The following is a 72089-nucleotide window of genomic DNA, read 5'->3' as shown; positions in this document are numbered from 1 at the left end:
GTTCATGACGAACAGAGTAACGCCTTAAGCAAGATGACATGATGTAGAGGGATAAACTCAAATCAATGATGAAAACCCCATATTTTTACCCTTGATGGCAACAACATGATACGTGCCTCACTACCCCTTCTGTCACTGGGTGAGGTCACCGCACGGTATGAACCCAAAACCAAGCACTTCTCCCATTGCAAGAATCATAGATCAAGTTGGTCAAACAAAACCCACAACTCGAAGAGAATTACAAGGATATGAAAGCATGCATAAGAGAGATCAGAATAAACTCAAATAAGATTCATAGATAATTTGATCATAAATTCACAATTCATCGGATCTCGACAAATACACCGCAAAAGAAGATTACATCGGATAGATCTCCATGAAGATCATGGAGAACTTTGTATTGAAGATCCAAGAGAGAGAAGAAGACATCTAGCTACTAGCTATGGACCTGAAGGTCTATGGTGAACTACTCACGCATCATCGGAGAGGTCATGGCGTTGATGAAGAAGCCCTCCGTTTCCAAATCTCCCCTCCGGCAGGGCACTAGAACGTGCCCCAGATGGGATCTTGCGGAGAAACAAGCTTGCGGCGGTGGAAAAGTATTTTCGTTGATCTCCTAATTTTTTTGGGATTTTAGGCAATTTATAGGCGGAGGAACTAGGGCAGGGGAAGCCGAGGGAGCCCACAAGCCTAGGAGGCGCGGGCTCCCCTGGCCGCGCCATGGGGGCTTGTGGCCTCCCCCGGGACTCCCTGCCTTGGTTCCCAAGCTTTCTGCGTATCTTCTGTTCCGGAAAAAATCTTTTCGTAAGTTTTATTCCGTTTGGACTCCGTTTAAAATCCTCCTCTGAAAAGGGTCAAAAACACGGAAAAACAGGAACTGGCACTTGGCACTGAGTTAATAAGTTAGTCCGAGTAAAGATATAAAAGGCATACAAAACATCCAAAGTTTGACAAGATAATAGCATGAAACCATCAAAAATTATAGATACGTTGAAGACGTATCAAGCATCCCCAAGCTTAACTCCTGCTCGTCCTCGAGTAGGGAAGTGATAAAGACTGAATTTTTGATGTGGAATGCTACCCAGCATAGTTGTCCTTTGTAACTCCTTTCATGTGACATGAATGTTCAGATCCGTAAGATTCAAAACAATAGTTTGCTATTGACATGAAAACAATAATACTTCAAGCAAACTAGCAAGGTAATCATGAACTTTCGAAGTAACAAGGCCAAAGAAAGTTATCCCTACAAAATCATATAGTCTGGCTATGCTCCATCATCCTCACACAACTAACTTAAATCATGCACAACCCCGGTATTGGCCAAGTAATTGGTTTCACACGCTTACTTTCTCAAACCTTCTTCAACTATCACGCAATACATGAGCGTGAGCCATGGATATAGCACTATAGGTGGAATAGAGTGTGGTGGTGGTTGTGAGACAAAAAAGGAGGAGATGGTCACATTGACTCGGCGTATCAAAGGGTTATGGAGATGCCCATTAATAGATATCAATGTGAATGAGTAGGGATTTCCATACAAAGGATGCACGAGAGCTATAAGTATGTGAAAGCTCAAAAGGAGAACTAGTGGGTGTGCATCCAACTTGCTTAATCACGAAGACCTAGGGAAATTTTTAGGAAGCCCATCATTGGAATGTACAAGCCAAGTTATAAAATAAAGATTCCCACTAGTATATGGTGGTGACAAAACAGGAAGCTCTCAATCATGAAGAACATGGTGCTATTATGAACCACAAGTGTGGAAAAAGATAGTAGCATTGTCCCTTCTCTCTTTTTCTCTCTTTTTTTTATTTGGGCTCTTTGGCCTCTTTTTTTATGTGGGAAAATTTGGCCTCTTTTTTTTATTATTTCCTCACATGGGACAATGCTCTAATAATGATGATCATTACACTTTTATTTACTCACAGCTCAAAGCTCAGAATGATGATGACTCTATAGGAACTGCCTCCGACAGTGTACCGGGATGTGCAACGATCAAGCTTGGCGTATGATGTTGAAACATCTCGCTAGCTATCTTACAATCATGCAATGGCAATATGAGAGTGACAGCACAAGTCATGAGACGGAACGGTGGGAGTTGCATGGCAATATATCTTGGAATGGCTATGAAAATGCCATAGTAGGTAGGTATGGTGGTTGTTTTGAGGAAGGCATATGGTGGGTTTGTGCACCGGCGAAAATTGTGCGGTACTAGAGAGGCTAGAAATGGTGGAAGGTGAAAGTGCAACTATACCATGGACTCACATTAGTCATGAAGAACTCACATACTTGTTGCGAAAGTTTTTATTAGTAATCGAAACAAAGTGCTAAACGCATACTCCTAGGGGAAGGGTTGGTAGGTGTAAACCATCGCGCGATCGCGACCGCAACACAAAGGATGACAATCAATAGATCAATTATGCTCCGACTTCCTAACATAGCGGTTCACCATACGTGCATGTTACGGGAATCACTAACTTCAACACAATTATTTCTAGATTCACAACACCCTACTAACATAACTCTTAATATTACCAAATCCACATCTCAAAACTAATTGAGAGGAATCAAACTTCTCTTTATACTCAATGCACATGAAGATGGAAGTTTTTGTATCCTCTTTGGGTACCTATCACCTTTGAGACTACTTTCATAGCACAACCCAACTACCAAGTCACGCACCGCCGTGCTCTAAAAGATCTAAGTGAAGCACATAGAGCAAAATTATCTAGGCTCAAAAGATATAAGTGAAGCACAATGAGCATTCTAGCAGATTCACGATGAGTGCATGTCTCTCTCAAAAGGTGTGAAGCAAGGATGATTGTGACACAACAAAAAGAAAAGACTCCTACGATACAAGACGCTCCAAGCAAAACACATATCATGTGGTGAATAAAAATATAGCTCCAAGTAATGTTACCGATGGATTGAAGACGAAAGAGGGGATGCCTTCCCGGGGCATCCCCAAGCTTAGGCTTTTTGTCCCCTTGAATTTGGCTTGGGGTGCCTTGGGAATCCCCAATCTTGAGCTCTTTCCACTCTTTATCTCTTTGTCCATAAGAACATCACCCAAAACTTGAAAACTTCACAACACAAAACTTAAACAGAAACTCGTGATATCATTAGCACAAGAAAACAAACTACCACCTCTTTAGGTACTATAGCAATCTTGATTTCTATTTATATTGGTGTTAGATTACTGTATTCTCACTTTTTAATGGCTAGTACCCCCCCGATACTATCCATAGTTTCATCAAAACAAGCAACCAACTCAACAAAAACAGAATCTGTCAAAAACAGACCAGTCTGTAGCAATCTGTACACTTCGTATACTTCTGGTACCTCAAAAATTCTGAAAAATTACGACTGCCTCGGCAAAAGGCATATCAATCAGCAGCAGAAAGAATCAACTCAAAAGATCTTTCTGAATAAAAATGAAAAAACATCTCGTAAACGAAAAGTTTCTGTCTTTTTCCAGCAGGATCAAACAACCGTCACCAAGACTAGTCATAAAGGTTTTACTTGGCTCAAACACAAAAAGAAACACAAAAAACACAATCATAACAGAATTATGATGGTGTGGACGCAACAAAACAGAAAGAAAAAAAAGCAAAGATAACTTCATTGGGTTGCCTCCCAACAAGCGTTATTGTTTAACGCCCTTAGCTAGGCATTGATAATTGAATGATGCTCACACAAAAGACAAGAATTGAAGCACAACGAGAGCATCATAAAGCATGTGAAAATCACATCTAAGTCTAACATACTTCCTATGCATAGGCATTTTATAGGAAAACAGATTGTCAAGACAACCAATAGTTACCAAATGCAAGGAAGAAGAAAGAGACAATATCAATCTCAACACAACGAGAGATGATTTGGTAACATGAAAGTTTCTACCACAATATTTTCCTCTCTCATAGCAATTACATGTGGGATCATATTCAAATTCAACAATATAGCTATCCCATTGGATATTCTTTTCATGATCCACATGCATGCAAAGTTGTCGCTCTTCAAAAATAGTGGGATTATCATCAACTAAAGTCATGAATTCTCCAATCCCACTTTCAATATTATTGCCAATATCATATGCATCATGAGGCTTAAAAAAATTCAAGATCATAAGAAAAATCAATACCCCAATCATGATCATTGCAACAAGTAGTGGACATAGCAAAACTAGCATCCCCAAGCTTAGGGTTTTGCATATTTTTAGCATGATTGTCACTAATAGGATTTATAGTGAAACCATTGCAATCATGCTTTTCACTCAAGGAGCCCTCGTGAGTCACTTCATAAATTTGTTCATCACGATTTTCAGATTCACGCATCTTAAGCAAAACTCCATAAAGATAGTCAAGTGCACTCAACTCACTAGCAATTGGATCAACATAATTGGATCTCTTAAAGAGATTAGCAAGTGGATGAGGATCCATATCACTAGATTTGCAGCAAGCGAAGATGCAAGCATATTTAAGGCACATAGCACACAAGCAAAGGAAAGGCAAGCGAAAGAAAAGGGCGAACTAAAAAGGCAAACAAAGAAAAAGGCAAATATTTTTGTAAATTGTTGTTTTTCAGAAGTGGGGGGAGGAAAACGAGAGGCAAAAAAGTAAATTCAAGAGATGAGTTTGCGACACTTACTTGGATGAGTTATTGACTTGATCCTCCCCGGAAACGGCGCCAGAAATCCTTCTGCTACTTCTCAAACAACAGCGCTAGAAATTGACACGTTGACGGAGACTTTGGTAGCGTTGGTTTTTTCCTTGAAGAGGAAAGGGTGATGCAGCATAGGAGCAGCAAGTATTTCCCTCAGTTTGAGAACCAAGGTATCAATCCAGTAGGAGAATCTCGTCAAGTCCAGAGTACCTGCGCAAACACAAAAGAGCTTGCACCCAACGCTATAAAGGGGTTGTCAATCCCTTCAAGATTGATTGCAAAGTGAGATCTGAAGGCGGAAAGTGCAACAAGTAAAAGAGTAAGGCTGAAAATATGATGTGAAGTAGACCCGGGGGGCATAGTGTTCACTAGAGGCTTCTCTAAAAATAGCAAATATTACAGTGGGTGAACAAATTACTGTCGAGCAATTGATAGAACCGCGCAAAGTCATGATGATATCTAAGGCAATGATCGTACATATAGGCATCACGTCCGAGACAAGTAGACCGATACTTTCTGCATCTACTACTATTACTCCACACATCAACCGCTATCCAGCATGCATCTAGTGTATTGAGTTCATGACGAACAGAGTAACGCCTTAAGCAAGATGACATGATCTAGAGGGATAAACTCAAACCAATGATGAAAACCCCATCTTTTTACCCTTGATGGCAACAACACGATACGTGCCTCGCTACCCCTTCTGTCACTGGGTGAGGTCACCGCATGGTATGAACCCAAAACCAAGCACTTCTCCCATTGCAAGAATCATAGATCAAGTTGGCCAAACAAAACCCACAACTCAAAGAGAACTACAAGGATATGAAATCATGCATAAGAGAGATCAGAAGAAACTCAAATAAGATTCATAGATAATCTGATCATAAATCCACAATTCATCGGATCTCGACAAACAGACCGCAAAAGAAGATTACATCGGATAGATCTCCATGAAGATCATGGAGAACATTGTATTGAAGACCCAAGAGAGAGAAGAAGCCATCTAGCTACTAGCTATGGACCTGAAGGTCTATGGTGAACTACTCACGCATCATCGGAGAGGTCATGGTGTTGATGAAGAAGCCCTCCGTATCCGAATCTCCCCTCCGGCAGGGCACCAGAACGTGCCCTAGATGGGATCTTGCGGAGACAGAAGCTTGCGGCGGCGGAAAAGTATTTTCGTTGATCTCCTAATTTTTTTGGGATTTTAGGGAATTTATAGGCGAAAGAGCTAGGGCAGGGGAGGCCTAGGGAGCCCACAAGCCTAGGAGGCGCGGCCCCCCTGGCCACGCCATGGGGGCTTGTGGCCTCCCCCGGGACTCCCTGCCTTGGTTCCCAAGCTTTCTCCGTATCTTCTGTTCTGAAAAAATCTTTTCCGAAGTTTTATTCAGTTTGGACTCCGTTTAAAATCCTCCTCTGAAAAGGGTCAAAAACATGGAAAAACAGGAACTGGCACTTGGCACTGAGTTAATAAGTTACTCCCAAAAAATATATAAAAGGCATACAAAACATCCAAAGTTTGACAATATAATAGCATGAAACCATCAAAAATTATAGATACGTTGAAGACGTATCAGGAGGACCCCTTGTCCCAATCCGAGGAGCCTGGGCCGGCTCAGTTGGCACCCCCTAGTCCAAGACAACATCCTCTAATAATTACTAAATTTCTTAGCCCATTCGTGCAAGGCAAGAAATGGGACTAAATAGTCCCACATTGCTAGTATAGTAGGAGTTGGACCTCCTTATAAAGGATATTTGTTTCCCATGTGTATGAGCATGAGAATAAGAGAGACATTCACACGTGCTCCTCCCCCGCCGCTCGTCTCGCCACACCACACCATGCCTCGTCATGATGTGTCACGGGTTGCGGGAATAACCCGAGCCATTGTCTAAATTTTTGCCACGCATGACTCGTGTACAAAAGTTCACATGAGAGCTGAAACATTTTTGATGTAGTGGAGATTGAACGGCTGCTCCTTGTTCATTTCGCCTCCTTTCAAGATGCGCACCAGAATAATATCTTCCTCATGCCACCGAGTTCCAAGATTTGAGCTACTGCTAGGTTCTTCCCCTTTCGGCTTGTGGCGTGCACCGCAAGTCGGTACAATAGTACTGTACGAGAGAAGGGTGATGCGGTTTTTGGGGAGTGCTCTGCTCGACTACTGAATTCTTCGTCACAGACACCATGGAAGTCGACGACCACTTCCCCAACGACGACTTCTTCCCCGACATCGACAACCTGTTCGACCACATGGCAAACAATGTCAATGCCAACGACAATGCTACAACCACTACTTCATATATGTTTGTCTTTTCTGTTCTAGATCATGCTAGTATATACATTCTAGATATGTTATGTTCTAGTTCACATCTTCAGATGCTATTTGCCTACTCTTCTTTAGTTTGCCTCACTAGTATTGCATATGTTATTATGGCCTACTCTAGTTTAGTTTGCATGACTAGTCTTGTTTCTATTACAGTGGTCATATTCTATCTACAGTTTATTTCATTTAAATCATACGTTAAATTTCTCATATTTCCAACAATCCAAAAACCTTATTATAGACAATTTACCCCGAGTGGTTTTGCTGCATCCATGAGGCATCCTATATTTGAGGGTGTGCACTATAAGAGTTGGCATGTGAGAGCGGTTCTATGTTTGATACCATTAGGTGCTATGATGCCACTCTTGGGAAACCTCAAGGAAATCATGATCCTCAATAGGAACAAAATTTTCAGAAAACTGATACCCTGTTTAAGACTGCTCTCTTGAATGTTCTTGTTGAGAACATAGTTGGTGCTTACGCATCAATTGATAATGGAAAACGTATGTGGGATGCACTGGAAGCCAAGTCTGGGGTCTCGGATGCTGGCATTGAGATTTACATCATGGAACAATTCTATGACTAGAGGATGACTGATGAGAGCTCCATGGTTGAGCAAGCTCACGAAACACAATCATTTTCTAAAGAAGTAGAGCACTTCAATTGTATGTTACCTCATACGTCCCAAACGTGTCTATAATTTCTGCTTGTTCCATGATTTTTTGGGTGAAAATGTTATATGTTTTGCTACACTTTTATATCATTTTACACATATTTGGACTAACCTACTAACTCAGTGCACCTAGTGCCAGTTTCTGTGTGCTGATTTCTTTTTTGCACGGGCTTTTACCCAATTTTCCGAAGCCCGAAAAAGTCCAGAAAAAAATATAAAAAAATCAACGAAACAGAAACTTCGGGATCACCGAAGGAGGGCCAGGGGGCTAGGGGCCTCCCAGGCGGCCTGCTGACGCAGCCAGGGTCCAAGCTGCGCCAGGAGGTCGCTGGGTGGGCCCCACCTCCTCTGGTGCCCTTCTTTGGCCTATATTTAGACTTCCGTGAGGAAACCCTCGCAGACTTTCTGGAATCGCGAATTTCTCCATCGTTCCGCCGCCGCAGCGCTTCCAAGATCGGGAGCGTCGGGAGACCTCTTCCCGGCACCCTACCGGAGGGAGGATTGACCTCCAGGAGCTTCTCCACCGCCATGGACACTTCCAGGATGTGCCGTGAGTAGTTTCCCTTGGACCATGAGTCCATGACCAGTAGCTATGTGATGTATTCTGTCCAATCTTGTGCTTCAATGGTTAGTCCTTGTGAGCTTCCCTACATGATCAAGGCATCTATGTAATTCTCTTGCTTTTGCTATTCTCGGTTTGTTGGGATCCGATGGATTATGAGATTATGTTCAGATTGTTATGAGTTATATATTTGATTATCCTTTTATATTATGTTCCTTAGTGATACATGCATGTTCTCCGTTGCTTTTTATTGCTTTGTACAAGTAGTAGATCGTAAATCCAAGAGGGAGCGTTATCCATGATTGTGGGTTCGGGCCCCTCGATGTCTAGCTTGAGTGACAAAAACATGAGACTAGGGGATGTGCGTATTGCCACCAGGGAGAAAACAACGGTGCTTGTGACCACGGTTGCAAGGATTGTTTACGTTACGCATAGTTTGTTAATGCAGTTGTCTGTTGCTTTGAGTTTACACTTTGGGTGGGACTCGCAACTTAATACCGGAGAGATGTTCTGGATAGATATCTCAAGGTGGATGATTAGTAAGTAGATGCTGATGAATAAACGGTATACTTGTCTTGGCGTATTGCCCATTACTATTGAACCTCATACTATCAAGGAGCATAACTAGCATTGTGATGCGATCATAATTCTGTCAATTGCCCAACTGTGATTTGTTTACCCTAGCATAGTTTTTTATCGTATTTTGGGAGAGAGACATCACTAGTGAATATCATGTGACTCCGGTCCATATCACCATCATTGTTTACACCTCCACCATTTACCGCTTTCCTTTACTTTTCCGTTGCAATCACTATTACCTCCCCACTTGTATTTTCATCCTTTGCAAACTACTAGGCCAGAGACATTGACAACCTCTCTGTACTCGTTGGGAGCAAAGTAATTTGTTATGTGTGCAAGTCCACGTCTTCTACTAGCGCCAGGGTGGAAGACACCTACTTGTTGAGCCTAGGATCCTCCTGGTTCGATAAACCTTACATTCTCTGTGTGAGGGAAATTTGCTGCTGACTACATCTCCACCTTCCACTTGGGGTCCAACGAGGGGCTAGAAGTATATACATCAACTCGTCATCAAGCGAATTTCTGGCGCCGTTGCCGAGGACTCCACTCTTCAAGATAGGGGAGTTGCACGCTATCTTTTACCTTTGCTTTTTAGTCTTGTTAGTTTGCTTTCTAGTTTTTGCTTTAGAGTCCTATACCAAAAACCACAAAAAAATTAGTTGCTTTGCTCTTGCTTGTTGTCGTTGCTATGGGTTCCACTGAGAACACTAAGTTGTGTGACTTCACTAGTCACAACAACAATTACTTTATCTCCACTCCTATTCCTGCTCCTACCACTGAGGCCACGTCCTATGAGATTAAACCTGCTTTGCTGAACCACGTTATGAAAGATCAATTCTCCGGTGCTGGAGATGATGATGCCTTGAACTTGAACATTTTTGTTGAGCTCTGTGATATGCAAAAGTATAAAGAAGTATATGGTGATATTGTTAAACTTAAGCTTTTTTCCTTTCTCCTTGAGAGGAGGAGCCAAAGTGTGGCTTCAATCTTTGCCTAGGAATAGCATAGATTCTTGGGATAAGTGCAAATATGCTTTTATTGGGAAGTATTACCCGCCTGCTAAGATCATCCAGTTGAGGAGTAACATTATGAATTTTAGGCAACTGGATAATGAACATGTTGCTCAAGCTTGGGAATGTATGAAATCTCTTATTAAGAATTGACCTACTTATGGTTTGACTACTTGGATGGTTATCCAAACTTTTTATGCAGGATTGAACTTTATCTCGCGGAATCTGTTAGACTCGGCCGTGGGAGGAACCTTTATGTCAACTACACTTGGTGCTGCCACAAAGCTATTGGATGAGATGATGACAAATTATTCTCAATGGCACACCAAGAGAGCTCAAACAAGTAGGAAGGTAAACTCTGTCGAGGAGATCTCCTCCCTTAATGATAAGGTTGACATGATTATGACTCTACTCACTAAGCAAGCTCCTATCGATCCTCATGATGTTCCTCTAAATTCTTTGGTTGCTCAAGAGAGAGAGCAAGTGGATGTTAATTTTATTTCTAGGAAAAAACCTCAATAACAATGCTTATAGGAGTAATTTTGGTAGCAACCCTAGACTGTTCCCATCCAACAACTATGGGAACAACAACAATTATCCCAGCACCAAAAACTCCACTTCTGACTTGGAGAGCATGCTTAAGGATTTTATCACTTCTCAAAAAGACTTCAACAAGAGAGTAGAAGAGAAACTAGAAAAATTAGATAGTCTCTCTTTAAAGGTGGACAACATAGCTCATGATGTAGAGATGCTTAAAGTTAGAACTTCCCCCACTTGAGGAAAGGACCACCACACCCATGAATGCTATCCAAGTCGAAATTAATGGGAACATAAGAATGCTACCCGAACTTAAAGAGAGATGGGCTAGAGAAAAGGTAGAGGAAGAGAGAATTAAGAGCCTTCCTACACACACTACCATTGCTACTCTACAAGTTGTTGAGGATCTCAAAACTTATAGCACCCATCGCACTCCTAGTCCCAATGGACCTATTAATGGTGATGCTAATACCTCAACTATAGGACAAGAAGGTCCTATGAATTTAGAGACTACCAAAAGAATGAGCTTATATGACATTACTACCACTTTAACTAATGGTAGAAACCTTGAATTTGACAATTGTAGTCTCTCCGAAGTCATCACCTTTTTGCAAAGAATGGCTAAGGACCCCCACACTAGTACACTCAATATTGCCTTCATCAAGCATATTACCAATGCTCTTATCAAAGATAGGGAGGAGAAGCTCAAGCTAGAGACTTCTATTCCTAGAATACTAGAAGATGGTTGGGATCCTATGGTCAAAATAAAATTGAATAATATCTCTTGCTTTGCTTTGTGTGATGTTGGAGCTAGTGCTTCCGTTATGCCCAAAAGAATGTATGATATGCTTGATTGGAAACCTTATGATCCATGTTCTTTTGGTGTCCATCTCATTGATTCTTCCATAAAGAAACCTTTGGGGAGAATTTATTATGTGCTTATCATTGTCAATGATAGTTATGTGCCCGTTGATTTTTTTATTATGGACATTGAATGTGATCCTTCATGTCCAATTATTTTGGGAAGTCCTTTTCTCCGCACCGTTGGTGCTATCATTGACATGAAAAAGGGAATTATTAAATTCCAATTTCCTCTTAAAAAGGGAATGGAACACTTCCCTAGAAAGAAGATTAAGTTACATTACGAGTCTGTTACACGGGCAAGTTATTCTTTTGGAGTTGATAACACTTGATCTTCTTGCATTGTGCCCAGCTCAAAGGCATAAAAGAAAGCGCTTGTTGGGAGGCAACCCAATATGTTTTTACTTTCTGTTTTAGTGGTATTGATGTGTGTTACTACTGTAGCAACATCATTGTATCTTTATTTTTAAGCTTCGTGCCAAGTTATAGCCTCCGATTGCAAGAAAGTTCAAAAGTTGTGACATGCTGTCTAGAAACAGATTTTGTCTGCTTGACGGAAAAATTCGCCAAACATCACCAGATCATCTTTTTGATCTGAATTGTTTTGACAGCATGCTCTACATAATTGTCTTTCCGGCATCTGTTCTAAGTTTTTTTATTTGAGTTGCAGAAGTGCCCCGAATAAATTATTTACTACCTGTTGTTCTGTTTCTCAAAGATTTTGCCATGTTTTGTGTTTTCATTGTTCTGCAAATCCTAAGCTTGCTTTTTATTTGCAAAAACCATTTGGCATTCATGAGAAGCAGTATATTTTCATGAAAATATTTATTTCCAGCAGGTATTGAATTATTTTATTAAGGGAACTAACCAGTCTAATCAGCTTATGATGAGTTTTGTATGAAGGGAGTTTTCAAGTATTGCGATGGGAGAGATGATGAAAGAAGATAAAGGAGTGTCAAACGCTACTAAATTGATCGCTAACCTCTGGAGGGGTTGGAATATATAGAGTACCCTCACGTTACCATGAGTCGAGGATGCGCAAGGATAACCAAACCCCCAAACATTCCTCCTCGGGGTACTTGTCTCTTTGTGAATTTCCTAACTAGATAGAGAGTTACCGATAATAAGTGTATGAGTTCTTCGGACTAATGTGAGTATTCGATTGTGGGCACTTCCACTATCCATATTTTGCTAGCCTCTTTGGTACCGTGCATTTCCCTTTCTCACATTGAGAGTTGGTGCAAACTTCGTCGGTGCATCCAAACCCATGACATGATACGCTTTGTCATACATAAGCCTCATTATATCTTTCCTCAAAACAGCCACCATACCTACCTATTAAGGCATTTCCATAGCCTTTCCAAGATACATTGCCATGTAACATCCATCATCTCATGACTTGATCTTCATGTCATACATGCTTTTGCTTGATCATAGAGCCGCATGCAAGTTGGGCCTTGCCCTCATTACTGCTACATGACGCGCTAGTATCATTGCATATCCTGCTACACTGGCAGAGGCATACATTTGCATACATCATCATAGTTTTCACTTGTCTTTATGTTGAGTACTTCTTATAAAGTGTGATGATTTTTGTTTTTATTTATGTAAAACATAGAGTGTTGCCCTAAGTGAGGAAAAGATCCCAAAGTGGACAAAACAAAAGATCCCAAAGAGGACAAATGAGAGATAAAAAGAAAGATCCAAAGAGGCCACAAAAAAAGGAAATAAAAAGAGAGAAGGGGCAACACTACTATTCCTTTTGAAAGATCCACACTCGTACTCCATTACTGTATTGGTACTACATAGAGATTATCGTTCATGCATAACTATGTGGGGATCCTTACACTATAGAACTTGATTTGCATATTCCAATGATGAGCCTCCTCAAATGAGCTCTAGGTCTTCATGAGCAAACAAGTTGGATGCACCCCCCCCACTAGTTCCATTGGAGAGCTTACCTTAGCTCATATGTGCATCCGTTACATGGCAATCCCTACTCCTCACATCATATCTATCATTTGGCTTTCTCTCGCCTATGGTTGTCCTCATTGATGTGAGCCTTTCACACCCTTTTTGTCTTCCTTCCCCATCACTATTCTATTTTGCCATCCTAAGTGTCAACATATCTTGCTTACGCTCATCCATTGCATGAGTTCTCAAAATAGAAAGGGAGAGGATCATTTTGACTTGTCCCTGACAAGTGGTATGGGGATGAGTCGAAATAAGATTCCGAAGGAGACTAAGTGTGAGATTTAGTAGATTGAGTTCTCAATCAAAAAAATTATCTCTGAACCCATCTCCCACTTCTTTCACGCAAACACCATTTGGAGACATTCGAGTCACGGACAGCGAGAGCTCTTGCACCTTTATGTTCTTACTTTGCTAAACTCAATACTAGATATAGACTCTTGCTTGTTATTGTCTTGATTTGGATTGCATATCTTACTTGCTTTACTTTGAAGTTCTTATATGTGTGTTAGAATTTCACCACAGAAATTATTGTGTTATCATTTATCTACTCGAGGACGAGCAGAAATTAAGCTTGGGGATGTTGATACGTCCCAAACATATCTATAATTGTTGTTTGTTCCATGATCTTTTGGGTGACAATGTTATATGTTTTGCTACACTTTTATATCATTTTACACATATTTGGACTAACCTACTAACTCAGTGCACCCAGTGCCAGTTTCTGTCTGCTGATATCTTTTTTGCACGGGCTTTTACCCAATTTTCTGAAGCCTGAAAAAATGCAGAAAAATATATAAAAAATCAGCGAAACGGAGGCTTTGGGATCACCGAAGAAGGGCCAGAGGGGGGCCAGGGGCCTCCCAGGCGGCCTGCTGGCGCGGCCAGGGCCCAGGCCATGCTCGGAGGTCGCCTGGGTGGGCCCTGTTGGGGAACGTCGCATGGGAAACAAAAAATTTCCTACGCGCACGAAGACCTATCATGGTGATGTCCATCTACGAGAGGGGATTTACGATCTACGTACCCTTGTAGATCGCACAGCAGAAGTGTTAAGAAACGCGGTTGATGTAATGGAACGTCCTCACGTCTCTCGATCCGCCCCGCGAACCGTCCCACGAACCGTCCCGCGATCCGTCCCACGATCCGCTCCGAACTAGTGCCGAACGGATGGCACCTCCGCGTTCAGCACACGTACAACTCGACGATGATCTCGGCCTTCTTGATCCAGCAAGAGAGACATGGAGGTAGATGAGTTCTCTGATAGCGTGACGACGCTCCGAAGGTTGGTGGTGATCTAATCTCAGCAGGGCTCCGCCCAAGCTCCGCAGAAACGCGATCTAGAGGTAAAACCGTGGAGGTATGTGGTCGGGCTGCCGTGGCAAAAGTTGTCTCAAATCAGCCCTAATACCTCAGTATATATAGGAGGGAGGGAGGGGAGGAGGCAGCCTCAAACCCTCAAGGTTTGGCCGAAATTTGAGGTAGAGGAGTCCTACTCCAATCCTACTTGGAGTAGGATTCCACCTTCCCACTTGGAAACTCTTTCCACCTTGTGTTTTTCCCTTCTCAAACCTTATGGGCCTTAGTGGGAACTTATTCCAGCCCACTAGGGGCTGGTTTCTCTCTTCCCATAGCCCATGAGACCCCTTGGGGCGTGATACCCCTCTCGATGGTCCCCGTCACCCCTCCCGGCACTCCCGGTACACTACCGATGAGCCCAAAACTTTTCCGGTAATGCCCGAAAACTTTCCGGTAACCAAATGAGGTCATCCTATATATCAATCTTCGTCTCCGGACCATTCCGGAAACCCTCGTGATGTCCGTGATCCCATCCGGGACTCCGAACAACATTCGGTAACCAACCATATAACTCAAATACGCATAAAACATCGTCGAACCTTAAGTGTGCAGACCCTGCGGGTTCGAGAACTATGTAGACATGACCCGAGTGACTCCTCGGTCAATATCCAATAGCGGGACCTGGATGCCCATATTGGATCCTACATATTCTATGAAGATCTTATCGTTTGAACCTCAGTGCCAAGGATTCATATAATCATGTATGTCATTCCCTTTGTCCTTCGGTATGTTACTTGCTCGAGATTCGATCGTCAGTATCCGCATACCTATTTCAATCTCGTTTAACGGCAAGTCTCTTTACTCGTTCCGTAATACAAGATCCCGCAACTTACACTAAGTCACATTGCTTGCAAGGCTTGTGTGTGATGTTGTATTACCGAGTGGGCCCCGAGATACCTCTCCATCACACGGAGTGACAAATCCCAGTCTTGATCCATACTAACTCAACGAACACCTTCGGAGATGCCTGTAGAGCATCGTTATAGTCACCCAGTTACATTGCAACGTTTGATACACACAAAGCATTCCTCCGGTGTCAGTGAGTTATATGATCTCATGGTCATAGGAACAAATACTTGACACGCAGAAAAAAGTAGCAACAAATGACACGATCAACATGCTACGTCTATTAGTTTGGGTCTAATCCATCACATGATTCTCCTAATGATGTGATCCCGTTATCAAGTAACAACACTTGCCTATGGCCAGGAAACCTTGACCATCTTTGATCAACGAGCTAGTCAACTAGAGGCTTACTAGGGACAGTGTTTTGTCTATGTATCCACACAAGTATTGTGTTTCCAATCAATACAATTATAGCATGGATAATAAACGATTATCATGAACAAAGAAATATAATAATAACTAATTATTATTGCCTCTAGGGCATATTTCCAACAGTCTCCCACTTGCACTAGAGTCAATAATCTAGTTCACATCACCATGTGATTTCAACGAATCCAACACCCATATAGTTCTGGGGTCTGGTCACGTCTTGCTCGTGAGAGAGGTTTTAGTCAACGGTTCTGAAACTTTCAGATCCGTGCGTTCTTTACAAATCTTTATGTCATCTTATAGATGTTGCTACTACATGCTATTTGAAAATGCTCCAAATATCTACTCTACTATACGAATCCGTTTCACTACTCATAGTTATTCGGATTAGTGTCAAAGCTTGCATCGACGTAACCCTTTACGACGAACTCTTTAACCACCTCCATAATCGAGAAAAATTCCTTAGTCTATTTAGTTACTAAGGATAACTTTGACCGCTGATCAGTGATTCAATCCTGGATCACTCTGTGTACCTCTTAACAGACTTGCTGCAAGGCACACATCAGGTGCGGTACTCAGCATGGCATACTTTAGTGTCTACGGCTAAGGCATAGAAGACGACCTTCGTCTATTCTCTTTATTCTGCCGTGGTCGGGTTTTTGAGTCTTACTCAAATTCACACCTTACAACACAGTCAAGAACTCCTTCTTTGCTGATCTATTTCGAATTCCTTCAAAAACTTGTCAAGGCATGCATCTTGTTGAAACTTCTATTAAGCGTTTTGATCTATCTCCATAGATCTTGATGCTCAACGTTCAAGTAGCTCAATCCAGGTATTCCTTTGAAAAAATCCTTTCAAACAACCTTTTATGCTTCACAGAAATTCTACATTACTTCTGATCAACAATATGTCAACCACATATACTTATCAGAAATTCTATGGTGCTCCCACTCACTTCTTTGGAAATACAAGTTTCTCATAAACCTTGTACAAACCAAAATCTTTGATCATCTCATCAAAGTGTATATTCCAACTCCGAGATGCTTGCACCAGTCCATTGAAGGATCGCTGGAGCTTGCATACTTGCTAATATCTTTAGGATCGACAAAACCTTCTGGTTGTATCACATACAATGTTTTCTCAAGGAAACCGTCAAGGAAACAATGTTTTGACATTATATGTGCAATATTTCAAAAATAATGCAACAACTACTAACATAATTCTAACAGACTTTTAGCATCGCTACGAGTGAGAAAGTCTCACCATAGTCAACTGTTTGATCATGTCGGAAACATCTTTGCGACAAGTCGAGCTTTTCTTAATAGTGATTTATCACCATCGTCGTATGTCTTCCTTTTAAAGATCCATCTTTACTCAATAGTCCTATGACCATCAAGTAGTTCTTCCAAAGTCTACACTTTGTTTTCATACATGGATCCTCTCTCGGATTTCATGGCTTCCAGCCATTTGTCGGAATCCGGGCCCACCATTGCTTTCTCCATAACTCGTAGGTTCACTGTTGCTCAACAACATGACCTCCAAGATAGGGTTACTGTACCACTCTGCAGTAGTACGCGACCTTGTCAACCTACGAGGTTTGTAGTAACTTGATCCGATGCTCGATGATCACCATCATCAGCTTTCACTTCAATTGGTGTAGGCGCCATAGGAACAACTTCCTGCGCCCTGCTACACACTGGTTGAAGTGATGGTTCAATAAACTCATAAAGTTCTACCACCCTCCCACTCAATTCTTTCGAGAGAAACCTTTCCTTGAGAAAGGATCTGTTTCTAGAAACAAACACTTTGCTTTCGGATCTGAGATAGGAGATGTACCCAACTGTTTTGGATATCCTATGAAGATGCATTTATCCGCTTTGGGTTTGAGCTTATTCGACTGAAACTTTTTCACACAAGTGTCGAAGCCCCAAACTTTCAAGAAACGACAGTTTAGATTTCTCTAAGCCTCAGTCTATACTGTGTCATCTCAACGGAAATACGCGGTGCCCTATTTAAAGTGAATGCGGTTGTCTCTAATGCATAACCCATAAATGATAGTGGTAATTCGATAAGAGACATCATAGCATGCACCATACCAAATGGTGCGTGGCTATGACGTTCAGACACATCATCACACTATGATGTTCGAGGTGGCACGAACTGCGAAACAATTTCCATATTGTCTTAACTGCGTACCAAAACTCGTAACTCAGATATTCATTTCTATGATCATATCGTAGACAGTTTATCCTCTTGTTACGACGAACTTCACTCCTGAAACAGAATTGAACTTTTTAATATTTCAGACTTGTGATTCATTAAGTAAATACTCTTGTATCTACTCAAATCGTCATTGAAGTAAGAACATAATGATATCCACTGCGTGCCTCAGCACCCATTGGACTGCATACATCAAAATGTATCACTTCCAACAAGTTACTATCTTGTTTCATCTCAATGAAAACAAGGCCTTGCTCATGTGGTATGATTTGCATGTCACTAGTGATTCAAAATCAAGTGAGTATAAAGATCCATCAGCATGGAGCCTCTTCATGCAATTTATACCAACATGACTCAAGCGGCAGTGCCACAAGTAAGTGGGTACTATCATCATTACCTCGTATCTTTTGGCACCAATATCATGAGCATGTGTAACACTACGATCGAGATTCAATAAACCATTGAAGGTGATTATTCAAGCAAATAGAGTAACCATTATTCTCTTTAAATGAATAATCGTATTGCAATAAACACGATCCAATCATGTTCATGCTTAACGCAAGCACCAAATAACAATTATTTAGGTTTAACACCAATCCCGATGGTAGAGGGAGTGTGCGACGTTTGATCATATCAACCTTGGAAACACTTCCAACACGTATCGTCACCTCGCCTTTAGCTAGTATCCGTTTATGTCGTAGCTTTCATTTCGTGTTACTAATCACTTAGCAACCGAACCGGTATCCAATACCCTCATGCTACTAGGAGTACTAGTAAAGTACACATCAACATCATGTATATCAAATATACTTCTTTCGACTTTTGCCAGCCTTCTTATCTACCAAGTATCTAGAGTTGCTCCGCCTCAGTAACCGTTCCCCTCATAACAGAAGCACTTAGTCCCAGGCTTGGGTTTAATCTGGGGTCTCTTCATTAGTGCAGCAACTGCTTTGCCATTTCACGAAGTATCCCTTCTAGCCCTGGCCTTTATCAAAACTTAGTGGTTTTACTAACCATCAACTATTGATGCTCCTTCCTGATTTCTACTTTCGCAGTGTCAAACATCACGAATCGCTCAAGGATCATTGTATCTATCCTTGATATGTTATAGTTCATCACGAAGCTCTCACAGCTTGGTGGCAGTGACTTTGGAGAACCATCACTATCTTATCTGGAAGATCAACTCCCACTTCATTCAAGCGATTGTTATACTCAGATAATCTGAGCACACGCTCAACGATTGAGATTTTCTCCTTTACTTCGTGGACAAAGAATCTTGTCGGAGGTCTCATACCTCTTAACAAGGGCACGAGCATGAAATCACAATTTCATCTCTTTAGAACATCTCTTATGTTCCGTGATGTTTCAAAACGTCTTCGGCGCCTTGCTTCTAAGCCATTAAGTATTTTGCACTGAACTATCGTGTAGTCATCAGAAACGTGTATGTCGGATGTTCACAACATCTACAGACGACGCTCGAGGTGCAGCACACCGAGTGGTGCATTAAGGACATAAACCTTCTGCGCAGCAACGAGGACAATCCTCGGTTTTACAGACTCAGTCTGCAAAGTTTGCTACTATCAACTTTCAACTAAATTTTCTCTAGGAACATATAAAAACAGTAGATCTATAGCGCAAGCTACATCGTAATTCGCAAAGACCATTAGACTATGTTCATGACAATTAGTTCAACTAATCATATTACTTAAGAACTCCGACTCAAAAAGTACATCTCTCTAGTCATTTGAGTGGTACATGATCCAAATCCACTATCTCAAGTCCGATCATCACGTGAGTCGAGAATAGTTTCAGTGGTAAGCATCTCTATGCTAATCATATCAACTATACGATTCATGCTCGACCTTTCGGTCTCATTCCAAGGCCATGTCTGCACATGCTAGGCTCGTCAAGCTTAACCCGAGTGTTCCGCGTGTGCAACTGTTTTGCACCCGTTGTATGTGAACGTTGAGTCTATCACACCCGATCATCACGTGGTGTCTCGAAACAAAGAACTGTCGCAACGGTGCACAGTCGGGGAGAACACAATTTCGTCTTGAAATTTTAGTGAGAGATCACCTCATAATGCTACCGTCGTTCTAAGCAAGATAAGGTGCATAAAGGATTAACATCACATGCAATTCATAAGTGACATGATATGGCCATCATCATGTGCTTCTTGATCTCCATCACCAAAGCACCGGCACGATCTTCTTGTCACCGGCGTCACACCATGATCTCCATCATCATGATCTCCATCAACGTGTCGCCATCGGGGTTGTCGTGATACTCATGCTATTACTACTAAAGCTACGTCCTAGCAATATAGTAAACGCATCTGCAAGCACAAACGTTAGTTTAAAGACAACCCTATGGCTCCTTCCGGTTGCCGTACCATCGACATGCAAGTCGATATTAACTATTACAACATGATCATCTCATACATCCAATATATCACATCACATCGTTGGCCATATCACATCACAAGCATACCCTGCAAAAACAAGTTAGACGTCCTCTAATTGTTGTTGCATGTTTTACGTGGTGACCATGGGTATCTAGTAGGATTGCATCTTACTTACGCAAACACCACAACGGAGATATATGAATTGCTATTTAACCTCATCCAAGGACCTCCTCGGTCAAATCCGATTCAACTAAAGTTGGAGAAACCGACACTCGCCGGTCATCTTTGAGCAACGGAGTTACTCGTAGCGATGAAACCAGTCTCTCGTAAGCGTACGAGTAATGTCGGTCCGAGCCGCTTCGATCCAACAATACCGCGGAATCAAGAAAAGACTAAGGAGGGCAGCAAAACGCCCACAAAAACTTTTGTGTTCTACTCGAGATTACATCTACGCATGAACCTAGCTCATGATGCCACTGTTGGGGAACGTCGCATGGGAAACAAAAAATTTCCTACGCGCACGAAGACCTATCATGGTGATGTCCATCTACGAGAGGGGATTTTCGATCTACGTACCCTTGTAGATCGCACAGCAGAAGCGTTAAGAAACGCGGTTGATGTAGTGGAACATCCTCACGTCCCTCGATCCGCCCCGCGAACCGTCCCACGAACCGTCCCGCGATCCGTCCCACGATCCGCTCCGATCTAGTGCCGAACGGACGGCACCTCCACGTTCAGCACACATACAACTCGAGATGATCTCGGCCTTCTTGATCTAGCAAGAGAGACAGAGAGGTAGATGAGTTCTCCGGCAGCGTGACGACGCTCCAAAGGTTGGTGGTGATCTAATCTCAGCAGGGCTCCGCCCAAGCTCCGCAGAAACGCGATCTAGAGGTAAAACCGTGGAGGTATGTGGTCGGGCTGCCGTGGCAAAAGTTGTCTCAAATCAGCCCTAATACCTCAGTATATATAGGAGGGAGGGAGGGGAGGAGGCAGCCTCAAACCCTCAAGGTTTGGCCGAAATTTGAGGTGGAGGAGTCCTACTCCAATCCTACTTGCAGTAGGATTCCACCTTCCCGCTTGGAAACTCTTTCCACCTTGTGTTTTTCCCTTCTCAAACCTTATGGGCCTTAGTGGCAACTTACTCCAGCCCACTAGGGGCTGGTTTATCTCTTCACATAGACCATGAGACCCCTTGGGGCGTGACACCCCTCTCGATGGTCCCCGTCACCCCTCCCGGCACTCCCGGTACACTACTGATGAGCCCAAAACTTTTCCGGTAATGCCCGAAAACTTTCCGGTAACCAAATGAGGTCATCCTATATATCAATCTTCGTCTCCGGACCATTCTGGAAACCCTCGTGATGTCCCTGATCCCATCCAGGACTTCGAACAATATTCGGTAACCAGCCATATAACTCAAATACGCATAAAACATCGTCGAACCTTAAGTGTGCAGACCCTGCGGGTTCGAGAACTATGTAGACATGACCCGAGTGACTCCTCGGTCAATATCCAATAGCGGGACCTGGATGCCCATATTGGATCCTACATATTCTATGAAGATCTTATCGTTTGAACCTCATTGCCAAGGATTCATATAATCATGTATGTCATTCCCTTTGTCCTTCGGTATGTTACTTCCCCGAGATTCGATCGTCAGTATCCGCATACCTATTTCAATCTCGTTTACCGGCAAGTCTCTTTACTCGTTCCGTAATACTAGATCCCGCAACTTACACTAAGTCACATTGCTTGCAAGGCTTGTGTGTGATGTTGTATTACCGAGTGGGCCCCGAGATACCTCTCCGTCACACGGAGTGACAAATCCCAGTCTTGATCCATACTAACTCAACGAACACCTTCGGAGATACCTGTAGAGCATCTTTATAGTCACCCAGTTATGTTGCGACGTTTGATACACACAAAGCATTCCTCCGGTGTCAGTGAGTTATATGATCTCATGGTCATAGGAACAAATACTTGACACGCAGAAAACAGTAGCAACAAAATGACACGATCAACATGCTACGTCTATTAGTTTGGGTCTAGTCCATCACATGATTCTCCTAATGATGTGATCCCGTTATCAAGTAACAACACTTGCCTATGGCCAGGAAACCTTGACCATCTTTGATCAACGAGCTAGTCAACTAGAGGCTTACTAGGGACAGTGTTTTGTCTATGTATCCACACAAGTATTGTGTTTCCAATCAATACAATTATAGCATGGATAATAAACGATTATCATGAACAAAGAAATATAATAATAACTAATTATTATTGCCTCTAGGGCATATTTCCAACAGGCCCACCTCCTCCGGTGTCCTCCTTTGGCCTATATTTAGACTTCCGTGAGGAAACCCTCGCACACTTTCTGGAATCGCGAATCTCTCCATCGTTCCGCCGCCAGAGCGCTTCCAAGATCGGGAGCGTTAGGAGACCTCTTCCCGGCACCCTGCCGGAGGGAGGATTGACCTCCGGGAGCTTCTCCACCGCCATGGACGCTTCCCGGTTGTGCCATGAGTAGTTTCCCTTGGACCATGAGTCCATGACAAGTAGCTATGTGATGTCTTCTATCCAATCTTGTGCTTCAATGGTTAGTATTTGTGAGCTTCCCTACATGATCAAGGCATCTATGTAATTCTCTTGCTTTTGCTATGCTTGGTTTGTTGGGATCCGATGGATTATGAGATTATGTTCAGATTGTTTTGAGTTATATATTTGATAATCCTTTTATATTATGTTCCTTAGTGATTCATGCATGTTCTCCGTTGCTTTTTATTGCTTTGGCCAAGTAGTAGATTGTAACTCCAAGAGGGAGTGTTGTGCATGATTGTGGGTTCGGGCCCCTCGATGTCTAGCTTAAGTGACAGGAACATAAGACTAGGGGATGTGCTTGTTGCCACCAGGGAGAAAACAACGGTGCTTGTGACCACGGTTGCAAGGATTGTTTACCTTACGCATAGTTCGTTAATGCAGTTGTCTGTTGCTTTGAGTTTACACTTTAGGTGGGACTCGCAGCTTAATACCGGAGAGTTTTTCTGGATAGATATCTCAAGGTGGATGATTAGTAAGTAGATTCTGATGAATAGACGGTCTACTTGTCTTGGCATATTTCCCATTACTATTGAACCTCATACTATCAAGGAGCATAATTAGCATTGCGATGCGATCATAATTCTGTCAATTGCCCAATTGTGATTTGTTTACCCTAGCATAGTTGTTTATCGTCTTTTGGGAGAGAGACATCACTAGTGAACATCATGTGACTCCGGCCCATATCACCATCATTGTTTACACCTCCACCATTTATCGCTTTCCTTTACTTTTCCGTTGCAATCACTATTACCTTCCCACTTGTGTTTAGATCCTTTGCAAACTACAAGGCTGGAGAGATTGACAACCTCTATGTACTCGTTGGGAGCAAAGTTATTTGTTGTGTGTGCAGGTCCACGTCTTTTGCTAGCGCCAGGGTGGAAGACACCTACTTGTTGAGCCTAGGAGTCCTCCTGGTTCAATAAACCTTACAGTCACTGTGTGAGGGAAATTTGCTGCTGACTACATCTCCACCTTCCACTTGGGGTCCAACGAGGGGCGAGAAGTATATACATCAACTCGTCATCATTACCCGATAAGTTTATTGTCGGAGGCATCATCATTAAGTTTCCTCCCTCGTGGAGAAACTTTTTACCTATCTGAAACACAAGAGACATGAGTTTTCTATTCTGAATCTCATTGGTACTCTTGATGTGGAAGAAAATGCATGAGCAAAAGATACACATGCTCGAGGAATTGAGGGAGGTTTTAGTGCCAATCTAGTATAGTAGAAAAACTTCCAGCCTCACAAGTTCAAGAACAAGGGCAAGTTTAGTGTTAAAGGAAAGTTTGATGGGACGAACAAGGCTTCACATCGCACCAACTTCAAGGAGAAGACTGAGAAGAAGAAAGGTTCTTGTCATGTGTGCGGAGATCTTGGTCATTTGGATCCTAGTTGCCCTAATAGTTATGACAAGCATCAACATGGGAAAGGCGGCAAGACCACCAATGTTGTCATTTGTGACATTGAGATGAAGGATGTTGGGTGTGGCATATTTCACACTATCCTTTCAGCATGACATTCTCCTCATCGGTTGATTGACACGGGTGCTAATGTACATGTATGCGGTGGTATTTCCATATTTTCTTCTTATCAGACCGCGGGGACTTCCCGGTGCTGATGGGAAATGGTTCAAGTGCTTATGTTCATGGTGTTGGCACGGTTGACCTCAAGTTTACTTTGGGGAAGAACGTGCATTATGTCCGCTTCGTCAATAAAAATATTTTTAGCGGATCTCTTCTGTGTAGAGATGGCTACAAGCCTATCTTCGAGTCCAATAAATTTGTAGTGTCCAAGTATGGAACTTTTGTTGGTAAAGGCAATGAATCAGGAGGCTTATTTAACCTATATCTGTGAGATGTTTGTAATAAAGTTGTTAATCATGTTTGCAACAATCAAATGTCACGCATTCATGTCTTTGTCATATAAATTTTGGTTGCATGACACAACTAGCTAAATTGAGCTTAATTCCTAAATTCACTTCTATCAAAGGATCTAAGTGCAAGTTTGTGTCCAAGCTGAGCAACCGTGCAAGTCTCATGCAATCGCGGAGGCACGAAATCGTGCAAGTCTTTATGAAATGAATGGTGTTTTGAAAAAAAGTTGGAAATAAATATTTTATGATGTTAATTGATGACTCCAGCAGATAGTGCCACATGTATCTTATGAAAACAAAAGATGAGGATTTGAACTTTTCAAGATCTATAAAGTCGAAGCAAAAAAATAGCTTGCTCCAAAGTTCAAGAAGCTTAGGTCCAATCATGGTGGAGAGTATTTCCAATGAATTTGGTTATTTTTGTATGGAACATGGTATAATACATGAGAGGACGCCTCCCTGTTCACCTCACTCAAATGGGGTTCCCAAAAGACAGAAATGTATTCTAACTGATTTGGTTAATGCCATCTTAGATACACAAGGCCTCTCCAAGGCATGGTGGGGGTGATATTGACTTCATGTCATGTCCTAAACCGAGTTCCCACAAAGAACAAAGAGATAACTCAACTCGAGGAATAGGAGAAGAAAAGGTTAAAATTTTCTTACCTACTAACCTCGGGCTTCTTGGCGAAAGTCAATGTGCCAATTCCAAAGAAGTGAAATCTTGGACCGAAAATCGTGGATTATGTTTTCCTGGACTATGTTTTCCATAGCATTGGTTATAGATACTAGATTGTAAAATCTTAAGTATTTGACATGCATTTTGGTACAATCATGGAGTCGAATGATGCAACTTTCTTTGAAGATATCTTTCCCATGAAGGATATCCGTGGCTCATCAAGGCAGGAGTTTCCTAGTTCATCGAGTTAGGTTTTTAGTTGCAATTTTCGATCTTACAATTTCGATGCAACATCTTGAAGATCATGTGGAAGACAATAGTGAGATTCCTAAAAGGAGTAAGAAGATTGCAAATTCCTTTGGTGGTAATTTTCTTGTGTGTCTCATAGATGACATTCCCAATTCTATTCAGAAGCCTATGCATCTGAAGATGCTGACTACTAGAAGGAAGTTGTCCGTAGTGAGATGGATTCCATCTTGGCCAGTGAAACTTGGGAGATCACTAATCGTCCTTATGGGTGCAGACCTATAGGGTGCAAATAGGAGTTCAAGAAGAAGTGTAGGTCGGATGGTACTATTGAGAAGTACAATACATGGCTCGTGGCCAAGGGTTACACTCAAAAGGACGGCAAAATATTTCTTTGATACCTACTCACTTGTGGATTGACTGACCACTATTCGAGTACTACTTTCACTAGCCACCTCACACGGTCCTCCCGTCTATCAAATGGATGTTAAGATTGTTTACTTAAATGGAGAGTTGTATGAGGAAATTTACATGGAACAGCCAGATGGGTTTGTAGAGGACGGCCAGGAAGGAAAGGTGAGAAAATTGCTAAAGACTTTGGATGGGCATAAGCAAGCACCTATGCAGTGGCATGAGAAGTTATAAAAAACTTTAACTGTCGCAGGATTTTTCATAAACGAAGCTAACAAATGTATGTATGGATAACCATGGTGTGGGGAAGGGAGTTATCCTTTGCTTGTATGTTGATGACATATTGATTTTTGGGACAAATATAAATGTTATTAAGGAAGTCAAGGATTTCATATCTCGTTGTTTTGAGATGAAGGATGTTGGTGTAGTTGATCTTATTCTGAACATGAAGTTGTTGAGAGATGGTAATGGTGGGATTACATTGCTTCAATCTCACTATGTGGAAAACACCTTGAGTTGCTTTGGTTATAATGACTGCAAGTCCTCTCCAACATTATATGATTCTGGCATATTGCTTCGAAAGAATCATTGAATTTCTAGAGATCAATTGAAATATTCCCTCCTTATTGGCTCGCTTATGTATTTAGCCATTGCTACAAGACCTGGCATCTCATTTGATGTTATCAAACCGACACTATTTTTAAAAAATTGGGAGATGGTCATTGGAAAGCTCTAGAGAGAATTATGCATTATTTGAAAGTCACAACGAGTTATGGACTTCACTACAATGGGCACCCAAAGGTGCTTGAAATGTATAGTGACTCAAACTGAACCGCTGATGCTAATGAGATAAAGGCCACGAGTAGATATGCATTCACTCATGGAGGTGGTGATGTTCTTGGAAGTCTTGCAACAAGACCATCTTAATGAGGTCAACAATGTAAGCAGAACTCACAAAACTAGATACACCTACAGTCGAAGTAGATTAGCTTCGCTGGCTCTTGAATGGCTTATCGGTTGTTAAGAAACATGTACCGGGCATCCTTATGAATTGTGATCACGAAAGTGAGTTGCTCAAAGGATAACATTAAGTCATCAAGACATGTTCAGAGAAGGTTAAAGTCTGTTAGGGAAATGAGAAACTCCACAGTTATTGCATTGTATTATATCCTATGATAGCATGGCTTATTAGGGATGATAGACTACTCATATCAATAAGGAATTCATTCTTTGCGAGAGCCCATTCGAACAGAACTCCCAGGTTAAGCGTAGTAGTTTTAGGATGGGTGACCGACCGGGAAGTTGATCGCGGGTGCGCATGAGTGAGCACAAAGTGCACAGAAAAGACTAGTATTGATATGTGGGGCCATTCTAGATCCCGCCACGAGTAACGACCGCCTGCGGGTGTGTCTGGGGCATTACAAGTTGGTATCAGAGCCGACCCTCGCGGTTACATGGATGTTTGAGGACAGGTGTTCGATCATGTTGTTCATGACATTTGTGACCCGTCATGGCACACAACATGACACATGTACTGGACTGGATGCAAAGACGTTTGTGCCAAGAGGGAACGCTCCTGTGGCCCGACGTCTGAGTGGTGGTGTATGTGATAGCCTGGCTTATTAGGGATGATAGACTAATCATATCAATAAGGAATTCCTTCTTTTTCGGGATCCCATTCGAATAGAACTCTCAGGTTAAGCATGCTCGTCTTGGATTAGTTCTAAGATGGTGACCGGCCGGGAAGTTAATCCCGGGTGCAGATGAGTGAAGACAAAGTGCGCGGAAAATAGTATTGATATATGGGGTCAGTCTAGATCCTGTCAGGAGTAACGACCGCGAGCGGGTGTGTCCGGGGCGTTACATATCCAAAGATCTAAAAATATGATATATCCTTTTTACTAAGAGTCTATCGCATAATATGATAAATAATGCATCGAAGGATATGGGTGTGACACACAATATGAGTTGTTCACAGTGGTAACCTACTCTATGTTATCGAATATCCCGTGAATTAGATTTAGAAGACAAGTTGTTCTCTAATTAAGAGGAGAGTATCGTTACTTTTAACAATACCACTCCATGAAGATGCAATACTCTTCTAATCTGCATGGGAAGTTGATGTATATATTAATGTGTCATAAGTGGCTTATTTAAGCAGAGATGTTGTTCTGGAAAACATCTTTTGAAGAACACACCTGTATGACTCTGATTGTTAAACATCGCAATCTATGAGAGTAGGGTGCTCTCTAGTAAACTCATCAAAGCTCTCGAAGTATGATGCCTAGGCTTTATGTGAAGCAAGATTAGTGAAAAACTAGGAGTTCGAGGCCTAGCCCACTATTCAAGTTGCTTACTAGTGTAACATAGAGTTCTATATGGAAGTTCAACTTAACAGTCTCCACTACAATACCGATATATAAATATTGTTTTGAAACCAAAAGCAATTTTTCCGTGCCTCTAGGATGGTCTATTTTGGGTCAGACCAATAGCATTTTCGGAATTCTTAATAAATCCCAGAGGCCCGCTTAGCACATTCGTGCAAGGCAAGAAGTGAGATTAAAGTTTAGTCCCACATTATAGTTTAGTAGCAATTGGACCTCCTTATAAGGAAGGTTATTTTCCAACATGTATGAGCATGAGAACAAGAGAGACATTCATGTGTGCTCCACCTTCGTCGCCTCATCACGCCACACCTCGTCATCACACGTCGCGCCGCGGGATGCAGGAATGAGCCAATCCGTTGTCTAAATTTTTGCCATGCATGACTGGTATAACCAAAGGTTGCATTGGAGCTAAAATGTTTTTAATGCAATGGAGATTGAACGGTTGTTGTGTGTTTGTTTCACCTCCTATCTCTTTGTTTCATCTCGCATCGTTGTTAGTTCGCCTCCTCCTCTCGTGGCTATAAAAAGAGGTCACTCATCTCCCAAGATACGCACGAAAACAACATCTTCCTCACGCCATCGAGTTCTAATCTCTGAGCTACTCCTAGGTTCTTCCCCATTTAGTTTTGCAGCGTGCATCGCAGGTCGGGATAGTAGACCTCTAGAATCCCTCCACTTCGAGACATGTATGGGAGAAGGGTGATAAGTTTTTGGGGAGCGTTGTGCGCGACTATTGAGTTCTTCGTCGTAGAAGCCGACGGCCACTTCCCCAATGATGACTTCTTCCCCGACGTTGACAACCGCCAATGCCAATGCTATAGTCTCTAGTCAGTACGTGTTTGTGTCTTTTCTGTTCGAGATCATGCTAGATTTTCTCTGTCTAGTATTTGTTCTAGATATGTTCTGTTCTAGTTCACATCTTCAGATGCAATTTGCCTACTTTTTTTTAGTTTGTCTCACTAGTCATGCCTCTCTTATTGTGACCTACTCTCATTTAGTTTGCATTACTAGTATTGTTTGTGTTAGAATGGCCATGTTCTATCTACTGTTTCGTTTATTTGAATCATTTTGTAAGTTACTCATATTTCGAACAGTTATCACTCTGAAGCTTCTATTTAGAAGTAAGAAGGGTCAAGCCATCAATCAAATCATGAAGAATTTGGGGGTTATTGACGATGCCATGCCCTTGGAGTATAATCAAGAAGGATGAAGAAGACCCAGTAACCACGGGCTGGCCCAAGCCCACGGCCGATAGTCCACCTGTTGTGTAGGGTGGAATTTTATCCAAAATGTTATGCTAAAGCTTGGTTTTGCTGAATCATCTGTTTGACGAACAAGGCAATGACTCCTTCGTAAATGTAGATATAGCATACTTTCCTTCAATTTGTCAAGTTGTAACCGGCTTGGACCCCTCATGGCTGTACCAACGACCACCTACGTAAGGTGTGGTAGCTAGGGACCATCTATCGGTACCTCATAACCTTATATTATGACCCTTGCCTCTCACGTTATGGACCCTACATCAGAGTAGCACATGTGCGGCCCAGAACATCAAAGGGCATCGTCGACTTGTTATTATCACACAAACTTACATCGCCTAAATGATGATACTCCCTCTAAAAAGCTAGATGCGAAGCGAATAGCTAGTTAGGGCAACTCCAATGCATCGACCCAAACGGATAGCGTTGTTGTCCCTTTGGGTCGACCGCCCGCCTGTCCGTGTACGCTTTTTTAAATGGGTCAACCAGTACACCCAACGGGAAGCAAGTGAACGGCAGCACTGTGATAGTAAAATAATAAGAGAAAAGTGAGTGAGGATGAGTAGAGAGTGGTGGATGGGTGGGTGTGGTTGACAAGTGGGTGAGGTCAAACGGAGGAGGACGACACAAACACAATAAATGTCAGCTTCATGTCCACCTGTAACCTAAATGTGATTCAAATTTACGTTAGAATTGGGTCCGTACGGACGCGAAGAGGACACGTTTTAGGTTTGAGTTGGTGGATTAGACCTCTACTTTTATGACGTCGACCCAAATGAACGCGGACGGCCGATTTGAATCGTTGCGTTAAAGTTTCTCTTAGTAATCTGATGTTCCGTTGATTACCCTCTATACCTAAATACTGGTAGTTAAAAGAAGTAGAGAGTAGAAATCAAACAGACAAATCGCTCCACCGAACCTAGGTGCAAGTGTGCAACCTCGTCGCGCGTGCATTCACCGGATCACCGGTACGTGCGCCATATCCCATCAAGAATACCTACACCACGACGGACACGGGCAACAGCTTCATGTCTTTTCCTGCTCCTTCATACGTATTTCCTTTCTCCCAGATTCGGAACCGCCACCTGGTCCGTTGCTAGACCGCCCGCCGGCCCGTGATTCAAATCGTGCAGGACCCGCGTGCCAGACACCTTGAATACCATCTACTCCTACAGAGTTAGGGAATCGACATCTGCGTCTTGGAGCCCAGACAGCAGCCTACGTATCATCTGAATCTGATCTGCCCGCGATCACACACACAGAGGCAGAGATTCTCCCTCCACTTCCGCGCCACCGCCGCATGCGCGGTGAATTCTCACCGCCGCCGGCTTTAGGCGCATGCATCCTCCCCACGGTAAATTCGAGAGCCTTCTGGTTGGACACGAAGGCGTGCGTGCGTGCGTGCGTGAGTGATTTCCAGCCGCGCGCCTCGGATCCACTCGACTCGACCGGCCGCACGTGCGACCGCCCGCGCCCTCATTCCTGCCCGGCCGCTCTGCCACTGCTCTGCTGCACCCGCCGATCGGCGGCCGATTCCCATTCCCGCCCGGCCTCCCCCCACGGAATCGCATTCCCGTTCTTCCTCCCCCAGCCACCGGCCGGCTCTATAAATCCTTCCCCGCTCCCTGCCCCAACACCCCCCTCCTCCTCCGCTCCCTCCCCTGCACCGCAGCCAGAGAGACAGAGTCCGTCTAGAGAGAGAGAGAGAGAGAGAGAGAGAAGCAAGCTAGCAGTGAGCTGAGAGGTCGCCCGTCCGTCGGTCCATCCATCCATTCTCCGGCGGGTGGTGGAGCTCTCTCTTCTTCCAGGAGGCAACCAAAGAAAGCGGAGCGCACATGCTTCCCCGGGTACGCCTCAGAGTCCCCCGATGTCGCCGGTGATCAGCGAGATCCTCCTCTCCGGGTTTATGATCAACTCCACACTCCGGCGCCGAACCCACCTCGTCCAGTCATTCTCCGTCGTCTTCCTCTACTGGTTCTATGTCTTCTCATAAACCACTCGCCCCCACACACCTCCTCCCCCTCTCCCTCCTCCTCCTTTAGCCCTCCTCCTCCTTCCATCCTCTCCTCGTCCCTCCCACTCGCGCGCTTACTCTCTCGTCGTCGTCACTCCTCCTCCTCGTCGTCGTCGTCGCAGTCTCTCTAGAGTCAGTCCGTAGCTGGTAATCCATCCTTGCTTCTTGCAACAACAACAAAGGAAAGCAGAGAGTCCCTGCTTGCTTGCTTGCTTGCTTGGTGGTGGATGGCGTCCTCGAGCGGGAGCGGGAGCACGGGCTCGCTCTCGACGGCGGCGGCCATGGCCATGGCGGCCGCGTCGGGGACGGAGGAGGACATGCGGGCACTCATGGAGCAGCGCCGGGCGAAGCGGATGCTCTCCAACCGGGAGTCGGCGCGCCGCTCGCGGATGCGCAAGCAGCGCCACCTCGACGACCTCGCCGCGCAGGCGGCCCACCTGCGCCGCGAGAACGCGCACGTCGCCGCCGCGCTCGGGCTCACAGCGCGGGGCCTCCTCGCCGTCGACGCCGAGAACGCCGTCCTCCGCACCCAGGCCGCCGAGCTCGCCGCGCGCCTCCAGTCGCTCAACGACATCATCGCCTGCATGAGCGCCAGCAACAACACCGCAGCCGCCGTCGCGCTCACCGTCGCCGCGGCAGCCACCGCCACCGCCACCGACCCGTTCGGCTTCGACGGCCCGTCGCTCGACGACTACCTCTGCAGATCCTCCCCCGAGATGTTCATGTTCCCAGCCCTCCAAAGCTAGCACCCACGGCCATGGCATGGCAGACGACAGCAGCCAGCACAAGATCGAGCGAGCGAGCGCAGCAAGAAAGATCATCCATCCATCTTTTTTCCCTGATGCTTCTGGTGTTTCAGGTTAATTACGTACTGAAGATTTGGAGGGCCGTGGAGTTTTTACTGCACCTAACTAGAAAAGCTAGCTAGCTAGCAGCTGGGGTTAATTAATTAGTTACCGCGCCTAATCAATCATCATGTGTAATCTCAACTGGTGTGTGTGTACCAAGTGATGATGGTTCTTAAGCTTAGCATGCATCACCATCATGTGATCCACTATGTAAGAAGAAGCAGTAAGCTCTCTCTCCCTGTGCTGTTGCTCGATCAGACAAAGCAAGTGCCATATATAATTACTCTACTTACTTTTACTTACTCATCATCTCATGATTTCTTTTTTACTTCCATGCATGAACATTTTTTTTTTACTTATTTCTGCTACCTACCTTGGAGCAACCTTTTCTTCTCTCTGTCTTTGAATTGTGATGTGCTCTGCTAAAGTGCTGATGCCGCTTACTATCTTGCTCTTCCTGACTTAACTAGCTTCACATTTCCACTTCAAAAAAAAAAAAAAAAAAACTGGCTTCACATTTTTCACAGCTAGTAGACATAGTACATCCATCAGATGCCAATCAATGCACAAGGTTCAGAAAATCCTCATGATATTCCCCCCACAAGGCAGTGAGTGGGAAGAGAATAATAACCAGAGAGTGATAGCAGCCAGTCTTTTGTGACTGGAATATATTCAGAACGGAATAAAAAACAACTGGCCCATGGTTTTTTGTTTTTTCATTCATACACAAATGTATTTATTTATTTCTCAAGATTATTATTTTTTCCAGTACAGCACAGCACCAACAGATGGACGGTTGTGCATGCACGCGGAAAGAGATTCTCCAGTTTACCACCCCAATGTTCTCCTCCACTATTCCCATCACAGCCTCTGCTGGTTGGTTCCTGGGAATTCTGATTGTACCACAGGGCCACTTTTTCTCTGCTTGTCATGCATGGATGCATGCATGGACCAAACTCTCTTGTACAAAGGCACAGTGCATGCTATGCTATGCATGTCCTGCTGCTTCTACTACTACTACTGCTACATCTCTGCAAAACTAATGGCGGCAGCACTAGCACTAGCAGTAGCCTCATGGCTAGCTAGCTAGCTAGGCTTGTAGTAGTAGCTCATCTTTCATCTCAAACCCATTTCTCTTTCCTTGAGAAAATGATGATGGTAATGGCCTGAAAAATCATCCAATTTTCATCTGGCTCCAGCTCACATGATATGTATCTTCTTGGGTGTGGTACTGGTAGTCTGGTGGTGCTGGTACCTACCCACCAAACCAAACCACATGCAGCCTGATTGATGATGATCCTGCTGCTGCAGTCACACACACATGAATCTCATGCATGCATGCATGATCCTAACAGGAGTGCCGGGATCAGCAGCTGCCACCACAGGATGTGATTTGCATCTTGGCCTTGCAGCCCTTGTGTAACTTCTGTACTGTACCCAGTACATGCATGCACACACACACATGCTTGCACACATATGGGATGTGAATGGAGGACCACTGCAAGAGATGTGCAATTTGGTGCACTGGGCCTGGGCCTGGAGGTAGCTTAGCAGCATTCATGGAGTCGAGTGGAGTGGAGTGGAGTAGAGCCGGGCCTGGCCTCCCACACAGTGGACATTGCAGAGAGGCCATCCATGCTGCAAATGGCAGGGAATCAAGGACGGCCATGGTGGTCACTCACTTCACCTCACCTCACCATCTTTCTAGTTTCTTCCTCTCCATCCACATTTCCACGTAGGAAAACAACTCCCCGCAAGAACAAACCGGAATATTCTCCGTCTCCTCTCCGGCCAGCCAGCCGCCGTTGCTCCGGTCCGGGGAGGCAGGCGACGGCGATCGCCCGGAAATTTAGGTATAGACACAAGGAAAATATTACACATGTTTGAGTGTTTTGGGAGTTATATATCATCAGTGGAAGCAACCTGATGCTCCAGGTGTGGATGCATCAAGGGATTGCTTGCACAGTTGCTCCTGGCCATGACAAAAAAAATGCAACCAGAGCATGATCGTTTCGAATTGACAGTGCAACTTTAATAAAATCATATGAACCCCAAATTTTCCTTCTCCTTGGTCGGGTGAATCAGCCAGGCCATCCTTCTGCCTGATCTGGCTGCATGATGTGTGCATACATAATTTGCACATTATTATAGTTCCAAAAAAATTAGACGTTGCTTGCAGCATGAAAACTCAGCAGAAAAGAAGAGAAAAATGCAAGGCATATTGGGCAATGCACCTCGAGGGAAAAGGTGGCATGGACCTTGGTGTTCTTGGTGGCGCCTCTCAAGAATCTTGAGGCACTCAACACAACTAGAGTACTTGGTTGTACTTTTAACATGACCCGTTGCGTCGTCCAAGGTGTTCTCTGCTTTTTTTTTTCTATGTGTGTGGAGAAGAGAGAAAGTACATACTATTTTTCTCCAATGCATCTTTATTAATTGCGAATTTGTTCTGCTCATGCATGTACATCTGTCACCTCTTGATAATTTGTGAACATGAAGATCTAGGACAAGAAAAGAGAGAGAAATGATAAGAGGAAAAGGGATCTTGTTGCCATTGATTGTGGCTTTTGGATCATAGTGTCACCTGAGTCCAAGGTTTGGTTCATGCATTATACATGGAATTAGTGAGACAGCAGCCTGTGCATGTGGTTAGATAAGACATAGTGTCCCTCGGAACTTGACAAGAGGCTCCATAAGCTACACAATCAATTAGTGTCTTAGAGATTATGGAATTTCAGACTATTGTTTTCATTTATGGCAGGTTTGCAGGTTTGTTTATTAGCCAATAATTCTCTTATACAAAGTAGTTCTCAACCATAAACAAGACCAGAGATGTCCTTTATGGGAGATGCAAAGGTTATGCAGAATAAACACTTTACTAAATATAAAAGGAGGTGACTAAAAAGCATAACTATATTGGGACAAAGGCCACCCTAAATAATTCTCCAGGGAATATAGAGCAGAATTTTATTATCCAAAAGCATGCTAAATACGGCCAAAGACTAGTTCACATCAAAGAAGATAATTTCTTAACAGTGGAAATGTAATTCAGATCTTATCATCCAAAGAAGGTGAATAAAAGGCAGAACCATATTGGAACAAAGGCCACCCTAAACAATTCTCTGGAGAATAAAGAGCGGAATTTATCATCCGAAGCATGCCAAATGCTGCCAACGACTATTTCACATCAAAGAAGAGATTTTGTTAACAGTCTGAGATGTAATTCAGATCTTATCAAAAGCATGGTGGGCATCACAAACACGATCTATCTATGGCGCACGGAAAAAAATTAAACAAGTGTTATTTTGATTCCTTCTTGCAGAAACCAAGACTAAGGATCTGCCCCTCTTAAATTAAACCTCGGCAGGTTTGTACTTGTGCTCAATTGAATAGTGGTTATGAGCAGCTGCATATGGGCTAATGCATGCACTAACCTGCCTTTTGTGTTCCTTAAGCCCATGTGGTCGGTGGAGACAAAGGCTGCTGTGCTCATGTTCAGCCACATTGCTCCATCAGTGAGTGAACAGTGCAAGGTGCATGGAGCCCCAGATCAGATTCAGTCATTGCTAATTGGAAGAAACTGATTTACTGGCATTTTTTTATAAATTTGTGCAGGATGCAAATGCAAGTGGAAATATGTTTCTTGGTTCAGGGATTTCAGTAGAATCGCATCGCCGAACGCGTACGGGTCAACGTCGGGTGGATTGTAACAGATCCCAGATTTCATTTTTCTTTTTCTTAGGTTGGCACTGGAACAGTAACTGCATGCCCACGAACAAGTTCTTGAAGAACCTGGTATGATGATGAACCATGCTTTCACTAAACAAGCATCGCCCTCTGTTCTCCGCACAGCAGCACCAGATGCCGAATTGCGATGAATTTTCGAGGACATTTCCGCCGAACAGCATAAAGCCGCGTGGAGTATTGAAAATTCGAAATCTTGGACCATCTGATTCTTTCCTTACCTGAGAATTGCATAGACAATTGGCGAGAATCTGATTACACTTGTCTGCCTTCCCTTCCATTTCCATTTGTTGGAGGTAGCCATCAACCACAGGGAAATATGCGTGGCCGCCCGGCTTTAATGTTGTTCTTGGGGAATACCTTTTCTGCAAATGGAAAAGATAAAACCAAATAATTGTACACAGTCACACACATTTCCTCTTTGCTTTTCTTGCTAGGTGCACCAAATCTTACACACACACACACACAAACACAGACACTGCCCTTGCTCTGTAAAGCAGCCCTACACCTCCCTGTTTATGCACATTGTTAGTAATTACTCCCTCTCTTTTTCACACGGGTGGTATATGGTTTTCACGCCCCGTGCGGAGAAAGCGATATGCGAAAAAAGGCGGGCATTATTGCCACAATGGACGGCGAAAGAGCCCGTCATGGTCACTGTAGTGAAGGCCAGGGTTTTGTAATGTTCTAGGGAGAGCAATCAAAGTTGTCAAAAGCAGGCTGTTGCATTGCCATGGGAATGCTTGCAATGTGCATTCATGGAAGGTGAAAGGCAGGGGTAGGGTTTTTCCTGGAACAGTAAGCCAACAGGGACTGACTGTTCCTCCCCTCCACAGCCAATGAGAAATGTGCTGACTGGCTGGATGCCTGGATGTAAAGTCCAGGGCCTGGGCATATATAGAAGGTAACTTTCACATTATTGTATGGCTAAGGGGCATAAACACTGACCTTTTCTCGGCGATCTTTTCCAATGTGAAAAGGTTAGGCCCCGTTCGGAACACCGAGGGGAATTCTCCCGGCTCGACGAAGGCGGTTGCGTGTTGTTTAGCACTGATTAGCACGATTAACCCGCCCTTTTGGGGAGCTTGATGAAGCTTCCAGGCATCTGATGGGTGTGATGTGACTGTCATTTGCTTAATGCAGTAGTAGCCTCTTTGACAGTCTGGTAAAGCAGCAATTGCCTTGCTCCGTAAGGGAGGGTTAAAGCGTTCGCTATCAGATTGTAAAAATGCACTTTCCCGCCCTTGATGGGATCCCAAACCTTTCTGTAAACTTTTATCCTTTTTTGCATTCTTAACAAATTCTTGCAAGAAAGAGAGGCAGATGATGCCTTCTCTTGCTCATCTGAGCTTGGAATCCTAAAGATGCTTAGGAAGACAAGTCTTGCTTGCAATGTCATTAGTGGAATACTAACTAACTACCACCATTTGATTCCACTGGGCATCCATGTCTCTCTCTGCATTATTAAGCAAATGGAGTGCAAGTAATTGCAAGATAAACTACAGTGCTTGAAAGCAATATATCAGAGAGAAGCCTTCAGGTGCTCACGATGCAGTGACTGAACTGAACTGGCTAACTGATGAACATCATACCTACCAGACTGCAATCTGAAAATATATCATCATGTCTAGTTCTCCCAAAATGAAACCTGCCATTCTACATCGCAATCTGGGTCGTGGTACTCTTTTCACTAGTGATCTAATTTTGGAGAAATTTAGAGTACCAACACACACACAAAAAAAAGGTACAGACATAATGCTGGTGAAAAATGGCATGTGGGATCCAGCCAGGGCCAATGCGTGTCAGTGGCGCACCGGCTGATGGTGTTTTCCATCTCTCTGATACGTCAAAGGTATTTCCTGGTTTGGCAAGGCCTGGACACAGCAGCAACCAGTGAATTCAACAGAAATTCAACCGGAGAACGACAGGGCCGCCGACCAAACTTGATTTGGGTGGCTTTTTCCTCGCTAAGAAGCGCCTGATAGCTGCTTCTGTCATTTTCATAACAGCAGTGGCATGCACATTTATCAATTATCAACATCCAAAATGTAGGGATGACTTCTCACCTAATCAAGGAGAGTTCTAATGGGACTCCTTGCAACTGACTGCCTACTGGAACATCGCCGTCATCGTCGTGCGCCACCATCCGCATCGGCGTTCCATCCAGCAACAGTTAATTCAGGCCATCAGAAATAAATATCACATAAATAGGCAATGTTTAGTTGCCGAATTATGCACGCGCCGTTGCTTGTGTTCTTGGCTCTTGCTACCCTCATCTTGCATTAAAATAGTTCTTTCTTTCATTGTTGTGCACGTGTCGATGGTAGAACCCACATAATTAATTTGTTCTAGTGCAATAAGGTCAAGGAGATATATGGTGAGGATGTGCAGTTGACCAACTATAAGAAACTAGTAGGGTCAAGAATTGTGTTGCTTATCCTATCACCCAACCAAGAAAAAAACTAGATAAGGTAGCTAAATACCGGGTAGCACACAAAAATGACACTGGATCCAAGCAGGGCCTAATTCTTCTTTTGCCAAGGTATTTTGTCACCAGTGGTGAACAGAGATTCTGAACCTAGGATAGGTTTGATGAACACAGATCCTATTTTTGTCCCCTTTTTTTACCAAACAAAATCCAAGAAATAATATACGCTCAACAATTCACGGATGCTCTCTCTCTCTCTTAAAATCCAGTTCATGCGATGCATATGGTGAAAGCAAAGGGGAAAATAGAAAGCAAAGACTGGCAGGTCATCAGGATCAAGTTCATCCAATGCTATAGGGTCATTCACACTTACCAATATTAGCTCTGCATGGAAAGAGGGCCAGTTTCACCTGAAATTATGACATACTCCTCCGTTCAGAAATACTTGTCATAGGAATGGATGTATCTAGATGTATTCTAGTTTTAGATACATCCATTTTTATCTATTTATGCGATAAGTAATTTCGGACAGAAGGGGTATTTAATAATGATAAAACTAAAGGTAGTTCTGTTAGCAAGAACTTTCAAAAATCCAGTTCCCTTCACCCATGCACTAGAAATATAGAACTCTCAAAACTAGTTCATTCAACAGAAATTCAACTGGAGAACAGCTGAGCCTCCGACCAAACTTGATTTAGGTAGCTTTTTCCTCAATTACAAGCGTCTCATAGTTGCGTCTGTCATTTTCATAACATCAGGAATGCAACAAACAGCAGCCCAATGCATGCATATTTATTAATATAAACATCCAAATACAGGGACGACTTCTCACCTAATCAAGGAGAGTTCCAATGGGACTCCTTGCCACTCACTGGACAACTAACTGCCTACTGGGACTCCTTGCCACTCACTGGACAACTAACTGCCTACTGGGACTCCTTCCTTCCAGCAACCTCGCCATCATCGTCGTGTGCCACCATCCACATTGGCGTCCCATCCAGCAACTAGTAATTTAGGCCATCAGAAATAAATAGCAAATAATTAGGCAATGTTTAATTGCCAAATTGAGCACACATGGTTGCATGTCTTATTGGCTCTTGCTACCCTCATCTTGCATTAAAATGGTTTTACCATTGCTTCGCAGTGCCCATGTGTTGATGGAAGAACCCACATAATCAATTTGTCAAGTGCAACTAAGTGAAGGAACCCTATGGCATCCGTTTCAACAACAAAAAAAGGGAACCCTATGGCAAGGCTGTGAGGTTAACCAAATATGAGACTACTGGTTAAAAAATACTGTTGCTCCTCGCATTATATTAAAAAAGTGTGTTGCTTCTCCAATCACCCAACCAAGAAAAATAGATAAGGCAGCTAAATACCGGGGAGCAGACAGAAATTAAACTCGATTCAAACAAGGCCTAACTCTTCTTCTTTTGCGAAGATATTTTTGTAACCCCTCGTGGACACAGATTTTGAACCCCGGGTGGGTTTGATGGACTCCTAAGGGCCCCATTACCAAACAAAATCCAAGAAAAAAAGATATGATCAACAATTTACAGATGTTCTCTCTCTCTCTCTCTCTAATAATCCAGTTCATGCAATGTATATGGTGAGAGCAAAACAATTAGAAAGCAAAGACTGGAAGGGCATGATGATCAAGTTCACGCAATGCCATAGGGTCATTCACACTTAGCATAGAGCTTTGCATGCAATGAACATCAGTTTCGCTTGACATTATGGCATTTAATAATGCTAAAACTATAATTAGTATCACTAGCAAGAACATCCAAAAATCCAGGCCATTTCAACCATACACTAGAAATTTAGAACCTTGACTGCCCTTGCACATGCTGGTTTGCTAATGATCGCCACCTTCAGGTGTTTGTTGCATTATTAACAGTGCAGAAGCAAGGCACATACTGCCATACGAGCATGTCCTTGATTTCAGTGAGACACGTCCCAAGGTACTAGCAATCATAGAAAATTAGAAATGGAAGAAACGATTAAAAAGATACTCCAGTACAAGAGCAGCATGTGCAGTGCAAATTATGATGCTGCGGACAGTTCAAGCAATACGACATAAATCTCTACTTCATTTTCTGAACAGGGGTGCTAGGCGTACAAACTTGTGTACACCTTCAGGGATATCAATTGGTTCATCAATTTGATGAAAATAATCTAAGGATGAAGCGTAGCCAAGCACAGTGTTGCAACATATTTCCAACTTTAAATGTTACATTTTATTACGAACCTGGAAAAGGAAAGAAAAGAAATGTATCTAACTAACAAAAAAAAAGTACATTCAGCACAGCATCCTAGCATTTCTGCAACCTCTCGTTTGTTGAGAATGTGTGGGAGGCAACTCACCTTATTCTCCTATTTTGAGAGGAAACTACCCTACATGAAACAAAAAAGGAACATGAATTCTATTTCGTGGCTAGAAAGGAACGACCTGTTTTCCTTTGGAAAATATACACATATGCACCACACAAAGGCCCATTTTTCATTCCTCGTGATGAAAGTGTGATAATATTCATGCAACATCAGCCTTCCAAGTTATGCTGAAATAGCCTGGTATCCCCATTTCATCACTGCTGTTTATCTGTAAAAAAAATATTGGAGGTTAAATCACAAATATAATTTCAATTATGGTATGCTTTAGCTTATATAACCTCTAGGCATTTCAGTTTTTAGTAAGTTAATTATTTCTCTTGGTTCACTTAGCATGAAAGTTTGTATTGTGATACAGAAGGATGGGGCAAAGGTCCCCAGGTGGTGAGGGGGTGTAACTGCTGCTAGTAATTTCCCCACAACTTAATCATGGGGACAATTCAGGGCTTCAAGAGATGAATTTTTGGTAACAGGCTTGGGACAGAGCTGATTCCTGAACTATCACCCCAACCCATTTTTGGTAGCTTCACCAACTAAGCCCATGCTTCAACAGCTGTCCAGGAGATAGTGTCTTGTCTTGGATCACAGGGAAATGGTATGCTCGGTCATCAGATGCATTAGATGACTTCTCTAGACACAATCATGGCACCGACCCATGACCATGACACAACATAACTTGAAATAGCTGCAACTGATGAGGGAGTCAGCAGTCTCACACCTTTTGGATGCGTTCTATTCAAATTCTCGAACATGTTTTCTTCTATTCTAGTTGTTCATAAATCCCCATATGATGTGTTCCCATTTGTTAGAAAGTGATACGGCTGATGACTCGTGACTCTTACCAAGCTATACTCGCTTACATTTTTGTTCATAAAAAAGAAAAAGGTAAAGAATGTGAATGCTCCTGAACTGCAATATGCTGACATGTCTAATGCCATGAAGACTACTCGTGTCACTGTTTGAGTTGTTGCCATCAGACTTTGTGCACAAGTATTCCAGGGCATTATTTGCTCACAAAAAAAATGAGGTGAATCAAGAGAACATGTACATGATGTCTACCGCTCGCGACATTGAATAAACTTCATATACACGTCCTGGCATCAGATGCTTCAGGTCATTGTCAGGATGGTTTCTGTTGATGGTCAAGAGTTTTAAAAACGTTTAGCAAACAAGAACTGGCGCTCATGGTGTGATCATACCACCTTGTTAGATGAAACAGAAGTAAGGTAACAGTTAGGGCACAGTAGCCTCGAGAGGACAAGAACATATTTACATCGTCAAATCATCTCCACACTTCAGGAGTTCAAGAGGATGATAACTTTGCATGGTCATGTACGCATGAGGATGTACTGTTTTCAAGAAGTCTTACACAAATAATGAGGCGAGGATAAACTGCCATCAACATGTGCTCCTCAATCCACAGCAAGTCGCTTCCTTACGCCTCTAATAGGACCCTGGCATCTCCCAAAGAGGGGTGATAGAAGAGACCCATCCACCACCTCCAGGAAGAGACCCGCCTCGGTGAGAAGAAACCCCCCTTATGGCCCAAGGAGAGGTCCATCTTCCCAGGGACCCTAATTTAGTTTGTCCACAACATACAGAACCAAGAACGCGTCTGCCCTTGCTTTTGTCAGAGCGCCAAAGGGCATCCTATTCATTTGTAAAGCGCCACAAGCTATTGCACGTAACCCACACTTGTACATCAAATTCTCTCCATCAATACACGAACAAATGAGGTCTGCCCTCCCCAACCAGCATAAATTCCCATGTCACTTTCACTCTGGTGTCCTGGTTGACAACCTAGGAGAATAATCATTATTGATCCATGAATTGTCTACAGAAAAGAATTTAAACTCCAATTTCATGTTGTCTCAAGCAAATACAGATATCATATTAACTTGGGAGGGAAATTGGTAGAAAAAATACCAATACCTGGGAAATACGAACATTTGGAGGATGTCATTTGGGAAATCAAAAAAGTTGATGGGAGGGGGGAAGTAGAAAAGAAGACGAACTACTGGAGCACCAATAATTAGACCGGACAAACAAACTGGTAAGAATTTAGCTGCTAAGAGGGAGATGCTTGGTTAGTGGACAAAGCAATATCACCCCATATATTCTGTTACTTTCAGAAAGATATATGCAAGAAGTCTATGTCTATAAGCATACAAAGATGGAGCATATATTCTTGGCTTCAAAAGGAGGCAATGGAAATAGAAAGTTTGATTCAGGCAAGGCAACTCATATGGGCAAGATTGTAATTTCAATGTTCAAACTCCTTACTTCGAATGACTTTGCATTGCAACTCAGTTATCTCAATGATCAATATCAATTTTTTTTTCTTTTTTGTATTAAGAATAGTGGTAGCAGTTCAGCTTAATCAATTAATAGAGAATAGTAGGCGAAGGCAAGGCATTGCACTCCTTGTCTGCTTGATCTTCAAGGCCTCAACTACCCAGATGAGAAGACTTGCAACAGCTGAAGCTTTTGAGAGGTGCGTTAAGTTCATATGTGCTCATTTTTACATCAAGAAAACAATGTCACTGAAGTGTTTGGGAAATCATGCTACTGATGTACAGATGCACATAACCGTGTTTTCTCGTTTCAGGATCAAGTAGAGATCATATTTCATCTTTAATATTCTCCAGTGCCTCTAATTCTGGGAACCAACAGTTCAAGTTGTTCGCTGTTTGCAACAGGTAGATGATCCTCAATATATGCGAGTGAGTCAATACTCAATAGTACTGATAATGCTCTCGAGGATATTGCTAAAGTCCAAGGTATTTTCAACCATTTAGTAGCCCCAAAATTAGCTTCTACTGTATAAGATCCCTTCATCTTTTTACAAGGAAGGAACAATGCAGACATTTATATTCATGAGTCACTCATTTTCAGTGTTTGCATGCAGACAGCACGGTCATGGATATACAAAGCATTGGAGAAGTCTTGTACTAGTATAGTAGCATGTACCTCAAGTTACTTGCAGAGAATCGTTTTGGGTATAGTAGATCCCATACTGATTCCATATTAGTATAGTAGAATCATTTTTGGTATCAGACAATGTTTTTACAGGACACAAGATTAAAGCATCTCCCATGAGAACAATTAAGACATCAGCATTTCCCTGCATTAGTTCCATATATACAGGAAGGTTGGATTGTTGTTCTTCCGTATCCCAATAGTTTTGGCTTTTCACGGTCGCAAAGAAAAAACAAGTGCAACGATGGGAAGAAACAGCATGGGAAAAATCAACGAAAGAAAAACCAGATGAGAAAAGAATCAGAAAGGGGGCTCAAAAATATATTCGTTGTACGAGAGGGAACTCAAGGAAAAAAAGGATGATTAATATCGTTGTTTCTGTGGGAGCTCCAACCGTTGCTGGAGAAACTCCAGGCTGCTGGAATATATCTCTTAAAAAAAGGATGTTTGGGATATCATACTATATTGTTGTTTTGATGAGTGTTACCGTTCTTGTTTCTGGATCAAGTTGCAAAAGAAATACTTTAATCTTCTCTGATGTCTCTAATTCTGGGAACCAACAGTTCAAGCTATCAAGAGAAGTACATGATGCTCTAGAGTATATTACGCCCAAGGTAAATTCAACCTTTTGGTAGCCTAGAAATTAGCTTCCGGTGAGTTTCCTTCAGCTTTTTACAAGATATCAAACATATTCCCACGTGAATAACAAATTTATACTTTTGCAATCACAACAAAGGGCCGAGTAAACAGGAACCAAATGCGCACCCAAAAAGACTGGAGAAACCAAATGCAGCAAAGGTATGAGTACCTCAGCAACATACACATACAGTACAGAAGTCACTACTGGATTTAGCACATCAAAGACTAGTCTGTTGCCATGAAAAATGATAGATTCTTTTATACAACAGGAGGTGTACGGGATAGGTATGCACATGCCATACGAAAAGAAGGCACATGAAAAATAACTATCGCCGGTCTCGCTCAGGTACAGCAACAAAGTCGCTACGTGAATGAGCACATCAGAGACTCTAATTTGTCGCCTTAATGCTTCTCATGGCTAAGCAACGTGAAACAGATCAATCAACTTCGGCAAAAGTGAACAACAAATTATCAGATGGCTAAGAAACACAATGGGCCTCAGAGATACATTAGCAAATATAGATCATCAAAGATATCAAATGGTACAGACAAATTGTCACAGGCCCCAAAGATAGATAGACTGATGCTCGAGAGGGAACTCATGGAAGAAAAGGATACATGAGCAGGAACAAATTGTTTCTGTGGACAGCTAAGTTCCAGTCTGTTTCTGGAGAAGCTCCAACCAAAAGAAAGTGAGACTAGAATCTAGGACATCATAATATTGTTGTATTGGATCAAGTTGGAAAAGAGATAATGCTTCCCCTTGTTGTATTGGATCAAGTTCGAAAAGAGATAATGTTTCCCCTTTAATATTCTTCGATGTCTCTAATTCTGTGAACTGACAGTTCAAGTTCCCTATTTGCAACATGCAGATAAACAAGAGGATATTATAGAAGTCCAAGGTAAATTCAACCATTCTGCTGACGCAGCAACGGGAAGAAGTATATAACTATCAATCTCTTTATGCTGTCATTATGTTTTTATGGTTGTTATACCATAATAAACTATTAACTCATGATAGCTAGTAGTAAACGTTTGACCTGACTTTGCTAATTACTAATCTGTTGCTAGAATTTGGATCAGTGATAAGCAAAATGCTGTTGTGAGTAATGTTACATTTCTGCTCTTTCTACTGTGATGTGTTCAGTTTGGTGATGCGCTCCACGGCTGCTTGCTGTAATAGAGTTTCCTGGCCGTTAGATGTTGTGGTTTTTGAGCCATGGCAAAGGCCTGTCATGAATTTCACACTGGTTTCCGTTGGGATTAAGTATCCTTCATCTTTTCATTCACTAATTTTCAACATTTTGGCATGCAGACAGCAATGCTGTCATGGAATTAGACCTTCAGTCTTTACGGACAGTGCAGTAGTTTGCATCCCTTGTTCCTTCTTAGTAGAGAATCATCTTGGGTATAGTATCGCATACTGGACTGATTGCATACTGAGAAGACACCCAAACAGATTTCTGCATGGACACACACAAAACATGATCCAGGCAAGGCCAAGTACACAGGAATGAGCAATGAAAAAATACAATGCATCCAACTGCAATATTTTCATATGTTTTTTGCATAAATAGGGCAAGGCTAAGAAGTGTCGGACAAACGGCACACACATGATATCTCGTTCGAAAATCAGTTTAGTGCATCAGAGACTCTAATTTGTTGCCAGCCTTCCAATCATGACTGCTACTCAAAAAACAGAGATTGACTATGGCAATCAGAAGAAGTGTAGCAAAAATCAAAACCAAAAGTCATAAACCAGATAGCAAACACAAGGGGCCTCAGAGATACATTAGCAAATGTGGATCATCAAAGATATCAGATGGTACGGACAAATTTTTCACATCACAGGCCCCAAAAATAAAGTAGATTGATGCAAGAGGTAACTCATGGAAGAGAAGGATAAGCAAGCAGGTACTCATGATTGATACAGTTGTGAGTAATGTTTCTCTGGGCGGTTAAGCTCCAGCCTTTTCTGGAGTAGCTTCAGCCTAGAATGTCTCGGATGTACATATCAAAGAGAAAATGACATATTTCACCTTTCTTTTTCCAAGCGGTTTTGCTAAAACACATCTAAATGTGAGATAAGTATTGCACATGTAAGTCCTTATCATTGATCTTGCGTGATAATTTGTGTGGGTCTTTTCTTTTCCTTTTTCTTTTTATGAGTAGCTTCAGCCTAGAATGTCTCGGATGTACATATCAAAGCGAAAATGACATATTTCACCTTTCTTTTTCCAAGCGGTTTTGCTAAAACACATCTAAATGTGAGATAAGTATTGCACATGTAAGTCCTTATCATTGATCTTGCGTGATGATTTGTGTGGGTCTTTTCTTTTCCTTTTTCTTTTTATGCTTGATTTAGTGACTTAGATGTGATCCTCTAATTCTGGGAACCAGCAGATCAAGATGTTTTCTGTTTGCTACAGGCGTATGACCCTCCGTATTTGCAAGAAAAACAAGGAGTACATGATGGTATAAATTCAACCATGTGGCTGACGCACAGTGGGAGGGACTGAAAACAAGTGGTTTCTCTACTTGTATAGTTCAATCTCTTTATTTTTTTATAGTAATTATCCTATAGTAAACTGCTACCCAGGAGTTGCCTGCTTGAACAAAATGGAACTTGCTTGTCAAACTAGTTAGGCAAGCTTTAGCTTGCATGGTTTCTACTGATTGAATTTGATTCAGTAATAAGAATATTGCTGCCTTTGCTACTCATGGAAGAAAAGGCTCTAAATATTCCCCAGACCAGCTTAAACTAAAGAAAAACAGAACATCGTCCATTTAGGCCCAGATTCTTTTCTTATGCAATTTCAGTTTGGTGATGTGCTCCTGGCTGTAAAAAAATTCCAGGCTGTTCGATGTTGTGGTTTTTGAGCTGTGGTATTTATAAAGCCCTGACTCGCCTGTTGTGACACTGGATTCATTTCTTTATGTAAAGAAAAGAAGCAAGCATTGTTTTGAGTAAAAAATTGACAGACAAATTAAAGCATCTCTTTTGCAAAGCAGTTAAGATATCAGAGCATTAGTTAAGTTAAAGACTGGCTTGTTGCAATATTTTTGTAATTGGTGTATTCTTAGGTAATAAACGGAAACCATTTAGAACAAAGTGTGGGAAAAAGAGTTCGAGTGCAAACTAAGTGAGGCAGCGCACACATGAAAACTCGTTCCAGGCTCACTCTTGGCAACGTACAGCACCAAAGTCGCTACAGAGTTTAGCGCATCAGAGACTCTAATTTGTTGCCTCAAAGTTCTATCTACATTCATCATTCATATAATTATGGAGTTTAGCACATCAGAGACTCTAATTATCACGCTCCAGGCCAGCAACATACAAAACCAAAGTTACAATGGAATTTAGCGCATCAGAGAGTTGTTGCCTGCATTTGAATCATGGCTGGGCAACTCAAAAAACAGAGATCAATTATGGCAATTGAAAAAAACAGTCTGGCGAAAATCAAAACCAAAAGAGGGCCTCAGAGATACATTAGCAAATGTGGATCATCAACGATGTCAGATGGTACGGACAAATTGATTACATCACAGGCCTCAAAAAAGGTAGTTTGATGCTCGAGAAGGAACTATGGAAGAAAGGAATCTGATTTACAGCGGTTGTTCCTGTGGGCGGCTAAGTTCCATCCGGTAAATGTCATATTTTACATTTAATACTCTAACTCAGGGGAAAAAGTTTTTCCTACAGGTGTTTGACCCCCTTTTTTGAGAAGCAAAAGATTTATATCATTTTCATTGATTAAGGAGAAGAGATTTGCCTGATTAATTAAGAAAAGCAGGCGAAAACAACCATAGCTACGCGTGCAAGTAAAACACGATTGTATAAATTCAACAATGTGGCTGATAAGCAATGAATTTGCATAGTGCCGGAGAAGACTCTCAATTACCTGCCCTCGATGAAAATAAAACTTGCTTTGGCTTGGCCTATTTTCCTGGCTGTTTGATGTAGCGTTTTTTGAGATGCGTTAAGGGCCTGTAACGAACTTAAGACGCTGCATTCGTTTGAATTGGTGTTTCGTTCACTTTTTTTCAGTGTTGCCATGTGGTCCTGGAATTAGACCTTACGTTCTCCAGGCAAGAGACTTCGTATAGTGGATCGAATAATGGACTGTTTCCAAACACAAGCACAAAAAAGGGCAAGTAAACAGGAATGCGAACAGAAAAAGGAAGAGGCCCAACATTTTCAAGTGTTTTTTGTATTGTGGTTGGAAGAAAGGCACAAAAAGAGCTAAAAAAGTGTGGAACAAAGGGATGCGCGCGCCGAACGCGAGCCGACGAACGCATGATACCACGTTCCAAAATCGCTCTCGGCAACGTATAGCACCGAAGTCGCTACGGGGTTTCAGCGCATCAGAGACTCTAATTTGTTTGCCTTTTCAACGCAAGCTCGATCAAGATCCGTTCACTACGGAAGCCGGAGAGGTGCATGTAGGGGACAGGGATGCGCGCGCCGTAGGAAGAAGACGGCGCGCGCATGATAACCATCGCCGGGGGTCGCTCTGGGCAACGTACAGCACCGAAGTCGCTATGGAGTTTTAGCGCATCAGAGACTCTAATTTGTTGCCTTCCTCCCATGGTCAAATCAGAGACATCGGTGAAATTCCGGGCGGAAAGAAATCAAGATCGAAACCAAAAACAGACGAGGAAGAAACGGAATGGGGGGCCTCAGAGATACATTAGCAAATGTGGATCATCAGAGGTGTCAGATGGTACGGACAAATTGTTCACATCACAGGCCCCGAACAAGGACAGATTGGATCGAAACGCGAGAGGGGAATCGGGGAAGAAGAGGCGGACGGGACGCGTCCTACGACCTCACCTCGTGCTGGCGGCGGCGGCGGCGGCGGCGGCTTGTGGTGGTGGTGGAAGGAGAGGGGGAACGGGCGGCTTATATAACAGTTTCCAATTAACCCTAGTTTCCCATCCTCGCGTGGGCTGCGGAGGCAGAAAGCCGAGATGGCGTCATGAAAGCCCAATACGTGCCTGCCCGCATGAGCTACCAGGCCCGTTATTAGGAACCCACTAGTTATAATTTAGATAGATCATTGTCTCAAAAAAAAAAAAGATAGAGCATTTTTCTTTTGCACCCCTCAACAACAACAAAAATCTTCTTTTTTGACATCTGAAAAGTCACAGGGCTAACTAACAGTGAAGTTTTCCTTAAAAAAAAAACTAACAGTGAAGTCCATCATACTATTTTCTTTATACCTACTGGCGGAAGAGCTCATGTATTTAAACGGATGAAAAAAATACCACATTCCCCCAACCCAATAATCATGATTTTAGGAACGTTTTCCGCTCGCTCACCCCTCGGCGGAACAGAAAAACGTCGACGACGGTCCCCTCCCTTTTCTTCTCCTCTGAAAAGGGCGACAAGGCGAGTTTTCCAGCGTTGGCCCCGACGACGCCTCTCCCCCAGGGGGCTTGTGCTCGTCGACGAGGGAGCAGTCGTCGAAGCAGCCGCATGGACGTGTATACCTGTAGACCGGTAGTAGTCTTCATAGCTAAGGTGTGGCCTTATCTCCTCTCTGCTCCGGTAGAGACGGCGACGACGTTCAATAAAGCGAGTCATATTCTCTTGTCGGCGAGGTCGTCAGTGGATCTAGGAGCCTTGGACTCCGACGACGAGGAGGCGTTCGCGGCGGTACTGGAGGAGGAAGCCGATGCCGACGCCCAGGAAGAAGAGCACCTCATGGTCCTCGGCTCTCTGGGCGGCCTGTTCGCGAGCAATGCAGGGCCACGGCGAGGTGGCTCGGCGCCGAGGTGGCTGATGGCAAAGCAGAGGCATCGACTAGAAGGCTATTGCTTGCTCTACGCCGACTACTTCGCAGATGCTTCAATCTTGTTTTGTTGTTGTCCGGTACCCCGCTCAGACTTGGTGGAAAGATCGAATGAGGGAAGTCATGACTTGTTGTGTTGTCTTGCACAACATTATCATTGAGAGCGAGCAGGAGGAGCTAGTGTTTGACACTGAACCATATTACAGGCAAGGTCCTCTTGTCCAAGTTGATCACCAGCTACCGACAACTTGGACTGTCTTCCTCAACATGTGTCAGGAGATCCAAGACCCACAGGTGCATCAACAACTGCAGCACGATTTGGTGGAGGACGTATGAAGGCTCAAGGGCAACGACTAGCTCGATATTTGATTTGTATTGACTTGTTAAACTATTTTTTTGTTTTGTATTGATTTCTGTGATGAACTATGTGATAAAAAAATAACTATTGTTGTTTAATTTGTACTAAAAAATGCCAAATATAGGCTAAAAATGGGTCAAATTTGAACCAAAACTGGACCGAAAGATGCTCTAATAATTAGGATGAAGATCGGTCAAACAAACTTTGTGGCCAGTTGATGCTCAATGGGTCCTCGGTATGCCTCTTCCCCAACTTGGAGTTACACAAAGAATGAGTTATTTTTGGTTCGATCAGCTTACTTTGTGGAATGGAATCACTAACATGGATGGGAGGAAACTACAGCGTGCAAAGGAAATGAGACGTTCCACTCTTAATCTCATTTGGTGTACTATTTGGAAGTTTTCTTGTCAGCAAAGGTTCAAAGAAATATTTTGCATACGCCGCATGGTACCCTTCCTTGTCGTGTTACTCTTGCCAAAAGATCATGTTCAAGAACTCGTCCGATTAACCAATTAACTTGCCGATTAATCCTTACTCGTAGGGTCACCGAGTAGCCGGTTAACAGATAAATCACCCGATTAATGGATTAAATGGCCGATTAACTTGCCGATTAGCCTATTAATCCCTTACTCATCAGCCAACCGAGCAGTTACCAGTTAACGATTTCCTCAACAATGAGAAAAGATATTTGAAAGTTTCGCCCGATTGCCCCTCTTGTTCTATTGGTCCAGAGGATACAAGCACTTGTTTTTATGTAACACAACTGGTGATATTTGAAAATGTCTAGGGATAGATGAAATTATTAATAGACTGTGAAGTTTGATTGCGCTAGTGAGGCAGCGCTGGAATTCTCACTTCTGTTGACAGACCAGGATTTGACCAGTCTGGGTCTTCTGAATGCTCGGGAGATGATCAGCATTGCAGCCTAGTATTTATGGTGTGTAAGATGCAAACTGGTTTACAAAGGGGTAGTTCAAGATGCTTATCAGGTTAAGATGGGGATTCGTGCTATAACGGCAAATTATGTTGTCGCATCCTATCCAAAGGCTACCATGTGTAAAGAGGGGTGGATCTATCCCCTGTGTGTCTTTTCAAACTTAACGATTATGCTTCTTTTGATCAAGACTTGCTTAGGGGTACAACAAGGGCAGTTTTGAGGGATGATAAAGGAAACTTCATTGCTGGAGAGAATGGGAAGATCGACGACTATGCGGATGTCCCGACGGCTTCGCTCTTGCCCTTGCACAAAGGATGAGATGCAATCGACTCGTTGTTAATTCAGATAACCTGGAGGTCATTCAAACAATGAAGATGAGTGGTCAATATTTGGGGTCGGCGGAGGCAATTTTCAATTGCTACCGTCTTGTTTGTGATTTTTACCATAGCTAGGTTCGAACACTGCAATAGGGAAGCAAATAAAGTTATTAATGGCCTTGCAAGGTTGGCTCGATTTTCTTTGACATTGGATCGGTTTGAGGAACCTACAATTGAAATTGTACCCCTCATAAATGATGTAACTGATATTTCCAATAAATGAACTTTTGGGTGTTTTGTTTTACAAAAAACAGGATTACCGCTCAAAAAAATAACACGGGATTTTCTCAAAAGAAAAACTAACACAGGAGGATGGGCATCGTTGATTTGACAGCGGTGGAGCTGTTACACAGACATCATCTATAAGCTGAGAGAGTGATTTTCTAGACAAGTAGAAAATGCAGCCGTAAAAACTAAGACAATGCTCTAACTCAACAAGATCTTAAACTGCCTACCTGATGCTATATGCGGCTATGCTCAATAGAGCCCCAGTGTCCTCAACTCCGTGACATGGCTAGGATCAAGGTCTGGCACTGGATCAGACCCTTCAAGATCCTCTACGATATACTCCTGCCATAAGAGAAACATTACAGTATGAGCAAATCGTTTACCACAAGTTTATCATAACAAAGAGAAGGTGCTACAATTTCAGAAGTTGTAATGCTAAGAAGCTATTCTTTACCATGATAAGAAAACAAAGGCGCATGTAAACTAGCAAGAAACATCTCTTTTTCACCACGCGGGGACTTCATGGTTCATACTCTAGTGTCTAGCCTAACCCAATGGGATCATGCAAGGACAACAGGAGAAATCTAAACCATGTTAATAAAAACCAATTGTAATACTCTATGTTGGAATTGGCATTCAGATTTTCTAAACATATTGGATTGCTGATGGCATGAGTATTTTGCACTACAAATTAATCAGTTGGAGAAAAAGTTTATTAATCAGAAAATGCACTTCTTGGGATGAAACAAACTTGATGTTTCTGTTTTTCTTTCTGTCACCAACCTTGGTTAACTCTTGCTTTGCAAGAACATGGTAGTGCCGTTCGGTGATCCTCTGTCCACATATTATAGCTATGAAGAATCCATATAGCAAACCAACCAAAATAACAGCCAGTACTGCAGTTTGAGAAATTATTATAAGTATTAAGAAAGAAAAACTGAGCAAGTGCTTCATATACAACATGGGCAAAATGGGCAATGCGCAACAGCAGATGCTTACGCTAAACGCCAACAATAGACAGACAAATGTCATTGCATTCTCATCTAGCTCCCATTGAGTTACAATTTACATATCTTTGGAGCCAAAGTGCAAACATGAGTTATCATGTAGCTCCCATTAAGCGTGTAAACTTCTCTATCAGACATGTTTGCCTACAATTCAAGAAGTAGTCTAGATGACCATCTGAATTATGAAAACAAATCCATATGACAGGTCTTTCCATGCTTGCCCAGAGCATAAACCACACTTAAATAACCATGACTCATCCTATATGAAATATACTTAAGTTATCTTTGAACTCAAAGGACCAAAGCTATTGCTGGTACCACAAATTACACCATCATGATCTATATCCTCACAGTAGATACAGAAATACATAGAGATTGTGCAAGCATAAGATTATTTCAACACCATATATCTTAATACTGGCTACAGTATTGAAAATGAAAGATGCAAAACACACTTAGATAACCATGACTCGTCCTATATGAAATATACTTGGGTTATCTTTGGACTCAAAGGAACAAAGCTGTTGCTGGTACCATAAATTACGCCATGCTGATCTATATCCTCACAGTAGTTACAGAAATACATAGAGATTGTGCAAGCATAAGGTCATTTCGACACCATATATCTTAATACCTACAAAATTAAAAATGGAAGATGCAAATGTTGAAGTGGCTTGTTTTATAGAAGTACATGGCAAACCATATTGACAGCACTGAATAGGAAGAGATCCAGTACTAATAAAAGGGCATAAGTTATCTAGTTCTCATTAGACATTTTAGGTAAATGGTAATTCAAGAAATTTCTTGAATCATAGACAAAGATATTTTGTAACATGCGCATGGGTAGTAGACATCACTATGAAAATTGAACTTACTCGCCAACGCATAAAAAGCGTAAGGATGCTGTTCATAGCCAAACATTTCTCGCAGTTCATCTCCATAAAATCTGTACACCAGCATACCCAAGAAAACAACAACCTATCAGGCAAAAAGAAAATAAATCAACTGGGTAAGATCAAAACAATTATATCTCTCAGTGTGCAGTACATTATGGACTTCTCATTTAGAGGATGCATGCTCTCTTTTCTCCAATGCAGTAAACAAAATGCCAACAGGACTAGGAGAAAGAAAATGTTCTATCAATCTCAGCAAACAGAAATATATTCATGCAAGTTCGTTGGAATCTTTAGAAGGAAATAAACAGCAACAACTTTTCCTATTATGCTGGTACTATTTTCCTCTTATTAGAACACATGCTCCTTCTGAGTGGCATCCTATACAAGGAGGAGCATATTTCAATCGTTGTTACAACTGTAATAATAGTACGAGACCCCAAAAAGATCTAGTGTACTTGCATATGCAATATAACATCATAAAAGTTCATCGACATATGTAAGAACATATCTAGAAAAAGAGAAAGAAAGAACTGGTGCAGACTAATGTTACTATAAGATCACTGAAGAAAATTAGTTCACTGCACTAGACTATACAAGGTGTGAACATCTTACCAGTTGTACAATGAAAAAGATCAATGTGTGATCTCTAGCAACCAGAAGTTGAAACTTCAGTCTTAGCCACCATCGATCTGGAGGAACATTTGCACGAAGTAAGAATGCTGCCCGACACTCGGTGCAATGTGAAAATGCAAAACCTTCCTGGGTGATGTGTATAATAAAGAAACGAGGTCAGAATGAGAATAATGTAACGATAATGAGTGTTAGCATGTCAGGTGTTTTGGGTGGACTTTAGGATGATTGAGTACTTGAGCGTCTACACTGTACAAGTGCGGTGACAATGACAAAATGCTCGTGAATCAATACCTTTGTTGATCTCCAGTTATCAAGACAGGACCTATGGACATACTTTTGTGTGCCCTTGCAATTGCATGGTGCAATTAAGTCATCACCTGCTTGCAGCAGAAATGCAACATGGTAAACACCGACTTGATATAAAATACAACGAGATATATAAAAGCCCTTAAGGTGTTATGTAAGAAAAGGGTATTTCAGGTCATAGTGTAGTGTGGACCTTCATTATCAAGGCAAATCCGGCATTGTGGAAAGTCTTGAATGACAAGATGGGTTTCTTCATTCGCATCGATGTTGTGATTTTCATCCTCAACAATCAATGGCTTGATTTCACATGAGCCCATATACTTGGTAGAGCTTTCTGCGGTATCGGATTGTGAAAATATCTCCTGCGAATCTGACACTTCTTCCTGATCACAACGGGGCACCAGCTGCATTCCTTCGTCATTTCGGGTGCCATGAGAAGCCAACTGCATTATGAACAGTACCCAAATCATGCCTGGGTATCACTGAGGGGACATTTTGCCGGTCATATGATAAAAGCAAGTCCTGCAGGATAATAAAAGTACCAGTCAACTATGAATATTAAGCATGATTTTGAAAGAAAAGGTGGAACAAATTAATAGATGGATATAATAACATAGTAACACAACATAAAAACAAAAAACCATTTAGGGTAAATTCCATAAATTTCCATGAAATTTTGAAGTATGGATACTGGTAACCTCCTCTTTGGTTGACAATGAAGAACATGGGAATGATGAGTTATATCAGGCATGTTATCAGACCATTTTTAAATATTTTTCTAGCAATTTGTTTCGGCATTTTCACAGTTTTGCACGAACTCAAATTGGTTCATAATGGAATACTGTAAACTGAAACATGGAATGATTGATGCCCTATGTGGGTTTCTCTAGTTGGGACAGTTCCAGTAGCATCCTTAATCATAGAAAGTGCAAAATCAGTTATGGCCCCAAGTTTGGGGTGGGTGGGTGGTGGGGCTGTTACGTTATTGGTTTTAGGTACCAGTCACAACAAATTCAGCGCACCAAACCTGGGAACATCAACTGAGAATTCGAAACAAGCAGCAGCCGGCAACTGCCAATCAGCTACTGTACTACAAGGGCCGATGCAACTCCCCTCTGGCTGGCCCAGTAAAAGCAAGGAACGAAGCCAAAAGTCAGGAATCGAATCCAATCCCAGCAGCGCATCGCCGCGGCGGATTCCCCGCAGCTCCACAGCGATTCTCGGACCTTGCGCTGAGGGACGGCGCAGCGCGCATTGGGTGCCGCTGACTGACCTCGGTCGTCGCCTCGACGGGCTCCCGTGGAAACAAATCCGCGATCCTCCTATCCACGTATCCCGGGGGTGTAAATATGCAGGGCGGACTGCGGCTTACCGGTGCAACCCCGCAGCAATGGGGGCTGGGGCGCGGCGGCGGGATCTGAAGGGGGGAGTGGCCGGAGCACGTCTACTCCGGCGGCCTTCTGGAAGGGCGGAGACTGACTGGAGGGGGGGAGGGGTGGGGCCGGCGTGGGAATAGAGGTGGTTGGTTTGGTTCATTCGGTGCGCCCGCGTTGGTCTCTTCAATCGTTGACGCACGGCGGTAAGCTGTGACTTTGATTTGGTTCGGTGGCGAACCGATCTTTGGTTGGTTGGATGGTTACATAAAAGTTTTTTTATTCTAGTGTTTGTATTTATTTTTAAATTTATTTCAGTATTTTTTGACGATGTGTATGTAGTGGGATGAGACGTTTTCGTCAGTGACGACGTGATTACGGTGACTTCGTAAATTTTAAGATGATATGTCGGCTCAGTCTCTCGGATATGCTTGTAGAGACAGGATGTGCGTGTGTACGTTTGTACAGATGAGTGTATGTGCGTGTATATGAACACTTGCGTTAGTACTATGTTCAAGAAAAAATGATTTGGTTTGGTGTATCATTTTTACATGGTTGGACGGAAAAATCACGTTAATTATATCTGTGACAAGAGAATGCATTTGTCTTTGCGTTCGCTCATGGTGTCGATCCTGCTTCTGAATAAGAGAGACGAGAAGTTTTTGATCGTTCATGGCACATTCCTTCTTGAATTGGGGTTGTTGAGGCGGAGTGCTACTTATGGTTTGTGTGACAGTGGCACTCAATTGTGGACGACGAAAGGCGTCGATCAGTCTAGCCTTGGCTGGATCGGATGAAATGTGAAGCCCTTCAATGTGAGATGTGTCACTTGTGCTTTCACCAATTGGATTCTTGCTCTTGGATGGGTAAATGTCTTCATGTGTGACTTCCACATCAGGAAGATATATTTCATGGTTGCAAGCAAAGGGCAAATACCTTGTGTTTGTCCTGCGCTTGATAAAGCGCATGATCCATGATGCATAGATCTTAGGTTCAAATAGATCGATGCCATCAGCAGCCAGGTTGCGCAAGAATAAATCTTGAAGATTAAACATGATGACATAGACGATGTTGTAGATCAAAGTCTTCAGTGCCCCTTCCAGCTTGCGTGAAGGCGAATGCCCCTTGATTGGTCATATAATATGGCAAAGAATGTGATAAATTGTCTTCGAAAGATACTGAAGATCATCAACGAAGAATGTTGTGGGCAATTCCGCGTCTGACGCCAAAGGCTTCATAAGTATTAACATTGCAGTCATGTTGGGCTCAGGCATTTGGAAGATGGTTCTTGTGGCTTCAGCATAGGAAGCAGATTTAGGATGAAGATCTTAGCCTGATGCAGCAAGTGGAGTGGTGGCAAAGAATTCCATAGGAGGAGCTTTAATATGCTCATCATGGATCATGAAGTCCATAGCCCATCTCTTCAGATCTCTCCCAAAGCTAGAGATGTGGAGAGTTGCGTAAAATTGAAGAATGTGTCCTTCATTCCAATCTTCGTGATTAACAATGAAGGGCAACAATCCAACATCTCGAAGACAATCAAGGGCCTGATCAAAACAAGGAAAGACCACTCATGGCTTCAAAGCTTAGATGTTTGTGAGGAAATATCCTATTTTGTCCATAGAGCACACATGTGTAGTATTAGCATTGGGAAATGCTCCAGAGCCTATCAGACTGAATCTTCTGATGCTTGTAGGGATTTCAGTCGGAGCCAAGGAATGTGTTTGTTGAGTCTGAAGCTCTTGACATTGAAGACAAGAGGACGCCTTCGTCCTTGTTGTCAAATAGAGGGAAGCCTTGGCATCGGATTCATAACCCTTGGGTGACGATGAATGTTGAATTCATAATATGGGTCCATTATTGGCAGTGGTACAAGCTTGGGCCATTTGGTTGGCACCATCTCTTCTTCCCTATTGCGAGCCATGACAATGTTTTTGGAATTGTCATCAGTCGATGGTGTATCAAGAACAAGAAGACCATGAGGAGATGGAGCACTGGCTTCACCTTTAGTGATTCAGTGGGTTGGGGTTCTGAAGGGGCAACAACATTATTAGCAGCAATGTCTCCAGCTGCTTTAGCTTCATTCTCAGGTTGTTCAGGAGCAACAACTTTAATCCTGGGAATCTCCTCGACTGATGAAGTCGGAGCAACATGCGATTCATCTTCATGTATGCTTTGCATTGAAGATATAACTGGCCTTGGTCCTTTGCAAAGCCGTTTGAGTGGAGACACATGATTAGAGGTTTCAACTTCCATGGCTTCAAATGGAGACTCGGATGATTGACACGTCTCTAACGTATCGATAATTTATGAAGTATTCATGCCATATTTGCCTATGTTTACAATACTTTTATATGGTTTTGATGCACTTTATATGATTTACTTAGAACTAACCCGAACTGACGTTGTTTTCAGCATAATTACTCTGGTGTTGTTTTTTGTGCAGAAAACGGAAGTTCTCGGAGTCGCCTGAAACTTTCTGATGTTTTTTTCTGGAAAATATGAGCAATATTGGAGCGAACAACCACCAGAGGGGAGCCACCTATGGGAAACGAGGCAACAAGGCACGACCACCCCCCTCATTGCGCCTTGTTGTGTGGTGGGGCCCACGAGGCTCCGTTTGGCGTGTTTCCAATGCTGAAAAATCCTATATATACCAAAACCCTGAGAAATTAGGAGAGAACTTCCGCTCCGCCGCTGCAACTCTCCGTGTTAAAGAAAACCCCATGTGGAGCATTTTCAGTACCCTCCTGGAGGGGGGAATCATCTCTGATGGTCATCTTCATCATCCCGAAGGAGGCCATGACGAGGAGGGAGTCGTTCAGCCTCGGGGTTGAGGGTATGTACCAGTAGCTATGTGTTTGATCTCTCTCTCTCTCTCGTGTTCTTGAGATGGCATGATCTTGATGTATGACGGGCTTTGTTAATATAGTTGGATAATATGGTGTTCTTCCCTTGCCATCTTGTTGTGATGAATTGAATCTTTCCCCTTGAGATTTTGTTATGTCAGATTGAATATTAGATTTGAGAAGACTTGATGTATGTCTTGCATGTGGATACCCGTAGAGACAATGTGATATTCTATTGACTCACTTGATGTATGTTATGGCATCAACTTGCGAATTATGGTGACCTTGGGGATCTATGCATAGGGGTTGATTGCACGTTTTCATATTGCGTTCTCTGATAGAAATCTTGGGGTACTCTTTGAAGTGCTTTGTGTTGGATTGAATATAATAAATCTGAAATTGTTTGATGCATGACGAATAATTAACACATGGATATTTGTAGTGACATTGGAGTACCTAGGTGACATTAGGGTTGATTGATATGTATCGTATGTGTTATTTTACTAAGAACTCTAGGGTTGTTTGTGACACCTATAGGAATAGCCCAATAGATTGATCAGAAAGAATAACTTTGAGGTGGTTCTACTACCTACAAAAATTTCGTCTTATGTTCTCCCCTAGCTATGAACTTTGGAGTAATTCTTTGGTGCATGTTGAGGGATGATCATATGATTCCACTATGTTAGCATTGTTGAGAGATTGCAGTAGTCATAGTATGAACCCTAGGCCTTATTACCAAGAATTTATACAATGTTTTGCTCGTTGTTTTCCACTTGCTACCTTGCTATTTTTATATTTTAATATTACAAAACCTTTATCTACTATCCGTATTGCACTTGTATCACCATCTCTTTGCGGAACTAGTGCACCTATACACTGTGTCATTGTATTGGGTGTGTTGGGGACACAAGAGATTTCTTGTATTTGGTTGCAGGGTTGCTTGAGAGAGACCATATTCATCCTACACCTCCCACGGACTGATAAACCTTAGGTCATCCACTTGAGGGAAATTTGTTTATCGTCCTATAAAACTATGCACTTGGAGGCCCAATAACGTCTACAAGAATAAAGTTCCAAAGTAGACATCAGTGGTCACAACACTGGGGTTGAAAAAGGAGTAGGCGGAGTGCTAGGACTGGCTTCAGACGCAATTGGCCTTGGAGAGGTGCCAATGTCCACATATTCACTGACATCTGGCAGCGGCGATGATGCCAGTGGTGCATCAATTTGAGGCACGGGTTCGGGTTCTTTTTCAACATTGTCTTCAGTAGAAGCAATGTATTCAACTGTGTTGGGTTCAATAGCTAGGATTTCTTCAGTTGTTGGAGCCTTTGTGGTAGCAGACTCATGCAAAACAACACGCCTCTCAGCATTTTCAAAGGCAAGAGGAGCCATGGAGATAGGCGTCACTAGTAGGCGGTCCTATGGAGCAGGTGGAGTGGCTTGAGGAGGCTTGGGCAGTTGGGCCGAGCTCGAAGACTTTGTCTTCTTTTTCTTCAGCTTCTTGGTAGGTTGAGCTTCAGTAGCTGGCGCAGATTTGCACTCCTGGCTTCTGCCTCGGCTTGTTTCGTCTTCTTGCTGGACACAACAGAGGAAGGAAGAGGTGTCCTTGATCCAGCGTAGCCAGCTGGAAAGATGATGCTTGGTGTGGCTTGTCTTGATGGTGTAGACTGGCTCGAAGACATAAAAGCTTGTCTTGACCTCTCAATGATTTTTAGGTCAAGTGTTGGTTGACCAAGTGTTTTTCTCTTTAGCATCTCATTGTGAGCTTGGGCCATTTTCGCATATTTCTTCTTTAGACGCTCTAGGGTGCCTTTGATGGCTTCAGAGCGCTTCTCAAATTATGCTTTTAAGCCTGTCATGAAGAGCTGATAGCCTTGTATCTGCTCTATTATGAGCTTGTGTACATTGTTTTTGAAAAGAGCCTTTTCATGGCGAATCTTCTCATGTTGATGCACAACCTTTTGAAGAACAGTTAGTTCTTCATTCACCATCCCTTGGAAGGTGACACTCATCCCAATGGGAGCTGAAGGGCGTTAATGGTGAGAGAGGGGTCAACAAACCATTCATCAATGAACTGGTTGAGGATGTTTGCATCAAACAAAGGCAAGTCTTCAAGACGTTTGGCCTCTTCCCCTTTTGCTGGATAAGCTTTGCCAGGGCTTCATCATCAAACTCATCATGTGAGAGTTCAATCATGTTAGCAGTATCCATCAAGGAGACAGATGGCTTTGGTCACGAGCATCAACATGTTTTCTCTTTGGTCTCTGGTTAGTATGAGATTCATCCTCAGTTTCAGTTGGTTCAGCTGGCCTTGATTGCGAAGCGTGAGGTGTTGTGGAGATTGGCTTTGAAGCCTTTGTTTTCTCCAATGGCTTTAGATCATTGATAGGGGGTTGATCTTCCTCCTCGGACGTTTAATCAACCACAGAGCATCCAAGGATGCTGGAGGTATGTGGATGCTTTGGAACTGGAGGCCTGACCATGCATGGGGAAGAAGCCAATATTGATGGTTTCAGCCTTTGTTTTCGGATGAAGATTCTTGTAGACGATGTCTGTCCATGGGGCCTTTTCTGCCTTCTTCTTAGCATATTCTACAGTGACAAAGTGATAGTAGAACCATTCCTCTGCTGAATATCTTTGGATCCATTGGATCTGTTTCTTGCATTGGGTGTAGCTTTCCTCGGAGTCAGGTTTTTATCTTTCATATGGTGCAGGTGGAAGATCTTTAGCAGTGTTTAGACGTCTTTGTCTTCCTCCGTTCCTAGGTGTTTTATCTCTGGCCATAGTCTTTGACTTTGGCAAAAGATTCACAAATTGGTGCAAGTGAGAGCTAGCTCCAGGTGAGTCCATATGTATGTGCAAATAGTGTGCAAATGAATTGAATTCAGACTATGAGATCCAAGAGGTTCTTCCGCGGACATGTACATGTGAAATAATTACACATGCGAGGGGAATAGAAGAGGTCATATGCATTCCGAGAAGATTTTGAAGATAAAAACATGGTCTGAAGATATTGACATCATTCATCGACGACTTTCACTTTTGCTCAAGACAAGGTGGTTTCAGACTTGTGCGACTTTGAAAATTTGCACAAATGAGAAATCAACCCATATTTTCAACATAAGTAAAAGCATCGAGCAAATAGAAATGGATGTTTGAGTGTTGTAGAAGAGAGAGTGGAGCATTCAAATATATTTGGTAATTTTTTCGGATCAAACGAACGGTAAAAATCAGAATTTTATTTACCGCGGTGAAGAACACAAAGAATAGCTTGACGAGTCAGAGAGGCCAAGCGGTTCAATGTCTGTGACAGCCCGAGACCGACGTTCCAGAAGCTTCCCCTTTTCTTTCCGTTTTCGTCGTGTGGGTATTTTCAGTTGTCGCATCATCATCGCATCATGCGCATCATCTGCATTGCATCGGCATCTCCGTTGCCGCCAGTTTTCAAAACTTGCATTCGTTGTTAGTTGTCGGTTCGCGTCGTCGTCCGTTCTGAGCCCAACCGCGTTGTCGGTTCGCGTCGTCGCGTCGTCGTTGTTAGTTGTTCTTTTCGTTGTTGGTTTTCCAACTACTATGCCAATTCTCTGTCCGGAGGCTCTTCAATTCTATTGTGATGATAGCTGTCATTATTTTCTTCATTCTCTTCTTCCGTATGAGATAGTTCCTATTCTATTGTTCCGGAGGCATTGTGTTGTTGCTCTTTTGGGTCAATCTTGTTGTTCTTTCAATATCATGGTGTTCCCTTGCTCTATTTAGTTGTTTGTTATGATTATTGTCTAATTCTTCCATCTTATCGAATTTTTTGTCCCATTTTCCTACCGAAGTGCTGCCGAAATTTTCCGTGAATTCTGGCTTCTTTCTCATTTCATTCCTCATCTCCTTGCAACCTTCAAGGATTGTTGGTTTCACTCGTTTGTCAAAGAAGCGACTAAGTTTTTACCTCTTGTTCTTTCTCATCCTCCCCCCCTTTCATTCTTGGATCTCGGGGCGAGATCCTCTTGTAGTGTAGGAGAGTTGTGACAGCCCGAGACCGACGTTTCAGAAGCTTCCCCTTTTCTTTCCGTTTTCGTCGTGTGGGTATTTTCAGTTGCCGCATCATCATCACATCATGCGCATCATCTGCATTGCATCGGCATCTCCGTTGCCGCCAGTTTTCAAAACTTGCATTCGTTGTTAGTTGTCGGTTCGCGTCGTCGTCCGTTCTGAGCCCAACCGCACTCGCACGCGCCCGCGGCACCGTCGAAACTCTGTTTTTAAAGTGCGTTTAAAACTTTCTCTGATCGAGGTGAAACTTGGCACGCGGTCGCGATTAGTTATAGCTAGGTCGCCTGTCGAATTTCGTCGCGATCGGAGACCGTCTGGTACCCGAACGGTCGCCCGTAGCGGCACCTTCTTCGGTTATTCGTCGGACGTCTCTCGGTGTTTTAAAACCGTGCCGCACCGCCCGCTCTCCCCCTCGTCTCCGGTAAACCCCTCTACACGGCCGCGTACCCATACCCGCGTTCGGAATCGTCCGAATCTGACCCCGCGGTTGGATCCGGATCGCGATTCCGGTTAACCGAGCCCCCTTTTTCCTTATAAATACCACCTCCTCCTTAATTTTTTGGACAACCTCTCTCCTCCCACCTCGGGATCCGCGCCCTAAACCTAACCCTAGCCGCGCCGCTCCACTCTCTCTCCTCTGCCAGCGCCGCCGGGCCCGCGAAGCCCATCGCAGGCCCGCCCGAGCCCGAACCGCCGCCGCCGCCCGTACGGTTCCCGTACCCGCGCCGTCTTCCTCGCGCCATGCTGCCCCCTGCCAGCCAGCAGTCGCCGTCCGGCGAGATCCCGCCTCCCAGGCCGGCCCTTGCCTTGCCAACCCCACCGGCCAGCACCGCCGCTGCCGTCCCCGTCCGCTGCCTGCAGTAGCCGCCGCGCCAACCTCCCTGCAGCGCCCCGTCGCCAGCGCCGCCCTCGGACCCTGCCGCCTGCCTGCTCGCCTGCTCGCCGACCTGCGCAAGATGCGTCGCCGCCGCCTCCGTCTGCCGGCGACTCGAGGCCGGATCGGGCCAGTTCCAGGCCGGGGCTCCTTCCCCGAGCTCCGGTCGGTCCGGATCCTGCCGGATCCCCTCGTCAGCCGCCGCCGGTTCCCTGGCGCGAGGAGCACGACGGGCGTTGACCGCGTCCCCACGACCGCGCTCCTGGGCCTCCTCCACTCGCCCCGCCTCGGCCCAGCAACACCAAAGGCCCGCGCCAAGCAGGCTCCGACGTGGGCAGCCTCCTCTACTGGCCCGTTGGCCCAAGGTGAGCTAACCCCCTGCCCTCCTATTCCACGCCTAGGCGTCATGCATCTAAGTTGCGCCCCAGCTCGGCCCGTTAGAGATTTAAGTTTTTCTTTTTCTTTTTCGGTTTAGTTAATTTAAGGTTTTAGCTATTTATCTAAACCCCCGTAACTTTTAAACCGTAAGCCGGTTCGACGCGTGTTATATATCGTTTTGGGGTAGCTTCGCGAGTAGAACACGATTACCCAACATGCATATTTGTTTAACGCTGTTTAGAGTGCCTAATGCCTCGTTTTACGTGCTGTTTAACTAGGATCCATCCCGTAGTTAATTTTCGTGCGTATCCGGATTGCCCGTATGCCATAGATTTAATGTCCATGGTTTAGGGACCATATTTCTACGTATTTTAGAGCGGTCACTCGTATTTTTCCGTGTAGGGTTTTGCCGGTAGTTTATTTTCCCGTATAGAGGTATTATCTCGCATTAATGTGTGGCTTTATTTTGAGTTGCAAACCCCGCTTATTTTATATGTTTTCGGGGTAGATGGATTTTTCTGTGCAATTAGTTTTAGCTTTCGAGGAAGTTAGTTCGCGAGATATTTTGCTATGTTGCCCTTTTGGTTAGTCCGTAGGTTTTATTCCGGGCCTCGTTTGAATTAGTTGTCAACTAGTGAGTTGATCTTGGATGTTTTGTTTAGCCCCTGGTATTTTTGGTTGCAATAGAAATGCATGTTTAGTTATGTTTTGATTGCCCTCAAGTTGCTAGAAATAGTGCTGTTTTAGAGGAGCTGAAATATTTCTAAGTCTGGGTTCTGTTATTTTTTTTGTTGCTGTTTTGTTTTGTTTCTAGCTTGTGATCAGTAGCTCTTTTGGAGTTGGTCCAATGGAGTTAGTTGTACCCCTTGTGTTTCTCTAGCATGCTGTAAAGTTTCATGCCATTTGGAGACCTGTAGCTATAGGTTTTGATGCTGTCAATATTGCTTCAGACTGAAAACTGCACTTTTAGGAGGTGTTATTTTCACTAAGTCTGAAATAGCGTGTGAGATGCCCTTTTAGTGTCTTCTTTTCCTAGTGCTCCTTGCTGCCATGCTAGTAGTTGTTAGTTGTTTGAAGTAGTGCGTCTTGCCCTCTTTCATGCCTTGCCTTGCTTGAGCTCATCGGAGTTGTGTAGCCGAAGTTGTGAGGCGTAGAAAGTGCTATGTGGCTGTTTTTGGCAGATTGTAGTGTTTTCTTGTTCTGCTCGTAGTTTTCGAACCGTAGCTCCGTTTTGATCGTGTCCTACATGAAACTTGCTTAGAATCTCGTGTAGTTTCTTTTTCTCTTGCTGTTTGTTTGTGTTGAAGTTCTCCTAGCCGCCGTTGCACACATTTTGCATTCATGCCATCATATCTCGCGGTGCTCGTAACTTTTGTTCCGTAGCTTCGTTGGAGATGTTCTTTATGTGTAGATTGCTTGCCTTGACGCGTAGAATCACGTGAACCTATTTGTTTTGCTGTTTAACAACCAATTAAATGCATTAATTCAGATCTGGACAGAATTGTAAATTACCATGTGAGGTCGTTTCGGAGGTGCTATATGTCATTTCCGACCTCATTTAAAACGCCTAGATAGGTAGTTTAATTTCCGCTTCACCTCTTGCATGTTTAACCACATTTAATATTGTCGTGTATTTAATCGGGATAGAACTAAATAAATGAACGTGGAGTTTCGTCAATATGCAACTCGTTGCATATTGAACTTCACTTAATGTGTAGGTATGATTGTGTGATTTGTCATGCCGTGACTTGCATGTATTCAGTAGCTCATGCATCATCTGTGTTGTGCATCGTGTGGTGAATATCGTGTATTGATTCTTGTTTCCGGTTTGCTCGTCTCGATAGAGTTCCGCATCGTGCCGGATTGTGAGGACCCGTTCGACTACGTCGGTTCGTCTGCTTCACGGAGGCATTCTTCTTCCAAGCGGGATCTCAGGCAAGATGATCATTTCCCCAGATACCATTACTATCATTGCCATGCTAGTTTATCACTTCTATCGTTTATGTCTCGTTGCCTACCACCTGTTAAATTCAGCCTCTCAACAATGCCATGAAACCGTCAACCTGTTCAACCTAGCAAACCACTGATTGGCTATGTTACCGCTTGCTTAACCCTGTGTAGCGTTGCTAGTTGCAGGTGCAGTTGCTTCCATGTGAAAGCATGGGTTCCTTGATATATCACCATATTAAATGCTATTTAATTTAATGGACCTATATACTTGGCAAAAGGTGGAAGGCTCGGCCTTTCTAGCCTGGTGTTTTGTTCCACCTTTGCCCCCCCTTAGTTTCGGCTACCGGTGTTATGTTCCATAAATGAGCGCTCCTAACACGATCGGGGTTGTTATGGGGACCCCCTTGATAATTCGTTTTTAGATTAAGACTGGTCTGGCAAGGCCCAACTTTGGTACTACATTTGCCTAAACACCTAATAAAAATGCATAGGGACTTTCCGTACCCCGAGGATAATTTAATCAACCCCCGGGCCAGTGCTCCTCATGAGTGTTGGTCCAAATTGGCAGACTACGGGGCCACCGCGGGGCAACCCGAGGTTTGGTACTCCTAGTGTGACCCATCCGTCGTGTCCTGAGAACGAGGTACGCGACTCCTATCGGGATCGTCGACACGTCGGGCGGCCTTGCTGGATTAGTTTTACCTTTGACGAGATATCTTGTGCATCGGGATTTCGGTGATGCTTTGGGTAATCTCAGAGTTGAGGTTTTCCACTAGGGAATCCGACGAGATCGCGAGCTTCGTGATTGAGGATTTCTATGCGGCTTGTGGTAATTTGTGATGGACTAGTTGGAGCACCCCTGCAGGGTTAAATCTTTCGGAAAGCCGTGCCCGCGGTTATGTGGCAATGTGGATACTTTGTTTAACACTGGTTCTAGATAACTTGAAGCTAATTTAATTAAAACTTGCCAACTGTGTGCGTAACCGTGACTGTCTCTTTCGTGAGTTCCTTCTCCGATCGAGGACACGGTGGGGTTATGTCTGACGTAGGTAGGTGTTCAGGGTCATTCATTTGATCATCGGTAGTTCACGTCCGCTATGCGTAGATCTTCCCCCTTTTATTCTTGTACTCGTAAGTTAGCCACCAAATATATGCTTAGCCGTTGCTGCAACCTCACCACTTAACCATGCCTCACCCATTAAGCTTTGCTAGTCTTGATACCTTTGGAAATGAGATTGCTGAGTCCCCTGTGGCTCACAGATTACTACAACACCAGTTGCAGGTACAGGTAAAGGTTACTTGACGCGAGCGCGTTGATTGTTCATTTGGAGTTGCTTCTTCTTCTTCTTCTTCATCGATCTAGGATGGGTTCCAGGCCGGCAGCCTGGGATAGCAAGGATGGACGTCGTTCTTCTTTTGTCGTTTGTTTTCGTCCGTAGTCGGACTCTGCTCTTACTCTTGATGATTATGTAATGTACTGATGTGACTCTGATGTATCTTGTGGCGAGTGTAAGCCAACTCTTTATATATCTCATCTTTTCAGTACATGTACTTGTAACGATATCCATTCTTGCGACACGACGAGATGCGCTTCTATCCCCGACGAGGCCCTCGTGCCAAATTGAGGATAGGGTCGCATCTTGGGCGTGACAAGTTGGTATCAGAGCCTGTACCGACCTAGGAGCCCCCTTGATTGATCGAACTTGACCGAGTCGAGTCTAGTGAAAACTATTTGAGTCTAGTTTTATATCGGAGAGTAGGATTCTTTTTTCTCCTCTTCTATGCTCTCGTGAGGAATCTCGACGTAATAATTTACTCTACTTCTCTTCCCGCTCTAATTTTTTTTTAGGATCACGCGGATATTCTTGGAATCTATATGATGCCGATGTGACGGAGTTCTGTCTTGGTGCCTCCTGTCTGACTTGATCTTCTTCCGGGGAGTTGAGCTCCAGGGGATTCTTGAGCACATCGTTATCATTCAGATTTCTTACTATCTAAGAACGAAGGATGTTTGTAATTGCTTCAATACTGGTAGTGGCGAGATAACCCCGACGTCCCCAGTACTGGTGCAGATTGTTCGGGAGTACTGCCATGCTTTGTATCATTGTGATCACGAGGGTCTGTTGTAGATGAAGGTCCGAGATTCTGGTCGTGTGTTGACGGATGTGATACAGGTGACGAATTAGTATAGGAGTTGTGTGATTATTACTCCTTGTATCCGTGTACCAGATTGCATGACCAGATATTTCGGGAATTCATAGGTGGGAATTCAAGTAGTTGCTTATAGGACAATCTTCCAACAAATAAATGATGTTAGGTTGGGGTTCGACATCTAGTGGATTCGTTTGTTCACGGTCGACTTACAGCGGTACACGTTGTGTCTTAAAGAGTCCTTGTAGCTTGCTACGACTCGGGGACGCTTCGTATGTCAGGTGCACTGCCTTGCACTTGATGGCTTCTGTAAATCGTGCCCGTGCGATCCTGTCCACGAAAATATCGAACGGAAATCTTTCTCATGAGTTTGTTCTGGCTTGTTTCATAAGCCTCACCCTTTGTTTTGTTGGAATATGGTAATTCAAGTTGCTTCGATGTCAAGTGGTGGTTTCAGACCTTTCCTAAGAGATGTTCTCATATTTTTATGTGAGAATGCAAATTATTTTGTTCGTTCAATTCTTATGTCAATTCTTGCTCAACCAGATCGTCGTATCAATTCCATTCAACCGGTGTGTTTCTCTGCAACTGAATCCAATCCTCTCCAGTTTTGCAAGATCATTCTCTCTTTATTCCGGAGTTCATCTCATCTGTCCCATGTTGTCTTTGTTTTTCCCACCCTCCCGCCCTTTTTTCTCAGTGACTCAATTTTTATCCAAGAGTTTCCTTTTCATTGTGCTTCCGCTGTCTGTTCTTTCTCTCTTACCCGGTGAATTTAATTCAGTTGTCCGTGTTCATCATATCCTCTTCATCCTTGTAATTCTTCCTATGTTGGAGATTCTTATCAACATATCCTGTTATTCATTCATCTTTTCTATCCGGTGTGTTGAAGATATCTCGGAGTTCTTGTTTTCAGATCTTTAATTATTTCGAGGTGCTCAACCTCATCTAGTTCTCTTCATACCGGTGCTATATCAATCTTTCTAGTAATCTTTTCAATGGTGAATTCTTTGAGTGGGCCCATAACCCACAGGTTCTTTCCCAGGATCTTACCTGGCTCTTTTAATCATCTCCGGAGATCTTTAATTCTTTTCAACTATGACGTAAGTATGATTTTCATCAGTCTTATTACTTCTTCAAGATCTATTTGAGTTAATTCTCATATTGGCTCAACCTTGCATTCTTCTTTATTCCGGAGTGTCTCATTATTCTTGGTGGTGTTGTTCTCGTCCTCATTCTCAGCTTGCTATCCGAAGGAGTGTTTCTCTTAATCTTGCTCCATTCTTGTGAAGATTGTCATTTCAGCTTGGGCCTATCATCTTCAATTGTTTCAATCATGAGTAATCCCTTTTCTTGCTATCCGGTGCTTTTCTGAGTTGTTTTCATTCTCGTTCCTCCGAAGGCCATCATTTTAGAAGATTCTTCGTTCTCAGCTTTCAGCTTTCATCCTCAATTCTTCTCCGTTGTTGTCTCTTCATTCGTCTCTCGATTATCCGGTGCCTTGTTCTAGTTTTCTCTCAGCTGGCTCAAGATCTTTTCATTCTCATGTATCTCCAGTCATTCATGGTTGCCTCATTCATTTCAATTCTTACCGGTGTTTCTTGCAACATTTCTTCTAGTTTGTGCTTTATCTATCTCTCTTTAATCTTTTCAAGAGGAATAAGTTGTATGCTAAATCCGTTGCTTGTCATCAATTAAACTTGATGAAGGATGAGCTTAACATAATTCTTATTCTTGTTCTTCCTTCTTCCAAGAGATTTCAGTTCTTCTGCCGGAGTGGCTCATGGTTTCAATTCCTTCCTCGGGTGCTTATATTTCTTTTCCGGAGTTCCAAGTTCTATCAAGTATCTTTTTGTGAGGCTTCTTCTAAATCCTGGCAAGGTCATAATCATATTCTTTTCTTCCTTGATATATTTGCATCATTCATTCGTATACGGAGGCCCCTCTTGGTGGTTCATCAAGGTTTCAATCCATTGTCAAGTATTCTTCAAGATTCTTGTTGGAGTACCTCAAGTATCCGTTCCCTTGCAAACCCAAGTGCATTTGTTCTTCCTTTATCCTTGAGGTGGTATTATAGCTTTCTTGTTAGTGTAGGAGCCTCGAAGAGTTTTCCTTTCAAGAATGAGTTAATTAAACCCACCAATTTTTTTTATCATGAGATATTTTCAACCCATGAGTTCTTCTTTGAGCTATCTTGGTTTGGATTTCACCTAGAGCTTTTTCTATGGATTGTGCTATCATGGTGCTTGTAATTAACTCAAGTTCTCAATGTATCCTCTTGGTGTAAGAGATTGTTCATATCTTCTTTCTCCCAGTCTATACTTGTTTCTTTTAGTGGTTGTTTGTCACCTCTTATTTGTTGAGATGATTTTCATAAGCCCACTACTATCTTGTTCTTTTCGTTGTTGGTTTTCCAACTACTATGCCAATTCTCTGTCCGGAGGCTCTTCAATTCTATTGTGATGATAGCTGTCATTATTTTCTTCATTCTCTTCTTCCGTATGAGATAGTTCCTATTCTATTGTTCCGGAGGCATTGTGTTGTTGCTCTTTTGGGTCAATCTTGTTGTTCTTTAAAGATCATGGTGTTCCCTTGCTCTACTTAGTTGTTTGTTATGATTATTGTCTAATTCTTCCATCTTATCGAATTTTTTGTCCCATTTTCCTACCGAAGTGCTGCCGAAATTTTCCGTGAATTCTGGCTTCTTTCTCATTTCATTCCTCATCTCCTTGCAACCTTCAAGGATTGTTGGTTTCACTCGTTTGTCAAAGAAGCGACTAAGTTTTTACCTCTTGTTCTTTCTCATCCTCCCCCCTTTCATTCTTGGATCTCGGGGCGAGATCCTCTTGTAGTGTAGGAGAGTTGTGACAACCCGAGACCGACGTTCCAGAAGCTTCCCCTTTTCTTTCCGTTTTCGTCGTGTGGTTATTTTCAGTTGCCGCATCATCATCGCATCATGCGCATCATCTGCATTGCATCGGCATCTCCGTTG

At 43.1% G+C, this 72089-nt stretch overlaps 2 protein-coding genes and 3 non-coding genes across 11 annotated transcripts; 1 reads left to right on the top strand and 4 right to left on the bottom strand.

Moving 5' to 3' along the window:
• Positions 1 to 31525: 31525 nt before the first annotated feature.
• On the top strand, positions 31526 to 33009 carry LOC123403405 (bZIP transcription factor 11-like). Its single transcript, XM_045097340.1, has one exon. The coding sequence runs from the start codon at positions 32137 to 32139 to the stop codon at positions 32653 to 32655; it is 519 nt and encodes a 172-aa protein (XP_044953275.1). The 5' UTR covers positions 31526 to 32136; the 3' UTR covers positions 32656 to 33009.
• A 6534-nt stretch (positions 33010 to 39543) lies between these two features.
• Positions 39544 to 56965, bottom strand: LOC123406022. Of its 7 annotated transcripts, none has more exons than XM_045099525.1 (8): positions 56848 to 56965; positions 55669 to 55997; positions 55461 to 55546; positions 55149 to 55295; positions 54516 to 54618; positions 53417 to 53529; positions 52861 to 52975; positions 39544 to 39933 (listed from the first exon to the last, which is right to left on the bottom strand). In XM_045099525.1, exons 2-7 carry the CDS (start codon positions 55943 to 55945, stop codon positions 52883 to 52885), a joined length of 819 nt encoding a protein of 272 aa, XP_044955460.1. In that variant the 5' UTR covers positions 55946 to 55997; positions 56848 to 56965; the 3' UTR covers positions 39544 to 39933; positions 52861 to 52882. The 7 variants fall into 7 exon arrangements, with proteins under 7 accessions (XP_044955460.1, XP_044955455.1, XP_044955458.1 ...); XM_045099520.1 differs by lacking the exon at positions 39544 to 39933 and adding an exon at positions 41147 to 41531; XM_045099523.1 differs by lacking the exon at positions 39544 to 39933 and adding an exon at positions 42576 to 43120.
• LOC123406679 lies at positions 46715 to 46792 on the bottom strand. Its single transcript, XR_006612339.1, has one exon. It is a non-coding gene; the product is annotated as a small nucleolar RNA snoR117 (small nucleolar RNA).
• Positions 48413 to 48490, bottom strand: LOC123406680. Its single transcript, XR_006612340.1, has one exon. It is a non-coding gene; the product is annotated as a small nucleolar RNA snoR117 (small nucleolar RNA).
• On the bottom strand, positions 49614 to 49691 carry LOC123406682. Its single transcript, XR_006612341.1, has one exon. It is a non-coding gene; the product is annotated as a small nucleolar RNA snoR117 (small nucleolar RNA).
• Positions 56966 to 72089: the final 15124 nt, after the last annotated feature.

This window comes from Hordeum vulgare, chromosome 6H, assembly GCF_904849725.1.
Source record: "Hordeum vulgare subsp. vulgare chromosome 6H, MorexV3_pseudomolecules_assembly, whole genome shotgun sequence".
In the NCBI taxonomy this organism is placed as follows: domain Eukaryota; kingdom Viridiplantae; phylum Streptophyta; class Magnoliopsida; order Poales; family Poaceae; genus Hordeum; species Hordeum vulgare.
This window is presented reverse-complemented; position numbering and strand designations above follow the sequence as displayed.

What these genes read in the sequence shown, in the direction of transcription:
- LOC123406022 (XM_045099525.1), bottom strand. Translation starts at nt 55,945, where the DNA reads ATGATTTGGGTACTGTTCATAATGCAGTTGGCTTCTCATGGCACCCGA. An exon ending in GATTTGCCTTGATAATGAAG is followed by an intron (nt 55,547 to 55,668) that starts GTCCACACTACA and finishes TGCTGCAAGCAG; the next exon opens with GTGATGACTTAATTGCACCA. An exon ending in ATAACTGGAGATCAACAAAG is followed by an intron (nt 55,296 to 55,460) that starts GTATTGATTCAC and finishes CACATCACCCAG; the next exon opens with GAAGGTTTTGCATTTTCACA.
- LOC123403405 (XM_045097340.1), top strand. Translation starts at nt 32,137, where the DNA reads ATGGCGTCCTCGAGCGGGAGCGGGAGCACGGGCTCGCTCTCGACGGCG.